General features: G+C 43.9%; 1 protein-coding gene across 1 annotated transcript; it reads left to right on the plus strand.

The window, feature by feature from the left end:
• The first annotated feature begins 8,249 nt into the window (after positions 1-8,249).
• Positions 8,250-43,385, plus strand: POLD3 (DNA polymerase delta 3, accessory subunit). The gene is made up of 12 exons (XM_080911376.1): positions 8,250-8,343; positions 9,908-9,963; positions 17,033-17,135; positions 20,699-20,738; positions 22,429-22,561; positions 26,778-27,039; positions 27,649-27,721; positions 30,624-30,786; positions 33,702-33,808; positions 37,080-37,183; positions 38,134-38,212; positions 42,299-43,385. Exons 1-12 carry the CDS (start codon positions 8,284-8,286, stop codon positions 42,499-42,501), a joined length of 1,383 nt encoding a protein of 460 aa, XP_080767502.1. The 5' UTR covers positions 8,250-8,283; the 3' UTR covers positions 42,502-43,385.
• The last annotated feature ends 28,704 nt before the right edge of the window (positions 43,386-72,089 follow it).

Genomic DNA, 72,089 nt, shown 5'->3' on the forward strand with positions numbered 1-72,089 from the left:
GGGATGAACCAAAGGAGGAAAGCCACCTACCACCTGCCCTTAAGACAGGTGACCTGTGAGAAGTGTGTCCCCTGTGGATTGCCAAGTGGGAGGCTAAGCTGTCCAGAGGAAGAAATGCCTCATCCAAGCCTCATTCAGTGCCCAGAAGAAGGATGGTCCCTTTTTCTGGCTTAGCAGAGTTAGCAGAGCTCTAAGGGGCAGAGATGGCTGCCAGAGGCAGATGGTAACCTCTGGAAATGGATCCGAGAACAGTGGGGAGTGGTAGGCAGTCAGAAACTCAACTCTGTGGGCTGGGAACATTCCTGACTGGCCTCCTATCTCTCACCAACTATATCATATCTAGTGGCTTGCTTGTGGCCTAGCCACAGAAACTGTAGCTGGACTGCGGTGAATCAGACACATACAGGAGCTCACAGCAGATGCAGAAACAGAGATGTGGATGGTGTGGGTACTTCACAAACTTAGTAAGATAAGGGCCGAGGGGAGAACCTCCTGAGAAGCAATTAGTACTATGATACTATGTTCTGTGGGGACAAAATCAAAGCCCAAGGCAGTCTGACATTGCTGAAGAGAGGTGTAGAAAACCCAGAACCTTTTCTTCTCTGTTAAGAAATTGAGACTTGGGGGCTGGAGAGATGCCTCAGTGGTTAAGAGCACTGATTGCTCTTCCAGAGGTCCTGAGTTCAATTTTCAGCAACTACATGGTGGCTCACAACAATCTATAATGGGATCTGATGCCCTCTTCTGGTGTGTCTGAAGACAGTGACAGTGTACTCATAACATAAAAGAATAAATAAATCTTAAAAAAAGAAAGAAATTGAGACCTTATCCTCAGAGCCATGGGTTTGTCTTAAGACAGGAACTTAAAAGAACACGTGATAAAGAGGATGAATCACAGCAGGTGCAAGGAGATCCAAGGCTGTGAAGGAAGTGTGCCTTGGGGTGCAGAGGGAAGACGGGCAAACCGGCAGGGTCAGTATGGGGGACGCTCACCTCTCATTCCGTTTCTTTTACTCCAGACTTAGAAGAAACGATAGAAAGGTAAGACATTTCAGTTAGGCAGCCTAAAGTATGATATACTTTTTTCTTTTAAAAAAATTGATTTTAAACTACACATTTCTGTATGTGTCTGTGTGCAGGAATGTGCACATGAGTGCAGATATCCACGAAGGCCAGAAGAGGGCGCTGGATCCCCTGGAGCTGAGTTCTGAGCCATCTGATGTGGGTGCTGGGAACCAAACCTGGGACCTCTGCAGGAGCAGTGCCTGCTGTTAACCTCTGAGCTGTCTCTAGACCTCATGGTGTGCTTCTTAAAGTTCTATCTTGAAAAGGCTCTGTGTGTGTGTGTGTGTGTGTGTGTGTGTGTGTGTGTGAGTGTGTGTGTGTAAGGGACTTTTGAGACAGTCCTCTGGGGTCTCTAGCAGAGGTATGCCTTGTAGCATTCAAGCCAGTTTAGGACCTGAATGTGGTACTAACTGTTGCTCCTTTTGGCCATCCATCTTCCTGCATATCTGATCGCTGGGCCCTTGAAGTAAGCTGGATTTCCCCAGGTAGCTTATCAATAATGGTTACTCTGATAACAGACCATAAAAGAATTTCAGTGGTGGGAGGAAAAGGAAGCAACGCCTTCTACAAACTATGTTCTATCGTCAACAAAAGGGATTACAGAGCCGAACAATCTGCAATTCAACTTCACCCTGCCTTCTCGTCAGTTACCTGTCCACAAATATTTGCTAAGGGCCTACCCCAGGCTGTCTATGGCTAAGTGGGGACTGGGCTTGGGATGAAAAGGTCTTTTGAGGCTATCCCATCCCCCCGAAACCAAGGCTCTACTGAATGCCACCCTCTTGCAGATTCAGCCTTTAGTTCCTGCAGTTAGAGGCTCTGACTGAGACCCCTCCATCATGTGACCAAGGACAGCCATGAATACAGTCCAGCACAAAATCATGAATATACTTAAAATAATACGAGGGGTTTTCGTTGTTGTTGTTTTGTTTTTTGTGTGTGTTTCTTGTAAATGTGTCATGATGTCAAATACTTGGCTACCCCAACCTCACATGGAGGTGTCCCCAAAATGCTCATCATGATTGTCTTAAATGGGGTTTCTATTACTGTGAGAAAACAACATGACTGGAAAGGCAAGTCGGGGAGGAAAGGGTTTATTTGGCCTACACTTGCAGATCATTGGAGGAAATCAGGACAGGAACTCAAGCAGGGCAGGAACCTGGAGGCAGGAGCTGATGCAGAGACCACAGAGGGGTGCTGCCTACCAGCTTGCTTCCCTTGGCTTGCTCAGCCTGCTTTCTTACAGCATCCAGGACCATCACCCTGGGGATGGCACCAGCCACACAGGCCTGGGGCCTTCCCAACAATCACTAAGCCTTACAGCTGCATCTTATGAAGGCATTTTGTCAGTGGAGGCTCCTTCCTCTCTGATGACTCTAGCTTGTGTAAGTTGACACAAAACCAGTCAGTAGAAGGGCTGTTGCTAACACAGACACCTGCTGCATTTCCTCTAGGGGAGGCACACATGTGCTAAGAATCTCATACCGCCCCTCTGCATTTCAATCTGGCTAACCCACCCCACCAGCGCTGTCTCCACCTCGTGTTCAGGTCTTCTTTCTTCACCTTTTACCTCACAAAGCCCTAACTATTGAGTCCCCATTCCCTGGCTGATGTCCTCAGAGTTCTTCTAATTACCAAAGCCAGTGTGTTCCTCTCAGACCCTCCACAGTGACACCCAGAGGGGCACTGGTACTCTTGTGGACTCAAATCCACGTCTTTGGTTTCTGCGGGACTCCTCCCAGGGGTCCTCCCTGTCAGTCCCCTTTCTAGGCATCTTCTTCACCGTTCCTTAACTGCTGGTCTTCCCCAAGGTTCTGTCTGTTCCCGGGGTGATCTAATCCTCCTCACTCCCTGTCACCCTAACTGTCAGGTTACTAATCCAAGCCTGTATCTGAGGACAGGCATGGTTTGCAGCCTGCTGAACATGTCCAAATGGGATTCCTGCTCATTTTCCCTTACAACTCGGAATTCTCCAAGTTCCTCACCCTGCTCCAGTAACAGGAACAAGGAAAATGCTTAAAGCAGATGCAAGACAGGGATGGAGGCTGCTGGCTTTTTTCCTTCATAAATGATGGAGTTATTAAAAACACATGGGAGGGGCTGGAGAGATGGCTCAGAGGACTGAGTTTAGTTCCCAGAACCCAGTGCCTGTAGCTCCAGTTTCAGGGGATCTAGTGCCCTCTTCTGGCCTCTGTGGGTACCTGTACACATGTACACATGCATGCACATGAGCGTACGTGCGGGCACATACACACAATTAAAAGTAAAATAAGGACTGGGTGTAGGACTGGGTACATATCTTTAATCCTTGCACTTGAAGGCAAAGTCAGATAGAGCTCTGTGAGTTCAAGGGCAGCCTGGTCTACATAGGAGTTCCAGAGCAGCCATGGCTGTATATTGAGACACTGTTTCAAAACAAGCAAACAAGAACAAAAAAAAATACAACGTCTTTTTAAAAACAGATACATAGCCTTCTGAAGCCAGGTGTGGGTGAGATCAGAGACACAGGAGGGGTGTGGTGCAGTTGAGAAAGAACCAGCAGCTGTGTGTTCTCTTGGCTCACGCACTTTTTTTTTTATAACAAATTTCTACATTGACACACTGATATGGTGTTTTTCACAAGTACTTGGCAGCTTATTCCACTGTCCTTTGGGCTTCCATCTAGAAGTTGATGTGACCTGGTTTTGCTGGCTTCACATACCACAACAGTCTTTATACAAAATGTTACACACGTTGTCATAGAAGAACTTTAAAAAAAAGGCTGTAGGCTGGTTGTGTGTGTGTGTGTGTGTGTGTGTGTGTGTGCTTTGCCTGCTTGTGTGTCTGTATACCACCTGTGTGCAGTGCCAACAGTGGCCACAAGAGGGAACCTCAATACCTGGAACTGGCATTATAGACAGTTGTGAACCACCATTAGGGTGCTGAAAACCTAACCCAGGTCCTCTGGAAGAGGCAGTGCTCTTAACTGATGGTTCTTATCTCCAATCCCTAGAAGAACCTTCTGATAAAAGGAAATGTGGGCTTAATTTAGTTGCTAAAGACAATATTCTGAGTTTGTTTTTTTACACACTTTGCCTGGTGTCTAGCCTCAGATACCCAAGTTCAAAGTTATCTCCTTATTTCCTACTTTTAAGCATGTATAGTCACCATGTTATGCTCTAACATTATATCCAGTTGTAAGCCCAGACTGTAAATTCTAAGATGAAGACCATGTTGTGCCTCTGTAAGGTCATATAAGACCTAGTATACAGGCAATAGGTGTCACATGCATTATTATCTATCTGTGCCAGTAAGGCCTGTGTCTTAGTCTTGGAGCCCAGCATGGGGTTCCCCTTCCTATCAAATGCCTGCTTCCTTGCTGGTAACTGGGTCTAGGAAACCTGAGATCATGTAGGTAGAGTGTTGCTCACCCTGCCCAACACTGAGGCCTGACTGTATTCCCACAGGTCCCTGATGGAATCACAGTGTTCACTGCTGCTCTGGAGGAGATGATGAGGAAGAGAAGGGAAGGTGAAAGGAAGCCTTCGGTAGCTGATGACAACCTTGGGCTGAGTCTTGGTCCTCTAGCTCCCACTGCTGGTGCCATGGGACACTTACATGCTTAAGTTTCGTTTGACCATCTTCGGCTATCAGGCTGATTGCCAGTCCTGGTTTCTAGACAACACTCTGCAGGACACTCTGATGTTAAGCTTTAATCTCAGGGCAAAGGGAGTGAAAGTTCTGTTTGCTCTGAAGTCCTGTCATGGAAAGTATAGGTAAAAGTGTTAGCTTCGTTCCTTTCTGAAGATTTGCATTTCATGTCTCAAATATGGAAAACCCTTCAGATGTCTGGAATAAGACGACAGATTGATTATACGTTGCTTAGTGCTTCACCTTGTCTGTTTTCTCTATCTATAAAAATTATATAGATCTGTAAAAGGCCAAACAGTTGGAAGATGAGAAAAAAAAAAAACAACAACAAAAACTCCCAAAATAAGGATGAGAACAAAAGGCAGCCCAATGTGTTGAAGTAAATATTAAAAAATAAGTAAAAATCGGTTTATCTCTTTACTGCCCCTGAGGTCTCACTCCTCAGGCCCCGTTTTAGTTCGAAGCTACGTGCACCTCTGTTGCCTGGTCTGAGCTGCCACCATGGCCCAACTTGTCCGCGCAACTCCCTTCCCTGGCTGTTTTTTACCACCTGTTTTCTGCCTCTGTCCCAGGGTGTTTCTCTACCCCAAAATCCCACATAAATACAACTGTACAGCCCGATAGCTTTTCATAGAGGTTTATATATCCAACTCTCAATCCACAAACCCTCCACACAACAAGATTACATCAAATAGACAAAGATACAAATTTCCCTTCTATATGAGATATTGGACCTGTAAAATTCTTGATGTTCATTAGCTATTTAATGCCAATCAATCCCACCAGAGTCCAGCTGGTCCTTGGGAACCTCCATGTTGCCACGACCTTCCCCCTCTGTCCTCTGACCTCTGAGACCTCTGCCTTCTCTCCACCTTCCTCACCCCACCCAGTCTCTGACTTTCCTTTATTTTACTAATTAAAATGGGGAGGTTCAGATGAAGTCACCTCTTGAGTACTGGACTGGGCAGCCCTTCTTGGGGAAGTGGAATTAACATTAAAATACAAACAGCTTCAGCACAATCTACACCAATGTTACCACTAAAGTAAGCACAGCATTGAGAATGGGCTTTAGCAAACCTGATGGAAACACAGTTGCTATGCGTGTGGCTTGGAGCAAATTACTAAGCTCTGAAGAGTTTCTATAAAATTGAGATACTTAAGTTATAAGACATCTATACACTAGTATACAGGCAATATTTACACCCTAGATTGCTGAAGAAATTACATGAGAATATTTAAATAAAAAGTCTGTCATGTCACCTGCCCATTCAGTGATGACAAGTCACAGTGGGCCCAGCTGAGCTCCACTTCCGTCTCAACAGTATTTTCCCTTAGATCTCAACGTCTTCACTGTAACTAAACTTCAATCAAAATACGTTTGTTAAGAGTCTATTGCCTGTGGGTGTTCTGGCATTATGAAGACAGTAAGTGTGACTTTTTAGCTATTAATTATCGTGTGCATGTATGGGGGCCTACATGCACCATGGTGTACAGAGATCAAAGGATGACTCCACGGAATCAGTTCTCTCCTGACATCTTTATGCAGCTTCCTGGGACTGAACTCAGGCCACCCGGCTTGAGCTGTAAGCACTGCACCTGCTGAGCCATCTCACTGGCCCCAAGATCGTATTTAAAATAGTTTTTGTTTACACAAACCCTGTCTCAAAGTGCATATAGATTGTTTCCTAGTCACTCTTCCTATGAACAACATAGATGATGGGACCTCATTGTGTGTGTGTGTGTGTGTGTGTGTGTGTGTGTAAAGGGATAATAAAATCTCACAAGGCTACTTGAGGATTAGGGAAACCCACCACATGCTAGGTACTCAATAAATAGCTGTTATCTGAGGAATATACATAACTAAAAGACTTTCTTCACCTCTAACTTGTAGGAGGGGAAGTTCCAAGGAAGGGCTACTCTTGTCTGGTTTATTTTTGACCCTAAAACCTCCTCAGTGAATTTGTAGACACAGCTCTAATCTCTTTGACATGGTCCTTGGTTTATTTATGGGCATTTCTTATGATTCTTCATGAAATCCACGCGGTCCATTTGCTGGGTTCCTATGAGACTAAATGAAATATCATTTTAAAAGCACTTGCTCAATATGTTTGTTGTGCCATGACGTAGTTGCCAAGTACCGTTACTGTGATCGTGGTGACGTTGCGTGTATGATCTCACCTGTACTCCAGCTGAATAGAATGATCTGACTTCTCATCTGCTCTTCTGCCCCCAGTCTTTTCACATCATCCAGGAAACTCCACGTTGACCCAAAGATCATGTCCCCAATCTAGACACTCTCCATGTTTCTTCTGTATATGCCCTCAGCTAATGAGCAGCCTTTTCTTCCTGACTCTAAAAGGAAACCTGAACCATGCAGCCTTCTCAGTGTTTACTGTTCCTATTAGTTCCAGGGTGGCCTTCAGTTAAGAGATTTCCCCCTTGCTTTTGCTGGGATTAAAAGTATGCACCACCACGCCTGACACCACTATTTTAAGCCAGTTTACCTCCACAGCCTGTTTCTTATCCAGTTGCTACAGGATTGAATTACAATGGCTAGAGGCCATTATTAAGGAGAGGTGGGGGAGGAGGGAGGGAGGGAGGGAGGGAGGGAGGGAGGGAGGGAGAGACAGCGCAATATTGAGCATGCTGTTAGCAGAAACTTTAGAAATTCTTCACTCTATAAATGTTCTCTCAGTGTTCCTGGGAATAAAGTTTATGTGGCTTTATTACACAGCTTAGTAGAGTTCGCAGGATCTGATTCCTGCCCTGTCTCTTCTCCCCAGTGACCTCTTCCCCCAACATTTCAGTAGCTAGAACAATCTGAGACAGTCTCCTATCCCTTCCCAACGCTCTTGTTTTTGAGGGATTTTTAACAGGCAGTCCTTATCTGTCTCTTCCGTTACTGTTGCCCCTTGATGTACCCCAGTGCCTGAGGACCACTTACAACAGAGGACCTACTTAAGGTTTTGGTTGAATAAAGGTATCAAATGGCAAGATTGGGGCGCCCCATTTTATTCCATTGTCGATGCAAAAGCCATAGTTCTCATCTTAAAGGGAATTAGAAATAGTTTATTCTAGAGCTATTTTGAGTGACCTGGGCCATACTACTGAAGCTCTCATCAGTCAATCAATCATTGCGGACATAGCCTCTTTTCCAGAGTTTAGTTCACAGCACCATCCCTAGGGATGGGGATTAAAGCCCGGGCTAGGAAAGTGAACTACCACTGAATTCCAGTGCTAGACAGCAAGAGATATTTTTCTCACTTTCCGAGCGAAAAGATTCTTGCTTATAGCTGTGAAATATATGGTCATGAGTCAATCTACTTGTGGTAGCGGAGCGACCGAAAAGTTCTCAGATGCACGTTGATAACCACGGTCTCACACCACACTTCCGGTCGGTCTTCTTTAACTTCCCTTTACATCAACCTTGACCGGCCTCTCACTAGTTTGGCCCTCATCCGCCGCCGTAGCGCGGCGCCTTGGTTGCCCTGGGCGACGACCTGTGACCTGAGAGTGAACGAAGCTGTTTCCCGCCGGCGGGAGCTGCGGCTGGGGCGGGTTGAGCTAAGGGCTCGAAGCTGATCCACCATGGCGGAACAGCTGTATCTAGAAAATATAGACGAGTTCGTCACGGACCAGAACAAGATCGTGAGGAGCTAGGACCTGGGGGTTCGGGGATGGGGAGGCGGGGGAGTGCGAGGCGGGTGTGAGGGGGCCTGGGCCTGCCAGGTCGGCGGGGGGTCTCGTCCCCGGTGCCTGTGGCTTCACGGGGACCGGCCGAGGTGAGCGTTAGTCGCCGCGAAGCACTCGTGGGGTGGACACGCCCTGCGGGCAGAGCCTCGGGCGAGCGCTGAAGCCCGTGGGCCTTTGGCAGGATTGTGGGGTTCGAGGGCGCGGAGCTAGGGAAGCGGGTGGGGTTCTTGAGGTCTCCTCCTTGTTCTGTCCGGTGATGGACCCCTCAAGTCCCGGGGAGTGCGATTCCGGAGACCCGAGAACTCATCTGAGCTACTGACGGGTGTTTTACCCTCCAGAGATGGTTTCTTCTTCCTGGAAATTTAAATATTGAAAGCAGCATGACCCGCCTCTCTGGGCTGGTGTAAAGATCTAGAGACTGTAATGTGAAGGAACTTTGTAGTTGAGCTCATGGACCCAGTTTGGTACAGAATGGTTACAGTAACCCACACCTCCCAGGCCTTCCAGGGTTTTGTGCTGTCCCTAGAAGTAAAAAGACGTGTTTATGGGCCATTGGTACTGGATAGATAATTCTTTAATCCTGGGTCTGTCTCTTCCCCCTCAATCACTCAGTCTCTCTCTGACCAAAACGGTTCTTATTGGGAATACATCATCTAGCGGTGGAAGAAACAACAGATATACCAGGTCAAGGAAGGATGGAAACTTGATGCCTCTAGTTCCCAAAATGACCCCCATACTACATTTATCCATTTACTCATTTCGGGGATCACCACACCAACTGTTCCTCCTAACATTTGTATAGTTGCAAGTTTACTGAGAAGTTCCTGGGTTATATGCTTTCGAATAATCTAGGTTTTAGATACATTTTAGGATAGTTTTAGGTAGTTTCTCAAAGACAAGAGTGTCATAGAGCTTAAGTAAAGCAAAGAGTGAAAGGGAAACAATCTTTACATATATTTGGCTTGACTTTGTAAATTCTTTTTTTTTTAAAAAAAGATTTATTTATTTTATGTATATGAGTACACTTGCTCAGACACACCAGAGGAGGGCATCAGATCTCATTACAGATGGTTGTGAGCCACCGTGTGGTTGCTGAGATTTGAACTCAAAACTTCTGGGAGAGCCGTCAGTGCTCTTAACCACTGAGCCATCTCTCCAGCCCAGCCATGTCCTATGGCGCCTGTGTGGATGTCATGTGGATGTCATTCCACATATGACTCAACAGATCAAGCCCAGATTCTGAAGGGTGTGTGGTAGCAAGTGCCTAACACTGCCGCTGAGCCATCTCTCTGGCCCACCTTTGCAGATTCTTTTGCATTGATCAGTCTGTGAAACATTTTAGAGTCTGTTAGATGAGTTCCCTGACCTTACTCGTCACATGGCTTTTCTGATGTATCTACTGTAGTTTACAGGACAGTCATCCAAGAAGAAGAATCTTTAAGAGCAGGCTCTTAGCACTTAACGGTACTCTGGAATCACCTAATAAATCCTTAAAAACTTTTTTTTTTTTTTGTTTCAGGTGACTTACAAGTGGCTAAGCTATACACTAGGGGTTCATGTTAACCAGGCCAAACAGTAAGTCCTTTTACTGCTAATTTTAATAATGGTGGGATGTTTTTCACTTGTTTTTATTTATTATTTTAACATAATCTTTTTATTGATTATTTGGGAATTTCACATTGTGTACCCCAATCAGACACACTTCCCAGGACTTGCAGGTCCAACCCCTACACTTGTGACTCCAGCTCCCAACCCCCCCCCCCCCAAGAAACAACAAAACAAGAAAAACCAAGTCTGATCTGAGTTGCCTGTATAGTCATGGAACATGGTCAAACTCCCTGTGGCCAGCCCCTTAAAGAAAACTTGTACATTTTTAATTCTCATATCACTGTTAGGCTAGAACCGGCTTTCCACCTGGGTTAATAGGAAAGGATATTATTTTCCCTACCTTTTACTACTGTCTTTTGAACTGTGTGTGTGTTCATGTGTGTGAATGGGTGCACACAGGCTACAGGGCTCATGGGAAGATCAGAGGACAATCTTGGTCTCATCCCTGCCTTTCTAATGGGTTTGAGGTGGGGTCTCTTATTCTCTGCTGTGTATGGCAGCCCGATTGGCCTGCAAGCTTCTGAGGATTCTTTAATCTCTGCCTCCCTCTCACCACAGGAGAGCTGGAAATACGGAAATATGCTACTTACCCAGCTTTGCTTGGGCTCTGGGGCTCTGACCTCAGGCCCTCATGCTTACATGGTAGGCCTTTGGCCCACTTCCTTACCCCAGCCAGCCCTGTTTTCCTCCCTTTTAGTCTAGTGCACTTATATGCAAATGTGTTGTGATAATTTGCAGCTCTGATACCCTGTATTGATTCGAATGAGAATGATAGTCCCCCCACTCCCCCCTAAGCTCAGATATTTGACCCCTTGGTCCCCAGTTGGTTGTACCTTTCAGGGAAGTTTAGGAGGCCCGGCCTTGCTGCTGGAGGCGCTGTGGGCAGGCTTAACTGTTTATGGTCTTCCCTCACTTCATGTTTACTTTCTCAGATTTATTGATAATGCTTGCATTTGAAGATGGGAGCTTTCAGCTTCCTGATCAACCACCCTTGCCTGGCACCCCTCTTTCCATGGTGGCCTCTTATCCCTCTGTACACCCAAATAAACTCTTTACTCCGTAAGTTGCTTTTGCCATGGTCTATTACCACAGCAACACAAAAGTAACTATTTTATTAAATGGGCTAACCAGTCTTATTTATAGCTTAGATTTATATCTTTGTTATCTTAGATTTTTATTTTTTCACATGTTTGTTAGGCCTAACTTTGGCCCATTTTTTCCTAATAGTTCAGTTGCTGTGATAAAGCATCAACTAAAACCAATGTGAGGAAACGGTTTATTAGGTGATCTTACAAGGCGGGAGCCTAGAGGCTGGAACTGAAGCAGAGACCGTGAAGGAGCACAGAGTACTGACTTGTTCAGTTGTCTTCTTTGTACAACTCAGAACCATTTGCCCAGGGATGATACTGCCCACTGTGGGCTGGCCCTCCTATACCAATTAACAATTAAGAAAATGCCCTACCCCCAACAACTGGAGCAGAGGCTGTCCCTAAATCTGTTGACTGCCTGTAGATCCCCTTCCCCTGAGTAGCACCTTGTCTGGCCTTAAGGGGATAGGATGTGCCAAGGTGGGGTGATACTTGGGGGCAGAGGGGCATGCCTCTCTCTTCTCAGAGGAGGGGAGGGGAATCAGGGAGGGACTGTGTGTAGGGTGACCAGAAGTGGGTGTGGACCTGTGATCCAGATGTAAAGTGAATAAATAAATTAATGGAAAAGAATGTCTTACAGATATACCCACAGACCCATCCAATGGAGGCAATTCTTCAGTACAGGTTCCCTATTCCTGAGTATGTCGCAGTTGACTGAAGCTAATGATGCCATAGGTCAACACCCATACGTGTTTGACATTAGCTGCCTGATAGTATATGGTATGAGGACTAGAGCCAGTGAGACGGCTCAAGTAGGCAAAGGTGTTGGCTCTTGAGCCTAATGACCTGCGTTCAATTCTGGGGACTTGAAAGGGACCGATGCTCAGAGGTGGTCTTCTGGTCTCCAGTCCTGAGCGGTTGCATGTATGTAGACACACATGCACTAATTAATACAGTAAAGATAGGACAGTGAGTGAGAGCAAAGGGAGTATGTAGGGAGACTAGAGCACCGCCTTTCTTGCATTCAGCCATACCTTTTTATTTCTTTTGTTTGAGGCCAAAAGAGAAATGACAACTTTTAAGTTAATGTTAGAATATTGATCTGCAAAGGTACAGAATGTTGTCCAAAGAGGAGAAATTACTTGATCATTTGAGGACACATGGATGGGTTAAATGCCTCCTTTGGTTTGTTCTGCTTCTGGGAAGTCTGACTTTTATTTGTAGTAGGAACTTTGAGCCATTGCAACATGGCACATGTCTTTGAAGCCTCTGAGTTACTGAGCCGACTGGTTTGACTTTATCTGAATCAACTTCATAGGTAGGAGACTGATTTTAGCTGTGATGTTCAAGCTCTTAAAGACTGAAACTGTTAGCTCTGGGCTAGACCTGTTTTTAACAAGATTGCCTAAGATCAGCTTTGGTCTAAGCCTAAGAGTTGCAATGACTTTGGGAATGGACTCAGATAAGAGCTTTATTGTTTGTAAACAGGACCTCACTATGTAGGTCTGATTGGCCTGGGACTCACTTTGTAGACTAGGTTGGCCTTGAACTCAGAGATCTGCCTTCCCAGTGCTGGGATTAAAGGTGTGGACCACGGCTGGCTGTGCATTATTCATTTCAGTGATTGGTGTTTGACTATGAAATGAAGCTACTGCTACCACAGTCACCCAATAGACATTAAGTAAAGACACATTTGAAGGACTAGCACTGTAGATGGTTGTTGTAGCCTTAACATGCTGTCTGGCCTGTGTGCCCAGTTAGATAGCTGGCTATTCCTGTACCTGCACCATGGTCAGCTCTCCTCCTTTGCCTAGGCGAGGGGCGGGACAACTCTCGCTGTTTATTCTTTTATAAAATATATTTGAGCCACTAAACAATTTATCAATTGAAAGTATATTTAATATTTTAGTGTGCAGCTGTCGCCATAGTCAGGGGCTTTTTGTTTGTTTTGTTTTAATCTTTCAAAGCAGGAAAGATATTTAATGCCAATTCAGAAACCATCCCATTTGGTAAATCAGAAGCAACCCAACAGATACATAAGCAAAAATTTTGAGCCATTTAAAAAAATAACTAGAGGTGGTTCAGTAGGTAAGGTTACTGGCTGCTCTTCAGAGAGAAGACTCAGGTTCAATTTCCAGCATCTTCATGGCAGCTCTCAACCACCTGTAACTTCAGTTGGAGGTGAATCCAGCACCTCCTTCTGGCCTCCAAGAGCACTGCTTGCATGTGTTGACCAGACGAACGTACAGTCAAGCATTATACACAGTAAAAACAAAATAAGACAGCCCTTACATACTTAGCCTCACTAGTGATGAGTAGATGCAAATTAAAATGCCTGTGAGGTACCCTTTTCTCTTAATACAGCCACAGTATTACACTTCAGAATGAATCATGCCTATTAAAGTCACTTTTAAACCTCCATCTTTCACCTCGCCTTTCCTAGACAACTATTAATCTTTCTGTCTATAGAATATTATATATATGTACACACACATATAGTCATACTTATCTGGTTTCTTTCAATTAATGTCTCAAAGTTTGTTCAACCTGAAGTATGAATTGGTACATAATTTATTTTTATGGCCAAACACTATTCCATTATATATATTAGTTTCTTAGTTCCAGGATTGCGCTAACAGAGTACTGCAAAACAGGTAGCTTAAAACCCTAGAGGTTTATTGACTTTTGTTCTGCAGGTTGTCTATGCACATTCTTGGTGGTGTTCTTTGAAGCACAGATGATTTGATTGTTGGTGAAGTTTGTCACTGTTCTGATTACTGTGGGTGTGTAATAAATTGACCCAGACTTTAATGGAAGAAGCAACCATTTTATCCCTCATGGATTCTGCAGTGTGAACAGGGCACAGTGGAATGACCCATGGTAGTTGAGTGGTATCTGGAATCTTAGCTGAAGTGTCAGCCACTGCAGTCCAGTCTTTAATTTCTTTCCGTACATCTGGCAGATGGTAATCAGCTGAACTTTAGCTGTGGCTATGGACCAGGGTGTTACAGGGCTTGGGCTTCCTTACTGCATGGTGTCTAGAAGCAGTCAGATTTCTTATACAGCTGCTCAGGGCCCTAACAGCTGTTTTAGCACATACCAGAAGCCACTCATCTTTCTCCCTCAGAAGTCCTCCCTGATGCAGTTTCTAGGGAGGGAGATGCTGTCTGGGTTATGTTTAGAAAATATAACATGTAAATTAAAAGGTACGGTTAAGTGCCATTAATCCCCAGCACTCAAGAGGCAGAGGCAGGTGGATCTCTGGGTTTGAGGCCAGCCTGGTCTACAGAGTGAGTTCCAGGATAGTCAGGGCTACACAGAGAAACCTGTTCTTGAAGAAACAAAACAAGTTCTTGTTTTTAGTTCTTGTTTAAAAGTATTATTTTAGTCTTTAACAGACAAGATCCTTCCTTATTGATTTAAACATGATAATTTCAGATTGAGAAAATGTTACAAAGGACTAAAATTGGTTTAGTTCTGGGTGAAGTTATGATTAGAACTGATAAGGAGAGGAAAGTTAATGGTCTCAAGGGGGAGGGTATAAGTAATATGTTAGTGTACTGGCTGGTTTTGTGTCAACTTGACACAAGCTGGAGTTATCACAGAGAAAGGAGCCTCCCTTGAGGAAATGCCTCCATGAGATCCAGCTGTAAGGCATTTTCTCAACTAATGATCAAGGGGGGAGGGCCCAGCCCATTGTGTGTGATACCATCCCTGGGCTGGTAGACCTGGGTTCTGTAAGAAAGTAGGCTGAGCAAGCCAGGGGAAGCAAGCCAGCAAGTAACATCCCTCCATGGCCTCTGCATCAGCTCCTGCTTCATGACCTGCTTGAGTTCCAGTCCTGCCTTCCTTTGATAATGAGCAGACATGTGGAAGTGTAAGCTGAGTAAACCCTTCTTTCCTCCCCACCTTGCTTCTTGGTCATGATGTTTTGTGCAGGAACAGAAACCCTGACTAAGACAGTTAGGAAATATATTCTGTAGGAAGTTAAGTTTTTTTCACTCATTTTAAAGTGTTTCATTTATATTATTGTCAGAAATAGAGTACCTGTCTTTATTAAATGAGAAACATGTGAAAGTGTATGTAAGTTCCTTTTTTAAAGGTTTGTCGTAAACTCAGTAAAAAGGGAAGTAGATTAAAAAGGAAAGAAAACAAAAGTGGGAACTAATAAGAGGAAAAATTGGGGTTTATTTGGGGAAATCTATGCAGAAGACCTATATATAGCTTGACCTGGAATGTCCTATGTAAGCCAGGCTGGCCTTAAACTCACAGAGATCTGCTTGTCTCTGCCTCCCTCCCTAGGATTAAAGGGAAGGAGACAGCTCTCTGTGATTCAAGTTTCTACTAATTTTAAACTTATGCTCAAGGAAAGAAATAGCTGGTCCAAATGTGTAGTAGCTATGACTCCTTTGTTTACTGCTTAGACTACAAGTGGGCACTCAGGAAAGTTTTAGTTCATTTTTTAAATTTTTTTTATTTGTTTTTTTTAATTGGCTCACATTTTAAAACTTCACTATGACAGCCTCACAGATAAAGATGGTGAAAAGAGAATACAGGTGACCCTTGGACTTGGAGTAGTCTAGGAAAGCAGGTTGGAGGGAAGACTAATAAGACTTGGCAGTTCTGCATAAGGAGGGTAATGACTCTCAGGTTTCTGGCTAAGGTGGTTTGAACAAATGATGATGTCATCAGGGAAAAACGAAGTCATGGAGTTGAGTAAAATAGGCCATGAAGAATACCACAGGGTGACCAACCATATCCCATGTCCCAGGAAACCTATCTGAGTCAGGCAAACTGGGTGGCTGGTCATACTAACATACAGTAACATAGAATAACAAGACCAACAGCTAAGGAAGGGAAGGCACAGAAACTGCAGGAAAAAAATGGAGCAGTTGTAGCAGAAGGCTCTGGGTTAGCTATCATGGAAGGTAAGAGAGGGCTTCTGGAAAAGAGAGTGGTCAACAGAGGCTGAGGTTTTCTTTGGCTTATTACATAGCTCTGACTAACCTGGTACTTACTGTGTAGACCAGGCTGGTCTTGAACTCATAGAGAGTCACCTGCCTCTTCCCCTGGGATTAAAGACATGTACTACCATACCTAGCTCTCAGAATTTCTGAGTTCCTGGCTGTTCTCAACTGAAGTATGATATGTTGTAGAAGCTTGCTAAATATTTCTTGCAATAAAGACAAATGATGTACATCTTTTTATTGTTAAACTCCATTGAGGGGCATTAACTTCTGGTATTTTGGGTGGTTGGGATAAAAGTTAATAAGGACATTACTGAAAGCAACATTTCTGCATTTAGTGTGTGACTGTCAGGTTAATGAACGTTTTAGATGTTGGATATGTAAGCATCTGCTATATTCTACATCATGAAACTCTTAAGTAATTCAGTAATAACAGGTAGATATATATTTGTCATGATTTATATGATAGCTTGAAATAGTAAATGTAATGATCTTATAGAATGACTAAAACCCCAAATCATCTCCATCTCCAAAAAAGCACGTATAGAGTAGAGGCTTACAGACAGTGTGCGAATTTGGGTTATAAGAATTATTCTGTCGTAATGGCACTTCTCTATGCCTGAAGATAGGAAACTAAGAAAACTTTATTCTGGATGCCACAGCTAGATAACTGACTCACTTTTGTATTGCCATTTAATCTTTGCCACTGTTTGGCTATGGGTTCTGTCTCTCGTGGCATATTTCTAGATTTATCTCAGGTACACCCTGGGTCCCTCAGCCAACTCAAACAAGTTGGCTCCAGTCCCATGCTTCATCTAAAGTTCATCCATTGTTTTTTCAAAAATCCATCGATGTTCTGAAAGTAAAGACTTCTGCTGTTGAAAAACTGTCAGATTTCATATATATGACTTGTAAGTCGTGAGTCAGGAGTTGATGGGGGAAGATGCATACTAATGAGTCCTTCTGCCTTGTTTGGAACAGGATGCTCTATGAATATGTTGAGAGAAAACGGAAGGAGAATTCGGGAGCGCAGCTGCATGTTACATACTTGGTGTCTGGCAGTCTTGTACAGAATGGACATTCTGTAAGTTCTCTTGTAACAAAGTTTCATGTTCATTAGACATAAACATTATTAGAAATAACAGGAGAGAGAAGCAAGAGTGAGTCGTATGGAAGTTTTAAAGTCCCTCTTAAAGAGAGGGAGCGTTCTGACATGTTAAACTGAATCTGACACTCAGGAGAGGTTAGGGAATGTCTTGGCTGTGATGAAGAGACTGTCACTGTTAGTTACCTGGGAAATGAGACAGTCGGGAATGGCTTTTTTTCCTTGAACCTCTTTTTTTTTTTTTTTTTTTTTTTCTTTTGAAGACAGTGGTACTCAATTTTCATCCTCTCCAAATGTCATGTCACAGATTCTGGTGTTAAAGAAGGAAAAAAGTAGGTGACTGTGTAACATGAGCACTCGTTTTGATAGGAGATGACAGGCCTGATAGCGTAGCTGCTGGTACAGACAGAGGTATGGGCTGGGGAGTACGATTAGGCTCCTGCATCTTTTTCTGTTCTGGTTGCATCTGCATCTAGCCCACCAACAACTTTTTTCATCTTAACTACAAAGCAGTCTCAGTCTCAGGTCTGTTGAATTTTTTGTTGACTTATATTTTTTCCCTCAGGGACGGGCACAGGTATCACTGTTCTTCCTATGCCTTTAGAAACACCAGAAGCTCTGTTGTCTTGCACTGAATCCAGGATCACTCATAGTTCTTGCACACTGGCTTCCTGTTCAGCAAAGAGTCCCAAGCATATGAAATTTAAAGCTCTTAGGTGAGCTTTATGAGGAGCAGCAGAACTTTAGATTCAGATCCCTGTTCTCCAGCTAGTGTTTTCTTGTTGGCGTACTGTTGAAACTCAGGTGTCTAGTCAACAGTGGCTCTCTGCCTTGCTAACGCTGTGGCCCTTTAATACAGTTCCTCACGTTGAGGTGACCCCAGCCATAAAGTTACTTTATTGCTACTTCATAGCTGTAATATCTGATGTGCAGGCTTTTTGATATGCAACCCTCCAAGGGGTTTTCTTTAACCCACAAATTAAGAACCACTGGTTAGTACATCCTTGTTATGTTAATTAGGGCTTGTCATTATAAATTCTCATTAGCTTTTTTTTTTTTTTAAAGATTTATTTATTATGTATATAGCATTCCACCTGCAGGCCAGAAGAGGGCACCACATCTCGTTACAGATGGTTGTGAGCCACCATGTGCTTGCTGGGAGTTGAACTCTGGACTTCTAGAAGAGCGGTGCTCTTAACCTCTGAGCCATATCTGTAGCCCTCATTGGCTTTTTTAATGTAGTGATTTTTGGTTGAAAATTATTTTTTAAAATCACTACCTACTGTATTATTCATTTACCAGCATTACAGAATAGTCAAGTGTTAAGATGGAATCTATAAAGAATTTTTCTTAAAGACAGGTTTCTTGGTGTAGCTTTGACAGACTAGGCTGACCTCGTACTCATAGATACCCTGCCTCTCTCTAGTGCTGGACGAAAGGTGTCAGCCATCACACCCAGCCTCTATGAAGAACTTTTGTTGAAGCCTAGTGTAGTCGTACGTGCTTCTAATTCTAGCATTTGGGAGGTTGATGCAGGTGAATCTGGGTAAGACCTCTCTCAAAAATGTAAAATAAAATTCTAACAGGCAATGGTTTGTGATGCTGCACTTATTGGGTCCTTCACCTTGCCAGGTGCCCACTGCAGTTGTCAGCTCTGTGCTGATCTGGCATGTCCACTGTTGAAGCCTGTGCATTTCAGTGCCCCCAAGCTTAGCCACACTGAACTGCCTGGCTGTCTAGACTGTTATTCCCTTTGGTGTCAGTTAATGACTGCCTCTAAGGCTTTATTATGCATCTGCGGTATTTTAATGGTTAGTTTCTAGTGCCTTTTCTCATAAGCTCTGCAATATTTAGTGTGCAGTTTTGTAGAATGTGACATTTTTGGGAACGTCTGGTTTGTATCTATGATCATGTAAGTGTGTGCAGTTACAGGTGTGTGTGTGTGTGTGTGTGTGTGTTTACTTGCACACATGCATGTCACATATCCATATGTTCAAGGGTATATATGAGCACTTGTGAAGGCCAGAGGACAGTCTTGGGTATTACTCCAAGAGTTGTCTACACCTGAAGCTTGCTGATTTGGTTTAGTCTGGCTGGTCAGTGGCCTCCAGGCTGCCTGTCTCCTCATCACTAAAATTATAAGTGGTCTTACCATGCCCATCTTTTTACATGGACACTGGGACTTGAACTTAGACCCTCGTGCTTGCATGACAACCATTTTAGCAACTGAGCTATTGCCTTGCTTTTCTTTTTAACTGGAAAAGAAACCACAAAAAGAAAAAGAATCTATGAATTTTATTAGTTCAAATTTATAACTACATTTTTTTAAAGTTTTTTTTTTTTTTGATGTATTGGGGAGGATAACTAAGTGGTGGAGCTGTTGCCTAGCATGTACAAGGTTCTGGGTTTGTCATCAGTACAAAAACACCAAAACAATAAAAATTTATGTTGTTGCCAAACATGGTGGTTCACACCTGTAATTGGCAGCACTTGAGAGCTTGAGGCAGGAATTACTGAGTTTGAGACCAGCCTGAGCACAATAGAGTTTCTGACTCCTAAAAACCAACAAATCAACCAAAAAAAGATTGTTTGATTTTTATATTGCTCATCTATATTAAGGATTTTGGTGGTTCCTAACATTGACATAAATACTTATTGTGAAGCCAAATATAAGATTTAGAGGAGAAGAATGAATATTTTTAATAGCAATTACTGAAATTTTTTCAAAACATTTCTTGCAAGTTTTTTTTTTCTGTAGGGTATATTCTGCTTAAATCACCCATTGTGATAATTTAACAATTTAAGATCTATTTAAACTCAGTTCTCTGTCCTTTAAGAAAGGGCAGGCCTCCCAGGATATCAACCAAACATGACATAAAAAGTTGTAGTAAGTTTAGGTGCCTCCCTTCATATAAAGGCTGGACAAAGCAATCCTGTAGGAGGACAAGGGTCCCAGAAGCAGGCAAAAGCTTCAGAAATAGCCTCTGCTATCCACAGGACTTAGGTCAGTTCTGTGTAGACTCCCTGATTGTCAGGTCAGTGTCTGAACCTCTATGACAGGTTGAGTGCAGGTTAGTTGATTCTGTGGGTTTTCTTGTGTCTGTGACTCCTCTGGCTCCTACAATCCTTCCCTTCTTCTGCAGGACTCTCTGAGCTCTGTATAATACTTAGCTGTAGGTCTCTGCATCTGTTTCCACCAGATGTCAATCTATAAGTATAGCACAATAGACAGATCTAACTTTTATTTAGTTCCATAGGTTATATAGTAATTAGCATTCAATCATTTACTAAAAGTTGCTCTTAAGACTTTGAGATAATTTTGTTTCATAAAAATACTGAGGCTGGCCTCTCATTTTCCTTACTCTTAATTTCAAGATGATATAAAATGTGCAAATTAAAAATAAGTCAGACTGCCCTATACTGTAGTGTATTTTCAGGGTACCCAGTGTTTTTTTAATGTCATAGCTAAACACAACTGAGTCGAGGAAGCTGAAATTCTGAGTTCTGTGACTTCACTACTGATGACGTGTTGTTCCTTGCAGTGCCACAAGGTTGCAGTAGTGAGAGAAGATAAACTGGAAGGTAAGGGTCTGAGTAGCTGAGTAAGCTTTCACTTTGCTTAAGGCATTGATTGTGTACAGTCTGTAGACTCTGTATTTGCCTATTTAACCAAATAGTCTTCTATTCCTTTCACTAATGGTTTTTGATCATTAATCTTGCATTTGCCTAACTTCTCATTTTTAAGGCTGACATTTATAAAGCACATCTATACCAGGATTGCAAGACTCATAACAGACATAAAAATTGTCAGGGATTCCAGATGGCATGGCTCCTTAAGCTGTGGGTTGTGATACTTTGTGGGGTTAAATCACTGAATCTAGACCCTGCAAAAAAGATTATGAAACTGAGCTCCTAACAAGCAAGACATAGTTCAGTATCAGATGAGGTGAGCAGTGAGCGTGAGATGACGTGGGTTTTGTGGCTGTGCTCCCCATGTTACAGCACGCACCCTCACTGCAGTCTTGCTCTTTGCATTGCGTGCCATCCTGCCTTGTAACACCAGTGAGTATGGCCTGAACCGCCTGGGCCCAGTGTGAGCGCAGACACATGCTGTGCTGATCGTCGTCTTTTTATTGCATATGTAAACTTTTGTGCTCTTATAGAAACATAATACTTTAATTATGAAAAACGAAGAATATTTTTCCACCATCGTTCCTTAGTGTGTAAGTATCAAATTAGTCTGTTTTGGATTGTATTTATGTTGGAATATTAAATTCTGAAAATTGCTATATGAGTTGCTCCTTGTTTTATTAAAAAGAGTTTAGTAAATTTCAGCTTTGGTTGGATCAGGGTTCTAACAGTCTGAAATGGCCTCCATATACCTCTTCCACTGTGTACTGTGTATTCCTGCAGAGTGTAGCACTGTCACACGGATGGCTATAAAAGCAAAGTATTGATCAGTTAAAAGCATTGATATGTTCTGCATTCTGCAGTGTCAGATATTCAGCCAAGGTTTTAATTATTTGTATAAAAATAAACACATACACTTGTTTCATTAGTATGTTCAATTTGTTTTCATCTTTAATAATAAAATTATGTGTAAGCCACAGGGTTATTTTAAAATAAAATTCTTTATGATTATCAGTAATTATTTAAGTTGTGTACCTTTATTTATATTCAAATTTATATTTGCATAAAAATTTCTCTGGCTAAAAAGGAAATTAAATTATGAAACTCCGTCATATGTGTTGGTGAATATGGTCCAAGCTCTATGGTAGGCTGTGGGGACAGGGAACAAGTTAGGCACAGTTCCTTCCCTTGTAGAACCCCTAGTTTACTCCTGTGATAATGGTCGTTTGGTTTTGCTCTGTAGACTCAGTTCATTAATAATAATATTATGTAGTTGCTTTCTTTAAACTGAAATTGAAACACACAAGTAAATCTCCTGGTAGAGATAAGAATTCTCAGGTAGCGATTACTTAACTGACTGAAAACAAGCTTCTTAATCATCATTAACCATCAGTCACTGTTTGCTGAGTGTCCCTGGGTGAGTAATACCCTCACAGGTGCGTACTGTGAAACAGCTCAGCTCCAACACATCCCATTGCGGACAGAGGCTTGATGTTCTACTTTATATGTAGCTGTTTGGCCTGTTAGAGTTATTAGACCACCATAGATTGCAAATGGTTTTAGTGCAGAAGAATTTCTTGTTGAAGTCCCCACAAGCTGTGAAGTTGTGTATTAACAGACTGCTTTTCCTGTTGACTTGTAGCAGTGAAGTCCAAGTTAGCGGTGACTGCCAGCATCCATGTGTACAGCATCCAGAAAGCTATGCTAAAGGACAGTGGGCCTCTGTTCAATACCGACTATGACATCCTTAAAAGCAATTTGCAGAACTGCAGCAAGTAAGCTCCTTAATGTTCTTGTGGGCTTCTTTACGAATTGATTTTGTAAGGTGTTTACACAGTGGCTGCCTCTTACGAGTGAGTGCCAAGTCTAGTAAAACCCCATTTATCTTGCAGTAAGACACATGCCTAGTTTTATTAGTACATCATAAGGTGAAAAATAGCAGCCACAACCCATATTGAAACCGCACTGGACTCCCCATAAATCTATTTCTCATATATTTATCCTGTCATCACCCCCAGAGATGTTTGTTGTGTTCTCTCACTACCCCTTTGCCCGAGTCTCCGCTTGTCTGACGCTTACCTGTCCTTTAGGAGCTAGATCAAATGTTGCCCTTCGAAAGACTGTTCCGAAATTTGATGTTCCATTCCTTCCAGCCAAAAGTAACTTGTCCTCAAAGCTCCATAGCCAAGATCAGATCTTGTAAATCTTTTGTGTTCTTCGGGGCACTGGACAGTGACAGACTATAATGTGTGTGGATTTTAGAGACTGATAATCATAGGTTTTAGTTGTGTTTTGCTACTTAATAGCCCAGTGGCTTTGGACAAATTACTTAATACTTTCTAGCTTTGGTTTCTTCATCTTTAAATCAGTTGGGATAATTCCTACTTTGTGAGATTGTCCTAAGGGTTTGAGTCAGTTCTTTACAAATATTTTTGGGTATCTACCACTTTGATTTAATAATAATTTAAATTGGGGGCTGGAGAGGTAACTCAGTAGTTTGGTGTACTTATTAATTCTGCAAAGGACCCAGGTCCAATTCCCTGTACCCTACATGGTAGCTTACAACCATCTATAACCCCAGTCCCAGGGTAAGACAGGAAAAAGTGAGACTGTTAATGTGGATAACTTTTTCCAGAAAATGTGACTGACATGGAGGGAAAGGAGGACTGTAGCTAAGGAGAAATTGAAACTTTGAGATTTTATATATGTATTATACATATATTTATTATATAATAAATATAATTTCAGAGTTTCAATTCATATATATATTTATACACACATATATACATATACATACATACACACACACACAAACACACACATACAATTTTAGAGTTGAAGTGATGTGACTAGGTGGTAGGGCTTGCTTATTATTCATAAGGCCCCAAGTTCTGCCTCAGCACTGCAAAATAATTACCAGACTGGTACTGAGGCAGGGGGATCACCGAATTCCAGGCCAACTTGTTCCTTAGTACCAGAATAGCCACTCCACACAGTAAGAGAATGGCTTAAGATGTGTTGTTAGTGGAGTCAGAGAGGAGTGGTTGAAGAAATGGAGGGGACGGAATAACTGATAGAGATAGATCCTTGGACATCTGATGCAGAATTGCCAACTGGATTCCTGTCAGTTAACCAAAATGGTGCCTAGTACACAGTAACTAATGCTGACTCTATTAATAGGCATTATGGTGGGTTGGTTAGGTGATTTGTTTTGTTTGCTTGTTTTGTTTTGTGTCTATTTTAAAATTTGAATAAGATAGGCATTTGAATATTTATTAAATAGATATATAACCAGAAAATTTATAAGTCTCTTGTTTTAGGGAGCAATTTCAGGAAAAAAAAAACTTTGCTAATTTTATGTAAAACATTTAATTTTATTTTAAAAATAATCTGTATTAAAATCTTGTGGCATATGAAGATAACTCATCATATCCAATATCAGATAAAACAGCTTCTGTTAATGTCCAGCAAGTAAACAAGGAAGAGTAAAACCTGCTCGAGAGTTAGCAATGTCACCCTCCTAACACTGCGACCCTTTAATACAGTTCCTCCTGTATTAAACCCACCCCCCAATCATGAAAACATTCCTGTTAAGAATCATAATGTAAATATCTGATAGGCAACTCCTGTGAAAGGGTCATTTGATCCCCAAGTGGGTTATGACAACAGGAGAACAGCTCAGTTAAAGCAAAATCTGCCTGTGCACAAAAATACCAGGGCAAGTAAGAATGTGGTTTATAACGCACTGCAGTGAGATCTGCTAATACTGAACATCTCTGTAGAATCTGACAGTTAGCCAGGCAGGTTGCGGCATCCTTTGACCCCAGTACTTAGAAGGTAGAGGCAAGATGAGACCCCGAATCATGGTTTATCTTCCTGTTGCTGACAAAAGCAGACTTTGAGAAGAAAGGTTTTATTATGGCTTACAGTGCAGTGGCACAGTCTGTTATGGTGGGGTAGTCAAGGCTGCAGAGTCTTGAAGCAGCTTGTCATTATCATAGTTCCAATCAAAAACCAGAGAGCAATGAAAGCATGCTCAGCTCACAGTCTCCTTTTTATATAGTCCAGGATCTCATTCCAGGAAATGGCGCCACCCATAGAGGGCAGGTCTTCCTACCTCACCCAAATCAAAGTATTCCCTTACAGCTGTGCCTAGAGGTCAGACTTTCAGGAGGTGCTAAAACTCATCAAATTGACAACTGAGAGGTTAACCATCTAATCTTTTTAGGGTGTGTGGGGAGCAGTTAGAGACAGGGTTTTTCCGTGTAGACCAGGCTGTCCTCAGACTCAGAGATCCTCTTGCCTCTGCCTCCCAAGTGCTGGGATTAAAGGTGTGTGTCAGTACTGTCGAGCTAACCATCATGTCTTATCTGGGGGTGGGGGTGGGACATGAAATAGGAGGAGAGGAGAGGAAAACGGGAATGTTTATCTTCAATAAAAGCATTTGTGCTTGTTCCTAAGAATTGTGAGCCTCCTGAGAGCCAACATTGTGTTTTAGAAACTGCTGTCAAAGCAAGGAAGGCGGGACTTCAGGGTTGAGCAGTCTTTTCTGTTAGGACTGCACCAGCCTAACTTGGTTTCTTCCTGGTTGCCAGTTGCTGGTTCTGATCGTAAGGTGTGGAATTCAGACCAAATAAAGAGTTGTCTTAGGGCCAACTTTAGATGCTGACAGTGAAATAAAACATTGCCTTTTCTATTGTACCTGGAAGCGCTGCAAGGCCAGAGAGGAAGACCAGCGGGTAAAAGTCAATGATTTCCGTCTGTTCTCTTCCACCAGAGGTGTTCTGAGTGGGCCATAGTGACCCAGTGGAAGATCCGTGTTGCTCTGAAGCTACTTAGTAGAAAGTTATTTCTGAAAGTAAATACTGTCAGTGATCGTTTGCATAGGCAGTTATTCTAGTTAGTTTTGAATAGCTCCTATCTCCGCATGGTTTCTGCGTCTTCCAAATTTTCTTTTTCAAGTTGAGGTGATACACTGAAGAAGAAATGGAAGCCAGAAGCTCTCCCCAACCCCCAAACTAGTCGTTCTGTCCAACTTGTGTCCTGAGTTCCTGTAATACAAAGAATGAAGTGGGGCCTCCAGGGAACCTTCACCTACCCCCATAAGCAAAACACTGGGAAGTAAATGTTTTCTTAATTAGGAGAAGCTGGGGAACTCTGCCTTATGTGTGCCCCTTGAGAAGGCTGAGTAGGTTCCCATCCACGTCATGCACTGTTGCAGTAGAGTCGGGAAGCAGGCACATTGGCACTTACTGGAGACGATGAGGTGGACGCTATGCAGACTGTTCACCAGACGTCACTAGCCTTTGCTGTGTTGCTACCCGAGAAACAAATGGATGCAGAGGAGCATGAGTTATGGGAACGAGTGGCTCTCTCCCTACTTCACCTTTGGAGCATGACACACTCTGGCCAGGGTTGCCAGAGTTAGTTATGTATGGCTGTTAGCTCTGATTCTGTTGATAGTTACTGCTGCTCACACTCAGTCAGAGGACCTTCTGGTTCCCAAGGACGGTGAGATTATCACTGTTTGCTGGAGAAAGTGTAGATGCTGGGTGGTGGAGGTGCACACCTTTGCTCCTCGCACTCTGGAGGCAGAGGCTGGCAGATCGCTGTGAGTTCAAGGCTAGCCTGGTCTATATATTGAATTCTAGTATGTAGAGAGACCCTGTCTAAGAGACCCTGTCTAAAACCAAAACAAAAAGAACAAAACCCAAACAAACAAAAAAGCAAGTGTGTTCAGTATGGTGTGATAGACTGTGATTGATTGAGAACAAGCTTTACAACTAGGTAAGTGCAAATCATAGGCCAAAGTTACTTCTCCACACTGCCTATTTCTTTACCCAAATGAGAGTTTTATATGAAAATTTTTTATGATCAGTCTAGTTTTAAATTCCTTAGTTTTATATTAATGTGAAAAGATATATTGAAGGCACAGAATTTGGAAATGAGGTTTGATAATGACATTAATCTTTTACTCACTTCTGTCCTTAGGTTTAGTGCCATACAGTGCGCAGCTGCGGTTCCCAGAGCCCCTGCAGAATCCTCATCTTCCAGAAAGCTTGAGCAATCAAATCTTCAGGCAGCAAGTGAGACACAAGCCAGTGAGCTGACTACCAATGGCCATGGTCCACCTGCCTCCAAACAGGCTTCCCAGCAGCCCAAAGGAATTATGGGAATGTTAATCTCTAAAGCTGCTACTAAAACCCAAGACACCAATAAGGAAACCAAAACAGAGGCCAAAGAAGTAACAAGTGTAAGTAAGCTGTTTTTATGTAACAGCCTGGTCTTTGTGGAAAACCACTCCTCATCCTGTTTGTTTGTATGGGTAAGACTTGAGCCCAGGCTTGTGAAGTAATTTACCTGTAGGTTATATTGCTATTAAATGGTAGGTCCAGGATTCAGATTCACTTCTGATAATGAAAAATACTTTACCATCTTTACCATTGTTTACCATATCACTTCTGATTAAATTCTTTTAAGACAAGTGATTTTTAAATGTTCTCAAGAAAATCTCAGATATATCATAAATTGTATAAACAGAAAGTAGGACTTAGAATTCCTAGGCTCCTGTAGCTGCATCTGTACATGTTGCCCTGATAGATAGAGTCAGTGCTGTTGATATAGAGTTGATACTGTCAAAGAAGAAGGCTTTGGTTTTTCGACAGTTCCTCACCTGGCCCATGACGACTTTATCTTAAACTCCTGATCCTCCAACTTCCACCCCCATGTTCTGGAATGACAGTCTTATATGTCATGCCTAACCTTTAATATGCTGTATTGCTAGAGAGTGATTGAGGCCATGCACTCCTAGAGCAGTCTAAATGTTAAAATTTTAAATTGTGTGTGTTCTTTGTGCTTTTAGGCATCTTCCACTGGGGGCAAAACACCAGGAAAGGGGAACGTGATGAGCAACTTTTTTGGAAAAGCTGCTATGAGTAAGCATGTTCTTTATGTCTTTAAACTCATAGGTGAGCGTTACTTAGTAACACAGATGCTGAGGTGGAGACCTCTAGTCTAGTTTTTGCCTCTCCAGGCATTCCTTCTTTCTAACATTCACAGAGCGCCCATGAACATATTGATGGAAGTAACCGACCACTAAGGACACTTTCTGAGCTTGAGAGCTCTTGGAGGGCAGTTTATATTATTTCTGCATTTCCTTCCTGCCTTAGAAAGAAAATAAAATAATTACTTCATGGAGCTTTTGCAAATGGGTAATTAAAATGAGAGAGTGGCTGCCTGTCTAGAGTTACACTTAATACCATGGATACTGGCATCAGTTTGCTTGGTGTGGTCCTAACTACTATCGTCTCTCCAGGGACCACAAAAATAAATACTTTTGCCTTTCTTAAGTTGGTTTTTAAGATTACTCACAGGACTAAATTACATGTCAATGAGAATATAGGCAGTAAAGGTCAGGCCATTTAAATGCATCTTTTTTTTTTTTTTTTGAGGAAGGAAAGATCTCTTATTTTAAAAAGAATTCTTTCTTAATGGAAGAGTCAATAGTTACATATTTTTATACTTCTCATATCAAGTATTCACCCCTGGGGGTCCGTGGCAGAACACCAAGAAGAATGTAGGAACCACAGGGTGCTTACCACACAGAGGTCTGTGGCCTTTTGTTGCATGCCTATCCAAGCAAAATTAATGTGAATTCTGCTTCTCTGTGATGGTCAGTCAGTACTCGGAGCATTGGAGTGATGCTGTTTTATGTGCTGTGGAGGCTCTCAGAATGGTTTTCATTGTGAAAGTAGAAAATGTGGTACTTGGAAGGTGTCCAGAAACATGCTTTGATGGTGGTGCTGGAACAGTGCATTGGAGGTTCCTGTTTCTGTGAACACGGGTCACACTGTCATTGACCTGTATGCCTGGTACTGGGACATGTATTCGGTCCAATACTGTTTCTTAGTAATTTTGATGCTTTTGTGGTTGTTTTATGTTTTTTTAACCTTAAGTTTCAGTGAAGAACTTTAATTATTTAAAACTGTTTTTGACTATTTGCATGTGTGTATTATTTGTGGGGATATGTTCACATGAGTGCAGTTTACCATGGAAGCCAGAAGAAGATGTGGGATCCTCTGGAGCTGGAATTACAGTTCATTGTGAGCTGCCTGCTGTGGATGCTGGGAAGGGTAGTCAAAACATGCTTGTAACTGCTGAGCTACTCTAGAGCCAAGTACAATGTAAGATAGGTGAATATTTGCTAATAGTAAAAAAAAAGTCAAATTATAAAACTTTTTTCAAATAAAATTTTTATGGATATTTTATGTATTTACATTTCAAATGTTATATCTTATAGAATGTTAATTGAATACCTACTATATGTGTTTGTCACTATTGCACACTGGTGATACAATGGAAAACAAAACAGTCTTTCCTCATAGATAGATGCAGACAATGATAGTTTACTTAGCCTTTAAAAGAATAAAATTCTATTGTTTGCAAAATGTTCACTTTCCTAGTCATTGAGATGTTTTAGTGGAAAAGTTTGAAAATCATAGATAAATGAGAGCCACAGAATTAAAAATTGAAGCAGTGATACCATCACTGGTGAAGCCCACCGTTTAGGTTTTCCTCACAAACCCTCAAAAATAGGAATAGGTTGCATTTTATATTCTGACCCATTATCTACACTATCAAAGAATATGCATGCTTTAAAAATCGATTGAGCAGTTTTAGAACAGGTAACCCAAACTGTTTCTTTGAAGAACCAATTGCTGTTTATAGCTTTCTAATTGTATATTGTGACTTTGCCTATAAAAAGCTACCACTGAGTATGCACGAGGCTAAATTATTTTTTGGTTGTCTGGGTCCTTCCTGTCCTACATGGCTGCTTATGTGTGTTGAGGTATCTCAACTTAATATAGAGAGCCAGAACAGGAGTTGAACAGGCTGAGGCCCATATCCAGAGCTTATTTTTCTTCTTAGTGATACCTTGAGTAACTCACTTAATGTTTGTAACTGGTAGTAGTCTTGTAAATATTATTCCAGTTCTCAAAGAGAAAAGATGTTTGGACTTACCCAGAGGGAAGCAGGATTTGAATTAATTCGGTTTTATCATCGAGGGTGGTAGTGAGATAGGAGCATCTAGGCATCCAAAGGTAGAATACAGGGCTTGGAGAAAGAATACAGGGCTCGATAGTTAAAAAGCACTGGCTGCTTTTCTAAAGACCCAGGTTCAATTCCCAGCACTCACATGGTGGCTCACAACCATCTGTAACTGTAGTCCCAGGGGATCTAATGCTCTCTTCTGGTCTCCACAGGCACTAGATGTGCATGTGGTACACAGATATACATGCAGATAAAATACCCATACAAACAAAATAAATAATTTTTTTAAAGGTAGAATAGAAAAGATGTTGCTACTAATGTAGCTGTCACCAGTTTTTAAACTCTATTCTTGAACATCATGACTACTAGCAGCTCTGTTTTTCTATTTGAAATTAAGATGAACTTAGGGGCTGCCATAAGTTTGATCCCTGGGATTTGCATGGTGGTGGGAGAGAACATATGACTCTTAAGCTTTATACATGTACCATGGCATATACACACACAGCATACATAAAATAAAGTAATAAATATAATAAAAACAATAAAGCCCCAAAGCTGAATTTGGTATTTTTAGACCTTTGTTTGCTGTCGTTTAGAGCAGTGATGTAATGAGAGGTTAGTGGAGCAGAAACGAAGAATGCAGGTGCTGTCAGCTGTGCTCTTAGGACAGGGCTGTTCGTTATCCCTTGCTCCTAACATGTTACCTGGTACATAGTGGGCTGTCAGAGAGTGATGGATTAATATTGTATGGTGGGTTATATATCATCTGCTGTACTTCCTTTGTAGGTAAACTTAAAGTCAATTTGGATTCAGAACAAGCAGTAAAGGAAGAAAAAACGGTGGAGCAACCTCCAGTGTCTGTCACTGAACCAAAGCTGGCAGCTCCCCCAGCTCTGAAGAAATCCAGAAAGTCAGAGCCTGTGAAGATGCAGCAGAAGGAAAAAAAGTGGTAGGAAAATTTTACCCCTTGGGGGAGGGGAGGGGAAGAGAGTGTCTTGTGGAGGTGAGATGGTCTGTTTGGGCTTTCTGCAGCAGGCAGTTTGTAGCTCAGCATTAAATCCTACTTAATGCTTTAGGGATGTAACCATCCAGATAGAATGAAGACAGAGCCCCATAGCTCATCTAGTGAGTTAGGATCACGGGGCAGCTGGTTCGGGTGATTTAGGATCCAAGGCCACATTTTGTCCCAATTGATGCAAATTGATTGCCTTTGCCTCCAGACTTCAGTTTAAATGTGTAGACACTGTGTAAGTGTGTGTGCATGTGTGTTTCACATCAAATTACCCAGTGAGAAGTTACTGTTTCCAGTCCAGTTTAAGAGAAGAAGTTCTTTGTTTTCTTTTTATATCAATGAGTTTATTTTTCAAGTGGTAAAATGTAATTAGAAAAGAAAATAAAAAGCACACAAGCTGTTAAAAATGGATCCAGGAGTTTGAGACACTACCTCATAGCTGGTAGGAATTAGTCTGTTGAAAGAAATTCTAAAGGACACTGTCAGCACTGATAGGCCCACAAAGAACCAACTTTTGTGGTAAAGTTGGAGCAACAAAATAGTGACATTTCAGAGAGGTAAGGCTCTGTCCAGTGGGCCATTCCCTCCTGGGAACACATGACACCTGTGGATGAAGTGTGACTGTTAGAGGCTGGTACCAGGCATGGGCTCAGTCGCCCACTGTTAAACAGCAAGTCAAGTGTCAGTTTTCAGTAGGTATCCTTTACCAGACTGAGGATGTTTTTTCTATTTCAGGTTTGCTGAGAGGCTTTTTATTCATTGGTTTTACATTTTAACGTGGTCTTTCTGCTTTTACTGAGATGGCTCATATACTTTTTCTGCTAATATGGTGGATTATACTGATTGACATGAAAATGTTAAACCAGCCTTGCATTCTTGGGATTAGTTCCTTGGTCATATTTATTTATTTTACATACTGCTAGATCCGTTGATATAGCCCTAGGGGGGTTCTATATTTTTAGGATCTCTATATCCTCAAATATCTATATTTTCTATCATCTGTTTTTTTTTTTTTTTTTTTTTTTTTCCTGGTAATTAGCAAGCTTTAGTATCAAACTTCTGTTAACTTCCTAAGTTAAGAGTTTTCCCATTTTCCAAAGAACTTTGTGAATTTTATTTTATATTTTTACATTTCTTGTCTGGTGTGTGTGTCGGGGGAGTGTATGTACATGCTATGGCGCATAGGGCATACATGTGGGAGTTCATCAGATTTCATTTCTGTTCATCAGATTTGACAATAAGCACCTTGACCTGCTGAGCCATCTCTGGCCCTGTGTAGGTATATTTCCAGTACTTTTAAATTAAATATATGATAAAAATCTATCAGTGAATCTGGGCCTGGGTTTTCTTTATAAGAAGGATTTTATTTTTGAGTCTGAGAGCTTCTTTAAATAGTGTTATTCAAATTTTCTAGTTCCTTTGGATTGATTTTGAGTAAGTTGTGCTTTTAATGGAATTTATTTCCTTTAAGTGCTTGAGCTTAATAAAATCGTTCATAATCCAGTCTTGTTTTTGGAGTATTTATTCACTGTACAGTTAAGACTACAGATTCCTTTATTCTCTAGTTCTTACTTGGAAGTATATGGGTCTTCCCTCTTTTGTAAAAGGCATGTTAATCTTTTCTCTTTAACGGAACAACTTTAGGCTTTTAAATTTTTCTTTCTTTTCTACTTCATTGCTTTCTGCTAATATGTTTATTTCTTTTGGCTTACGTTGGGTGTATTTTATTTTCTCCACTAAAGTAGAAAAAAAATGTTGAAGATGAAATAAGACAGGTACTCAATGGCAAAAGTACCCTGGTTTACATGTCTGTAGACTGTAACACACAATAGGCCCTAATTATCTGTTGATTAAATGAGTGCTGTAATGAAGAAAGCAGACAGAGGAGCTGAATAATGTCAGGACAGAGTCTAGGTTTTTATTACATCATTAGAATGACTTTATGGTCTTGTCTGTGCCTTTGTTCACATTGTTCTTTCACTTTAGAGTATTTGTCTTCCCTTCCTACCTGTTGAATATCTACTTAGCCTTTAACAGTCGTGTCCCACAAAAGTTATTTGTTCATTAAATTTTACCATGTTGTATAATAGCTCGTGCAGTTGGCCGGAGCATGTTCATCTATTGAAGCAAGGTTTCACTGTGAGGCCCAGGTTGGTCTTAGTCTCAGAAGCCTCTCTGTTGAAATTATAGACATGTGCCTGCCAGAGCTTCTTGAGAACAGTATTTTCCTTTCTGGTCTTTGCATTAGAGTTGTTTGGCTGTTTATTAATTCTATGTTAAAAACTAAAAGGCCAGTTAGCAGGGGTGGGGGTGGGGCATCTAGAGGACTCTAGATAAAATGGCCTGTGGGAACTGGGTAAACCTTTTATTCTGGCCACCTATAAAGTGGTGTAGTTGTAGTTATACCGGTACATATCTCCAACGAACCAGTCTTCTCACTGGGTGTGGTGGTTAGCCATTCAGGAGGCAGAGGCAGGAGGATTTCTGTAAGTTTGAGACTAGCCTGATCTACATATCAAGTTCCAGGACAGCCGGTACTACATAGACCCCTGTGTCAGCCCTTTAATCTCAGCACTCAAGGCAGAGGCAGGTGGAGCTCTGAGTTGGAGGCTAGCCTGGTCTATAGAGCAAATTCCAGGACAGCCAGGGCTACACAGAGAAAGTCTGTCTCAGAAAAACAAACAAAAACCAACCCTGTGTCAAACAAACAAAAGAGGAGTTAAGTCTTTCACTGTTAGTTATTTCTACTCTCTGGAATTAAGACTGAGGACTCTGAAAGAAGCTGCATAGGAACATATACATTAAGCATATGTCCTGTGTAACGGGCTTAATTTATTCCTGGATGGCAACAGGGGCAAGCGAGGAGACTTATCTGATGAGGAAGCAAAGGAAACCGAAAACCTGAAGAAAAAGAGGAGAAGAATCAAGCTTCCTCAGTCTGATAGCAGTGAAGATGAAGGTAAACACTGCTAATCATTTTTGTTAGCGGTGTCATTTCTTGGTTCCTGCTCAAGAACCTAAAAGTGTCACTTACTGTGGACTACAATGAAAGCAGTGGTTATAGCAACGAAAGAGTATTTCTCATTGAAATCGACTTTAGTCTTTTGATCAGCATAGGGGTCATTTGGTAACTTGTGAATATGCACATACTAAGAGCTTTCTTTTCTCTTTAAGGCTGGTGTCCCTTTGGCAGTTCATGTGCATACTGTAGAATTACATGTACATCTGCACACACACGAACATGTGCATACACTTGTTCCTCTCTCAGAGAGGATAGTCTAGTGGTTGGTTCTGAAAGTGGCAGCTCTGAGCTGAGTTCCCACGGTTGATTGTAGCCCACAAAATATTTAATGTTTGCAGTGCGTAGGAGGGAAGGAGTGCAAAGGCATTAATGTCGGTGAGCAGCGTGTGACAGCAGATGACAGAGCAGAGGCTCTCAGGTACTTCCCTCTGCTGGAGATCATGCTGGAATCTGAGTAAATCATTTTATCCTAACATTCCTGTGTCTGAAAAGCCATCTCTAGCTTTTTATTGTGTTCCACTGATGATAATAGCGTGGTCTGCCACCTCAGGCTAGGCATTAGCAGATGTGCCACAGGTGTGCAGTGATGCAGGCGCTCGAGTCACACACAGACCTGGGTTGAAATCTTCCTGCCCTGCTTCCTGTGTTTTCTGGTATTGGGCAGAGATTTAACTCCTTCAGAGTTACAATGTCACTACAAATTACAGCTCTTTGTGAACATGAAGACAGCATGTCAGAAATGCCAGGACAGCACTTGACACACATTAGCTTTTCACACCTCAGCAAGGCCTCCTCTTCATCCTGGAAGCATCATAAGCACCTTTAGTAGTTCTTCGTATTTAAAAGAAACATGCCAGGCCCAGGAAGAAATACCATTAGTCTTTCTGTTGCTAAGCAATAGTTTTTATGGCTGTTAGGTACTTGCTAATGTTTTCAGTCCTTCGTGTTGTTTGTGGAGAATGTTAAGCGCATGACACATGCACATTGGTTCTAGGTAATGATATGTATTGAATCCTAGGAAGTGGCGATTGCTTTCCAGGAGTTGGAGTTTCTAGTCTCTAACTCTTGACAAGCAAGTGGTTGGTTACATTGCTGGTAAGCTGAAGCTAGTTTTCCCAGCAGAGCTACTTTCTGGAGCTGGTACTTTGCCACATGAATGTTTTTCATCATCAGCTACAAATCTATTTCAGATACACTAGTGCACAAAGCATCTTCATATTTACGTCAGTAAAAGTGTGCTAAGTCAGAAGGCTTGGCTTAATGGTAAAGACTGAATATGGACAAGTTTTTTTTTTAAATGTCTTTGAACCTCAGTTATATGAGACAAATAATGATTTGTGGAGTTATTATGAGAATGAGTGGCTAATGTTTATAAAGTAGAAAATGTTGGTTGTTTATCCTTCCTTAAAATATTTAAGTTTAAACACAGTCTACATATACACAATTTTAAAAGTCAGATAAAACAGTTTATAATGATAATCCCTACCATCTGAATCACTGAAATGACTTTTGTTGTCAGCATTCTCCCATCTGCCTTCCATCTCTCAGGTTGTGTTGAAATCTCTTTATTTCTCTGTTCTCTTCTCTCCCATGGGATTATGACATTTTATTATTCTATGATTCTTTGGAGGTGGGCAAGTGGAAAGGCGGCAGTGTCTGGTCTTCCCTTGACCTGAATTGTCCTCACCCCGAATTTTATTCAGGAAGTGCTTATTCTCCTTGGTCAAAGCAAACAGTTACTGCTGGTCTGCATTAGTGCCAGGACAACCGTGGCATCCCTGTCTCTTTGAGGTGAGATAGGTAAAGAGTTACATGCACTGCTAGGGGGGCCCAAGAGGGAGCCATTGGAATTGGCTCCTTTGTAAGCCATGTTGTTGAGGAACTGAATGAAAATAAAAGTACTAGAAACTCCTTTAGCCTTCCTTGCTGCCTAGACTTCCCTCTGACCACTGAGGGAATTAATTAGCCATTGCTTAGAACATTGAGTTCTTGGTTCTAGTGTATGACACTTCTCTTGTTGAGGCTCCCATCATGCACTGGCTTCATAGCTAAACTGCGACTGCACAGCTTTCCTTTCGTTTCTGTCTCTTGCTCTGCTGATCTTACAGAGTTAGGGGCCCATTTCATATGTGAAGTGTTTCACTTACTGTTTTATTCTGGCTCCTGTACTGCTTCACCTCTTTAGGTCATTTGGCCATGAACACTCCACTATCATAATTTCTAACACTGACTTAATCAATTAGGAGAAACTCAGTTTCAAGATTTGTAGCCTGGAGCTAGCTTCAGGGAACAGGTGAAACTAAACAGCTGCCATGCCCATGACCAGCAATTTGTTTGTGGTGATTCAGCAGCAGGATGGGGTCAGGGACATAGCTCAGTGTAGAGTGCTCACTACACTGTAGTTGGAAGGCCCTGGGTCAGAACCTCAGCTCCAGACAAGCAGTATGTCTGCTGCGGCTCTTCCCCTCCTCTCTGAAGGCCTTCTCCTGGACCTCTGTTTCTTTATTGAGACACTGGAATTCCTCCCCATGGTGCTCCATTGTGGATTCCATTCCCACCACATTCTCTCTCCTAACTTTTCCTGCCCATGCTCTGTGTGGCAAAGCAAGGCTTATCAGTGAAGTCGGTAGAAATAGTCCCATAGAAGCTACTAATCAGGTTTGATTGTTAGGACCTTCATGGAGATCAGCTTTCAAAGACAGTCTGGGGTGAGTCACTGTCTGACCACAGCAGCAGAGATGCTGCTGTGTTGCGTTGAGTAGGAAAGGCTGTGGAGTCACACTGATGGGTTTAAATCTTGTTATAAGTCATGAGCTTTTGTCAAGTAAAGGAATTTCCTGAAACCTCTGTTTATTCAACTGTGTTATGGGAGTAAAATCTGTTTCTTAGCTCTGTGAGGATAAAGTGAAACTCCTGACATGTGACAAGGGATCGGTATCTTTCAACCAGCTTCATGCTCTGATCTTGTAATAAAACCCTTGGCCAAGATAATCTGTAAGGTATTATCAACTTTAGAAATTCTTTATTCTCCAGTTGTAATTATGTAAAATTAATGTGCTTCTTAAAGTTAAGTCTAACTTCAGAGTCCTGGGTTGATTACTGCTTATAAAATGCCCTGTGAAAACCACACATTTCAAGGCAGATGCAGTGGAGAAGGCAGCAGCCAGTTAGAGCTTGTCATCTTCATTAAGCCTTTTTGTTTTCCCAGTCTTTGCAAACTCTCCTGAGATGTATGAAGCAGACTCACCATCTCCACCTCCTGCATCTCCACCTCCTGATCCTATTCCAAAACCTGAGCCGCCTCCTGTCAAGGTAAACCCACCAGAGTGCTCCATCCTGTGTGTCTTTTCTCTTAGGAACCTACAGGCACCATGTTGAATCATGTGTCACTTTCTCTGCTTCACCAGTGCTGGTAGCTGGCTCTATTTCATGGTGCTCCTCCTCAGGTTGGCCAAAGAAACATGCCTCTCTTCTCACCTGAGAGGAGCCATTGCTTAGGGTACAGCCTTAGGAAGGCTGTAGTGGGCAGCTGTTCTGGTTTTTGTGACCATTACCATATGGCTGCGGTGCCTCATAGCTGCAGTTGGAATTGTGCAAAAGGAGGCTCTGCCTGCACCAGGGCAAATTATGGAAGATAAAGGAAGGCAAAGCTTAAATTTGCTCTTCAGGGAAAGGACTGGATGAGAAAAACTACAACTAACAGCGACTGAATGCTCTTCAGCTGTGGCCTGTGAGTGTGGATGGTGAAATGCTGATAAGCCTTCTGTAAATCTTGTGCTGTCACATCATAGCCAAAGAATGGGATCAAAGAGACAGTGGAGACAAAAGGAAAATGACAGTAGTAATGTCTGCTCCTGGCTAAACTGGCTGGGCATGGCGTTGCAATGCCAAGGCTGAGCAAAGCAAGTGTCTTCTTCATGGGTGCATACTCAGAGCCATAAGGACTGCCCCAGCTTTCCTTACACAGCCTGCTGCATGCAGTGCGCGCTGTCCTTGTCTCTCTTCCACTAAAGTCCTTAACCTGTTTGTCTTTTTTACCAAGAACACAGATCTTTCCTGAGCATGCTGCTTTTCTTTCTGTAATTGGGAAGGTGCCAATGCATTCAGTAAGCATTAAGGCAGTGCAGCAGGGCTGCATAGAGTTTCTCTCTACCTTTTGTCATAATGGCATGGTAGGAGGTTTTTAGAGACTTAAAACCTTTTGTTTTTCTTCTCTATAGCTTCACTGGTCAACTTAATATTGTTACACTCTGGTCTTTTAGCGTTCAAGTGGAGAAAACAAAAGAAAACGAAAGCGTGTACTGAAATCTAAAACCTTTGTGGATGAAGAAGGCTGCATAGGTAAGACAGATGTTTGGATCAGAGGCACTAGAATCCCCTGCAGAGCAGTCTGTTCCAGATGTGAATGCTCCTGGGACTTAGCCCATGCAAGCTGCTGCTTCTGGTCAGTGGCCCACACTTACAATACAGAGCACAACGACCTCTGCAGTGGGGTCAGATCACTGGGCTTTTGTGTGCGCCCTGCGCCAGGAAATACAGCTCTGGGTGTGCGGCATGGGGGCCGTGTCATCTCTGCTGGAGATTTTCTTGGTCTGTGGAATGGAAGAGAAATATCTATTGTGAAGATTCAGAGGAAGTAGCAACACTTTCAAACATTGAGAAACATCCTTTTATATACTGATTGTGTTGAACGTTTCAGTAGTGAAAAGGAAGCTTCCTGCACATAATTAGACTCTGGAGGGAGTCAAGTGTTTGGTGCCCAGTCTCATTCATCTTAGGAGAGTATGATTTGATCTCCCTGCTTCCTGTGTGTTCCTCCTTGTGCAGCTCAGCCCCTTTCCACAATTCGGTGGTCTTCAGTGGGGCTTTTGGGATTCAACACTTGAAACCTGTTGACGTGCTCAGATTCCAACACCAAGCTCTTCTGTCTGGAAGCAGTCATGGGTTTAGGCTTATAAACCTCTAGTCTGTTGGAGCAGGGATAGTTCTTTCTCCTTTCTTATGGCACCCACCATGAAGTGGATCTCCTAGAGAAGATTCTAATGCCCTATCTTTTTTGTTGTTTTGGTTTGGTTTTTGAGAAAGGGTTTTTCTTGTGTAGCTCCAGCTGTCCTGGGACTCACTCTGTAGACCAGGGTGGCCTTGAACTCACAGACCCACCTGCTTCTGCCTCCCAAGTGTTGGTGTTAAAGGTGTGTTGCTCTCTCTTTTGATTTTCCTTTTCTTATTTAAATTTCTGTTGTTTAAGGTTGGTTTGCTCCACAGAGTCAGCTCTTCCTTAACAGGGTGCTCGTTAAGCTCATTGAGACACTGTGTTGGTCACATGCCCTATCATCTCCCATTCTTCTGACAGGCTTGTCACTGTGACTGCCTTCTGTAATGGGGAGCTAACACTCTGCATATGCTGGTCCTCTCTTTGTGCCACTTTTCCTGAAAATCTGTGCATATGTGTTTATGGGGCATTTTTTTGTTTTGTTTTGTTTTGCTTTTAGTATTTTATATAATTAGAATGCTTTAGCTATTTAAGGTGTGATATTTAATTGAATTTAAAAGGCAAAAGCATCTGTGAGTTTTTTTTATTTCTCATTTTTACTCTAAAAGAAGAAAGTAAAGGATATCTTTATGAGAGTTCACTAGGAATCTGTGGCTAATTATTTATTGCTTTGTTTTGAGCCCTCATATTTTGAGCAGGCATGGAACATGGGCTTCTTTGTAAGCCTTTCTCCACACAAAACTTGTTGTCAGGCTCAGAGGTAGTGAGGGGAACTGCTCACATAGCACCTTTTTGTAAGGTTTTTAGTCCAAGTGCAGCCTGATGACTCTTGGCAAAGGCTGTGCCTCCTTCATTCTGCTTTGACTGCAGATGGATCGGCACAGGGGCTTGCCCTTCTCTTGTTAGATTATAGCAGGAATTATGGTGAACTAGGTAGGGGTGAATCTCTGATCAAGGAAGGGGTTTCTAAGAGCAAAGAAACTGAATGGAATGTCATTCATACAGCGGGCTTCTTGGAATGGCAGCCAAGGAAAGTGACAGAGAGGGGCTGTGCTTTGAAGTTCAAATCTCCCTTTTCCTGTAGTTTGAAGCAGCTAAGCTGTAACTATAGGAGCCCCTTTTAATTGAGATATACCAGTGTGCCACACGAAGTCAGCCACGAGACAGTCAGTGGTTTTACCAAGAAATTGTGAAATTACAAAGTAATCAATGCTGACATACGGTAGTATAGGCATGCTGCCATTTGAGTAGAGAATATAGCTTGTGAAGCAACAGGGTTAAACCGCTCTTCAGATCTTCCTGACATAAATAAATAATAGCTCATGATTTTGTCCCATGAATTGAGTCATATAATGCATATCTCATGGTGCATGTTGTGGATAGAGGGTGTTCTGGGATCATGCTTGCTGGACTGTAGATATTCATTGGGAATGTCTCAAGTATCTTTGCAAAAAGGTTGACAGATTTCTCTAATATTATTAGCTATATGAAGTACCTGAAAGTCTTGCTAAAATTGGAATTCTTCCGCATTTCCTTGTCTTTTTCTTTTCCTTTCTTCCTTTGTAGGCATGGTCTCACCATATAACTTGGGCTGGTCCCATCAGGGCTCTCTTACCAGTCTCCAAGTATACAGATGTCAGGTGCTTGCATCACACTGACTGAGATGCTTCATTTCTAATTGGATCACCAGAGAGTCCAAGTTCTCCAGTCTGAGTTACATTTCTAAAGCTTGTGACATCAAAGTAGGTTCTCAGTTCTTGAAAGTGAAGACAAATCCCAAGACCCCCACAGGGAGATACTTGGTGGTTTGCATCCCTGTTTGGTTAGGTGGATGTAGGTGAAGGCTGTGCTGTAGAGGCAGGAGCCACTTTCCCTCCAGCAGGGTATACTGTGAAGGAAGAACCCTGGAAAGTCTGCTAACGGCTGTCAGGTGCATCCATATGTGCTGAGAGTGGGTGTTCTCCCGTTCCAGTGAAGAGGAGGCGCTGATTCATCAGGTGTCACCCAGACCATCAATGTTTGTGTCTGGGAATGTGTTTAAAATTCTCAGGTTCCACCACAGACCTGCTTAGTATGGAACCTGGAGCTAGAATCCAGCAGTGTTCTCACGAGGTCCCAGCTGACCCGTTGCATGTTCACATGGGACAGCCCAGGCTTTAGAACACAGAGAGTTGAATCTGTGGGCCTAGGCCTTTGGAACAGTTTAATCAGTTTATTTTCATTAGAAGGAATTATCAAGCGTGTGAAACATCTCTGTTCTTTGATGGGGAATTTCACTTTGGGCTTTAATGCTTCAAGCACTTTCATGCCTATGAGGTCCCTTTTTTAGTGAAGAGATGCTTCCCTTCACTGCTTCTGCAGCACATGCTGCACCCAGAAAGGCTGGGAGGGACTGGGTTAGTTCTCATCTCGGCGAGGTAGCTCTGTGTGGCCTGCGGCTGGCGTGATGCAGTGGCATGGGAAGACTGTGACCTGTGAGAGCAGGATTGGAGTCCCGCTCCTGCCTGCACACACCAGAGTGGGACTAGCCTCTAGCAGAATTCTTTGCCAGATTTCCTTTTGGAAGAGTGTGGGGAGTTTTGCTTTTTTTTTTAATGTGTATACTGCATGCACATGTGTGCATCACATGTGTGCCTGGTGTCCAAGGATCGATCACAAGGGGATATTTGACCCCCTGGAATTGGCATTTCAGGCAGTTATGAACTTCTGTTATGAAATGTGTTCTGGGAACTGAGCTCAGGTCCTCTGCTGGAGAAGCAAGTGCTCTTGGCAGCTGAACCATCTCTGCAAGCCCATTTTAATGGAGAGGAAAAACCTTCAGCTGCTAGGGAGTAGGGAAACCGGTAACATTGCTTCTTCTTATTTTATCATTGTCTGTCTATTAAAACTTTCAAATGTATCATCTAGAATGGTTTGTTTGAGGCAGTTTTCACCATGATGTAGGCTGTAGTAAATCCTGGGTTCATTAGTAGTCTTCTGGTTTCAAAAACTGAGCAGTTGAGTAACAAATTTTGACTTCAGGTTGGGGCAGTGGTTGACACCAGGGTAGAGTGAGCTACAAGTGTGCATGATGGGAGCATGCTAAGGCAGAATTAGAAATGGGTAAGTGTACGGGTCATGGAAATAGGACTCAGGAAGCCAGTCATAGCATGGAGTTTAGAGGTAGGTGTTTGTGGTACAGTTCATGTGCAGGGCTCAGGAAGTTAGCCAGTGTAGACTAGGACTCAAGAAACAGATGTAGGCAATTAGATGATAAAGGCCCATCTAACGACATGGGACTCAGTAGAGGAGTGGGGGCCCATCAAGAGGCCATGTGACTGTAAGATATTTTCTGGCTGAGTCTAGATGTGCTTTTCCAGTAAGAAAACAACGCAGAACAACTTAATCATTTGTAAATGACTCAAGCCACCCATGCCCTTTTTCTCCTACTCCAGTGACTGAGAAAGTCTACGAGAGTGAGTCCTGTTCAGACAGTGAGGAGGACCTTAAGATGAAGATGGCTTCAGCACACAGACCCCCTGCTGCTACTGTGAAAAGGGAGCCCAGAGAAGAACGGAAGGGCTCCAGGAAAGGGGCTGCTCCTCTGGGCAAAGCCAACAGACAAGTGTCCATTACTGGTTTCTTCCAGAAAAAGTAAATGCTGTCTCTGGAAAGACTTAGAATGGTCAAGGGAGAAGACCAAGAAGTTCAGACTGTCACTTACTGTGTAAGTTTGCCTAGCTCCTTGCCTCGCCTGGGTCGAATGCTGCTCTGCCATCGGGGGACACTTGTGCCACTTGTTTTATTTAACCGAAAGGAAGTCACCTGGAAGCAGGAGGCAAAAGAATATTTTTAAAGCTGTTACATTGTAATAAGTTTATAAAGCACAATCTTTACCTGCCTAGGAGAATTCATTCAAGAATTACCTGCTGGGCCCCACTTGCCCTGTGCTGTGTTCCTCTCCTGGTCCTCTCTCTTCTGTGAACTTGTGACAATGTTTATATTTTATGAATTCTACTGGATGTTTTCACCACTTGTCCACTTTCCTCTCCCTACTGCTATACTTCTGTCCCCTGACCCCTCAAACCTGTTTTCTGTGAATCTTTCAAGTCTTGGTCAGATGAGAAGCTAAAACTACAGTCTTCTATAATTCCCTATCTCCATCGACGTGGTGAGTGACATTTGGCTCCAGGCTAAGCCAGTGCCCTTTCATCATGGAAGCTCCCTCACACTTCTCTCACACTCACTGGTTAGGGCAGAGCACAGACAGGGATGTGCTTATGTACCCAGCGTCACCAGAAATGACCTAGAGTCACATGGTGGGCAACAGAGCTGTCATGTTGCCAACACAGGGTATACATTATACTTATGTGTGGTTTCTTTCTTTCAGATTCCCCGTACTTAATACCTAGAGAGTGGAACCTGTGTTGATGAAAGATTAAAATAAAGGCTTGGTATGCACCAGATAATTTCTCCCTCTCAAGGAAATACAGAGTCCAGAAATGTCAGTTTCCCTTTCTGGGAAGGAAGGGAGAACTTAGGTACACATTCCGGCACAGATGCTGCTCCTCTGTTTTGTCACATTGTTCATTTGCCCAGCAGTACGGGCTTCCCAGGAAGAGATGGGGGGGGGGTGACTGGTTATAGATATAAACAGCAATCAAACATTTGCTTTTGTTCTTTTGTCCTGATAATAACTTTCTGTCACCTTCCATTATGGATGGGCAAGAGGTGAGCCCCATCCATGTTGTGTGGCAGTGGCTTTGCAATCTGAACTGCAGGGAAGGGAACACAGACTTGACTGTTGGTGTGATTCACCCACGGGGGATGAGGGGTGTCTGACCCGACCCTTCCACTGTGGGCTGGCTTGTCTCATAAGAGGTATAATCAGTTGCCTGCTGTTGAAGAATGGGCTTGGGGCTGACCTTGGGATTTACGCAGCGGCTTTAGCAACCAAGCACGGGCCTGATGGAGCCTAGCAGCTTGGGATGAGTCCTGCTCTTATGTCGAGATCTTGGCAGATGCTTTGACTACCAAGCTGAGTAAAGGTCGGTGTACTCCAAAACCTTTATTTCTTTTTTAAGTGGAAAAAAGTAGAATTTCTGGACTTAGGCTTACAAGAAACCTTTGGAGAAGAATCCCCTATTTTAAGAGGTTATTTTTGTCATTGCCTCTAGTCATTTTTCTAAGTGGGAATGGAAAAGCACAAGGCAACCATCCAGTCTTCAAAAATCTGATTATGGTAGGTTTTCTAATAAAACGGAATTTGAGTTGGAGCTCCAGTGCAGGTTGGAGTCGCATCTTTCAAGAGAGAATGCAAATCTGATTTCTATACCCAACATGCCACCTGGGTTCGGAGCTGCCTGCAAAGCTAAGCAGGCATTGAGTGGTGACTTTTCTCTCCGGTCTGTGTAGTGCTCAGCCAGGCTACCCATGAGTTAAATAAATTCAAGAAGCTGTTTTGAAGCAGAGCTTCAAACTGAATGTCCGATGGGTCTGTTACTTGACAGCCTGTTGGCAGAACATTTACCTAAATGCTGACCAGGAACAGGCTAGTTTTCAGTGTATGTTGTTAAAAGCTCATACCCATAGTCTGGAATGGACAAGTTATTTGCTATCTTCATCTTTTCAGTTCATTAGGAGAAAAATCTCGTCCTGATCTTGCATTCTGTATTGGTTTGGCTTCATCCCTCGCTGGCTGGGTGATGTTGGGCAAATATCTGTCTCGGGTTCCTTAACAAAGCCGAACTAAAATGAGCCGTTTGGTAAGCAGAGCCGTACTGGGATCTGTAGCCTGAATGTGGTCCACAGTAACAGGCACTGGGAGCTGCTTCCCTCCCGATGGTGGATGCAGGCAGCTACCAGCTCCTTGAAATGCTACCAAGCACACGACCCAAATGATGTCCTCTTGGAGGCCTTCTGGCTTTACACCTGGTCAAAAGGGGAAGATGGTTTTCCTGTCTTATGACAGGTTTTAAAGAGTAGAATTGGGCTGGAGGGATGGCTCAGTTCTTTGAAAGTCCCGAGTTCAGTTCCCAGGAACTACATCCTCTTCTGTTTCTGGTGTGTCTGAACACAGTATACTCATATACAACAAAAAAATAAACATTTTTTAAAAAGGAGAATTTTCTTTTGTTGAAAAATGCTTATAGATAACAATTTTTACTATATATTAAAACATTTATTGTGTCTAACATACATCATCTGACCAGAACACAGGATACAATAGAAACTAGAGTGTGTTTCTTGTCTTCAGGATCCTGTGGACACAAGTCTATCAAATGGAATTACATACAGGGCAGTGAGTGCAGTGGTAGGTAAGTCAGGTCCTTCAGCACTTTCAAGGTGGATCTCAAAGTAAGCTTCTGTGGGGAGAGAGAACCAAGCACTCCGTTGAAGGACGTGTATGATTCTTACCAAGAAAGAAGAATGAGAAGAATGTCCCAGGCAGAGAGCATGGCTTTGGGTGTGAAGGAATAGATTGTAGAATTAAAGTTTGTTATGTGTATGAGTGTTTTGCCTGCATGTATGTATGTGTGTGCATTGTTTGTGTTCCTGGTGCCCTGAGGGTCAGAAGGCATCCCTGAGCCATTATGTAGGTGCCGGAAATGGAATCCTAGACCTCTCTGCAAGAGCAGCAGTGCTCTTAACTACTGAGCCATGTTCCCAGCTCCCGGGTTGTAGAATTTTAAAATGGCTACCTGCTAAGTAGTTTGGAATTCACCCATAGATGATGGAGGCCAAATGAAAAACATTGAGAGTTTGTTATTGTTTTAATTCCATTAGAAGTCAGTTCTCTGGTGAGTGACATCCGGCATGTCCCGTGCTCCTGTATGGTGTGACAGCACATCTGTCAGCAAGTGCACACTGTATCTGAAGCCTAGTAGTGGGGAAGTGCTAATGAGACTAAAGAGCACGCAGCTGCCACAGACTCTACTCCAGCTCCAATTTCTGTAGCAGAATCCGTCAAGTGATTTCAAGAGCTGATAGTTCTTTGACATCCTAGGTGATAGGGACCTCTGCTTAGCTTAAAACATGGAGTGGGATGGGGGCAGGACAGGTTCTCCTAGCTTGCTCCTTTAAGAAGATGGTCCTTGTTACAGAAAGCAGAAGAGAAGAGCCTTATAAGGAAACGAATCGTTTCTTGAGGACAGGGTAGAACTAGCGTCTAATAACAGATCTGCCAGAAACGCACTCAGTGTCAAGACTCGTTTTAGTAAACTTGTCTCTCCTTTCATTGGTTCTGGGATTTCAGAATGCTGCATAATGCAGCTTTTACCACCATGAAACCTTCAGGGGCTGCCTCGTTTTGTTGGGAGAAGGGAGCGTTGCTCTCTGAGTTATTACCCAGCGGCTCTGTAAATTAGCCCATGCTGTCACCGTGCCCTCTCTGAAGGGCACATTGTACCCAAATAACTGCATTTAGGATTGGCTCTTGCCACTCCCTGCTGCATGACACTTCTCCCCTCTTGCGTTTCTGTCCAGTTTTTTGTGTGTGTTCTTAAGTGTGGGCCACCCACAGATGACCACCCAGGCTCCTTAGCGAGAAGCTCGGCGAGGCTTCTGGTCTAATTTTCCATTGGATCAGAACCCACCGTAACTCCAGAATTGCCCTTCCATTTCAAGCCTAAGTTGCCACACTCCTCTCCTTTATTTTTCTCCCTCACTCTTGCCAGGCTCCTCATTCCTTGAGGCCTCCCCTTGGCTCTCACTACCTTCTTTTTTAAGGCTCAGAGTTCTCTGTGGCTAGCCCTTCTTCAGCTTCTCCTTCGGTCTCTTGGGCTTTCTCAAGGCTCTTCTTCCCTGTGGCCTGCTGTTTCCTGGACTGCGCTTGAAGGACAGAAAAACCACCTTGTCTAATGTCTGTTTTGGAGCTTTCAAATGCAAAGCCCCAAGCTGTTAAATGATCATCACCCTGATCCCAGACAAGAGACTGGCATTTGTAAGCCTGTGAGTTACTGTTTTGGAGGCAAGACACATACACACTAGTTTATAACAACCGTGTTCAACAGTGACAATGATGGGTGTTAGGAAACCACTGGGGAAGGGTTACCAATTGCATGGGTCCTCTCAGCATTGGAACTTCATTCACCATTTATATATTGTCCATGTAAGGAAAGTATGCGTGGGGGGGGGGGTCTTTAACATAGTTCCTGTCACTCTGAGACTGGAAAGTTTTGGACAAGTTTTGAGCAGATAGCTAGGATTATTTTGAGTCCATTTGTACGGTGGTTCTCTGTAGGTTCAACTCTGTAGATTATGTGGAGTCCCAACAGTTTTGGCACACTGGCTGGCAGGGTTCTCTAATGGACACAGAAGCTAGCATCGACTTAGGCCAGGTTCTGCCCTGACTTCAGCCACCTACCTTGCTGCAATGTTTGGGCAGTACCTTAGAGTTTGACACACGAAACTAGGAGAAAAGAGCTCATTTTGAGCACCTACTATGTGCCAAAGACTGTTGCATGCATTGTATATATTAACTAACTCTTGCTCCTAACAACCCTGTGATGAGTACTTTTTGAGACACTATCTCCTGTATCCCAGACTGGCCTCAAACTCACTGGCCAAAGATGACCTTAAATTCCTAGTCCACTCAACCTCCTGAGTGATGGGACTATGGGCCTAGATCATCACACCCAGTTTGTGTGGTACTGGGATGGAATCCAGGGCTTTATACACACTAGGCCTACACTGTACTGAACTATGTCTGTAGTCCACTGGCTCATTTCTTCCCGCTTTGCATGAGGAAACAGGCAGTTTGCTCAAGATCACAGAATTGGGAAGTATATATACAGGGTATATATAAAGGCAGGATATATACATCATGAGAGTTGGACTCCATTGCCCAGTCTCACCCCTCTGTGCGGAATCACATATTGTCTGTCATTCCATCCTGTCCAGTGATGACTGGAGCTCATTTGTGTGTGTGTTTGTATGGGTCTTTTGCTTGCATGAATATCCGCACCATGTGTGTGCCTAGCTAGTGTCTGTAGAGGTCAGAAGAAGGCATCAGATCCCCTGGAACTGGAGGTACAGGTGGTTGTGGAAGGATTAGGAATTGAACCCTGTCCTCTGGAAGAGCAGCCTTAATTTCTGAGCCAACCTGTCAGCTCCAGTGGAGATGCTTTTTTACAGGTGAAATCCACACGGGCGTGTTCAGATCCCATACATTCTAATTTGAAGCCCGTCTCAGTGTTTACCAGCCGCTTGTCTTAGTTCTCTCTGCGGCCTCCTGCCGAGCGCTCTTGAGTCTACACACAGCCTACTATGTTTTGTATGCCATACTTACTAACTTACAAAGTTAGACAAGCAGACTAATAAATTTTAGAGTTTTTTAAAAGAATTTAGAAGATGTTTAGATAAAAATAATGTTTTCCAATCATTTTGGGTCACCAAGAAACCCTGTAAATTAAGCTCTTGGAGGAGTCCATCTATTTGGTTTCAGCTGAAATCAAGAATACTGTTTGCCTTGAGAAGTTTATTCAATTCTTGGCCTTGCTGTTGACACAGCCTTTGTAAGAATAATAGGACATCGGGCATTTTTACCCCAAATAAGCCATGCTACAGGGCCATAGGTAGAAAGTGGCCCAGGGACAGTTGTTCCCATTTTTGCAAATAGGTGAGGCCATAGAGATAGTCTACACTTAGAGGATCAGAACTCGGGGCTGGTGCTCAGTGGATAGAGCATTTGTCATGCAAGTGTGAGGACCTGTTCAGATTCCCAGCGCCCAAGTAAAAGGCACACAAGCATATTGGCTTGCCTGTAATCCCAGCACTCAGGCGGTGAGACAGTATTCCCTGGGGCTAATTAGCTAGCGGAACTAACCTAGAGACCCACCTCAGTAGAAAATGGAAGATGGTGCTGACCTCTGACCTCAGGCTTCCACATGCACAAGCACCTGCATGTCCACACACGTGCCAAACAACAAAACCCTTGACTTGGGCACTTTCTTTGGCTTAAAAGGTATATGAAGATGGGACAAACAGTGACACCAACAGTGCTGTTCTGGTCTGTCTAGATGGAATGCTCAAAATGTCCCTCTTAGGTGGGGTCCACACTCACCCATGTGTTACCTAACAAGAGGCAGAGTCCGGATACCAGTCAGTTGGTGACCTCTGGGTTCAATGAAGAGTGACCAAGGAAAACACCTGGATTCTTAGGGTCTCCACCTGTGTGTTCTCACATGTTTACTTGCACCTACATACATACAAACATGCCTATACATGCCCATACAATACGCACTGTGTTTAAAGAGATTGCAAGAAAGTAGAAGTAGACATATTTTTTTAATAATAAAAGTTCTAAACGAACAGAAGAACCTGAATCTTTGGGTGCCTGTGCTTCGCAGACTCCACATAAGGATCAGAACAAATCACATCTTTAAAATTGTTGATTGTGGGCGAGAGATGGTAGTTTAGGACCCTGAGCCTTTTGTCCATGATGGTCCAGATCTTTCTCCCTACCTGGAAAACTGCCAGTCAGCTGGAGGAGGCCTTTTTGACTGGTAGTCTGGCTATCCTGGAAGAAGGGCCAGAGGCAGACCGACCCGGGACTTTTTCTGACTTGAAGTCTGAACTTTTTCTGACTTGCCTGCCTGAGGGACTAAGGGGAGGTAGACGCAGGAGGAAGTGCTAAAGTTGATAACTTGAGAAGAATAGTTTTCCAGGTGGGAAAGGGAAAAGGACATTACAGGGGGAGGAGAAGCAGTGGCGTGAAAGAGCAGTGCTTCCTTTATCGGCAGCTTAGTGGATTATGGCGCCAAGTAACCAGGGTCTTTGCTGGATAGTTTAGACTTTGCACTGCGCAAAGAATTTTAACATGTCAGACTTGTACATTAGAAAAATCATCCTTAATGGCCCGAAGAGAGCTGCGAGCTACAATGTGAAGCCAGAGCCAAGCCGCAGTTATATCTTGAGAGGACAAGCGGAGGAAAAGAATTTGAAGTTGGATTTTGTTCCATTCTTAACAGATGACTGCCTTGATCCTTCTGGAAAGCCAGGACAGGAGGACGTTGGGAGTGACTTCAGTGTGGGGTGATTAGTCTTTGTTGGGTCACCTCCTGTTTGGAAATCCGCTGGCTCCTGGTTATGGCATGGAGATGGGATTGGTTCCACAGCTCCTCGGGACTCATGGCGTCCCTTCTCTGACGCACACGCACATGCTCTGAGTCAGACCTGGGTTGACAGCAGCTCTCTGGAATCCTCCGGGCCAAAGTGACCCACACTCTCAGACTGGTCCACTAAGCCCAGCCCGAGTCATGTTTACCATGTGCCTACCGGATGACCAGGTGTTTCTGCACACTTGATACCAGTTTTACGAATTCCCATGTTCTAACTTGGCATGTAGCTGAGTTTATAGTATGAATTAAGTGAATTCCCAGCCTCTGCACTTTAGAAGCCCCAGAGCATCTAGAAATGGACACTGTTGTTTTATAAAAACTACTACTTGGCCTTCAGAGTTGTGTTGATTGGATGGAGCTCAGCGCCCATTTATGATCAGTGTGACTTGTTTTGAAATCCCAGACTACTCACTGAAGTAGTCAAGGGTGACCTTGAATTTAGAACTCCCAAGTGCTATGCCTGTGCCTGCCACTGTAGATTTATGTGGTGCTGGGGACTGAACCCAGGCCTTCATGAATGCTACATAAGCCGGAGCCACATTCCCAACCCAGTGTGACCTCAGAGACAATTTTTTTCCTCTTTTACTATTTAATTTTTTTACTTATTCACTTTACATCCCACTCACTGCCTCCCACTCGGGGTCACCCCCTCCCACAATTCTTCCCTACCCCCTCTCCCTTTCTAATATGAGAGGGTGGGGTACTCCTCTACCCCCACCTCAAGTCTCTGCAGGCTAGGTGCATCCTCTCCCACTGAGGCCAGACAAGGCAGCCCAGCTAGGACATATTCCACAGACAAGTAACAACTTTAGGGAGAGCCCCCGTTCCAGTTGTTCGGGACCCCTGTGAAGACCAACCCGAACAGCTGCTACTATGTGCAGGGAGGCCTAGGGCCAGCCTGAATGTGCTCCTTGGTTGGTATTCGGTCTTTGAGAGTCTCTAAGGGTCCAGGTTAGTTTCTGAGTTTTCAGTGCTCACCTACTTTGCTAAGTGAATCGTTCCTTAAAGGTTACCGTGAGGACTGGAGACAATAAATGTTCCCAGTGGTTGGTCAACAAGTGTTATTATTATTTCTAGAGCAATGCTTTGGCCATTAATCTTACCGCTTTAAGAAAAATGAGTTGTTATACTTCATTAATTCTTTTTCCAATTCAGTTTTTATTCAAGTGTCCACTTTATGTTACAAAATAACACATCAGCCTCAACACTGACGTCATAACAAAATGAGGAAAGAGCGCTGGTGGGCGCAGTGGGTATCCTTGGGATACTGCCCAGTTGTTGATCCAATGGTTCCCACTGATCCATCAGCCCCACCCCCCTGCCTTCTGGGTCGGCCATGTGCCATTCCGTGTGTAAATAGAAAACACTTGCTTCAGCCACAGCCCTACCTGGACAGTACGGAGGGAAGCCAGCGGTCTCAGAACACATTCTGTTTACCTAAGTGTGACATCAGAGGATGCCATGATTGACAAACAGATCCCCTGCGATGCCTGAGCTACTTAGGCAGTGGTCACGCCTGCAGCTCAAGTCCATCTGTTTTCTCTGGTGGCTCCTGAGTACTGTCCCCTTGTGGTTTACATCATTCTCCAGAGCAGCCAACTCCAGCCCTCCCGAGTCCACTGGTTCAATAGCCGTCTTATTCCAACACACTCCTCCTCTCTGTGGGCACCAGATGTGAAGTTTCAAAGCAGCAGAAGCCAGTCTGGCCAGTGCCTGGACACCTGTTTCAGCGGGCAGGCCAGTCAGCTGCTGCTCTGATGGTGTTGGCCTCTCTCAGGACAGCATGGGGGGTAAACTCCACCAAGTGCACACACAGGCGGCTGAGGGAGCCTCGTAAATTAGGGCTTTGTTTGTTTACTTCAGGCCGACATACTGGTGTAGTGAAAAGAGCCTGGCCCTCAAAAGCCGAAAGCAAGGGTTTGAAGGCTGACTGGTTAGGTTTTTTTTTTTTTTTTTTTTTTTTTTTTTACTCCTTTTTTGTTGGGTTGGAGGTGGGGATCTATAACACACAGTCTTCTTAGTACTTATCACTAGTATCTGATGGGGTATTGGCTTATGGGCAGTCTCCACCACAATACAACTTTTTTTCAGGAAGTCAGGGACTGTCCTGTCCATCATTCTGTCACTAAAGCTGGGACAGTGCTTGGAGCATAACAGATGCTCAGAAAAGAATGAATGAATGAATGAATGAATGAGTTCCAAATCTGCTTCTTTGATTCATTGGCTCGTGAGACTACAAAAGTCATTTATCTTCTTTGGGTTCAGTTAGTCAACTCTAAAATGAAGGCTTTGGGTCTCTCTCTTAAGGCTTTAGAGTTTACTCAAAGGGAGCTGTTGATGTGGCTCATTTGGTAGAGTACTTGCCTAATACCCACAAAGCCTCAGGTTCAGTCCCCGGCCCCAAATAAAACGGCATTTCATCACATGAAATTCCGGAACCTGTGAGGTGGATCAGAAGTTCAAAGTCATCCTCAGCTACATAGCAAGTTCAAGACCAGCCTGGGCTTCATGAGACCTTATCTCAAAGAAAAGGAATATCAAGAAATTGCCCTATGTCTGTGCTGAGCATTCACCAGTTAACAACAAAGCCAGAAACAGGACTTGCCCATATGAAGTTCTGAAGAGAAGCAACCAAATATGTACATTCATAGAAGAATATTAACTGGGGAAGTGGCTCAGTTATGCTGCTCGCTGCACAAGTGTGGGGGCATGTCTGCTTCTTTTTTCCATCCTTCAGGTGGCTAAATACTGGACCTAAAAGCCTCTACTAGGAAAACTGAATGCCTCATAAACAAATCTGCTCAGCAGATTCTTCCTTAGCACAGTGCTCATGTTTGAAGAAGCCACAGCACATTCTGGATCATTCTTAGAACAGATTCCTAGACCTACTTGCCAAAGGCTCCTGTGAATGATAGATGTTTAAAGCACTTTACTTAGCACGTCTATGAGGGTTTTACCTGCTTATGTGTCTGTGTACCATGTGTGTGCCTGATGCCCACAGAGGCCACCAGAGGGCCTCAGACCCCCTGAGACTGGAGTTACAGATACTGTGAGCCACTGTGTGGGTATTGGCAAATGAACCTGGGTCCTCTGGAAGAGCAACTAGTGCTCTGCCCTTAACTTCTGAGCCATCTCTCCGGCCCCTGAAGGAAGGGTAGGCACTTAAAGAAACTCTACCCAAAGATTGTATCAATTTTATGCTCATTCTAGGGACATGAGTGTAGCATGGAGTTTAGATACACAGGCCAGTTAATTTTAAAATGCTGTGGCTACTTCAAAGGCTGGGCACTCCTAAACCTTCTCCTGCTACCCCAGAGGAAGCCCCCGTTCCTTATAACATTGGAGCATCTATCTGTAGTCTTTTGGCCCAGAGCTATCTGGCAGACCCAGAAATGAAGTAGGAATATGAAAGACTAGCTAACTCTGTCTTGGCAGAGATTAGTAATTTTTGGCTATACTACATCTGTTTATCTGTTTGTTCTTTTCTGGATAGTTGGGGGTTTTTTGGTTTTTTGTTGTTGTTGTTGTTGTTGTTTTTTGTTTTTGTCTGTAGATGGACAGGGCACTTTTTGCCCTATGGCTACCTTGCCATGATAAGTAACCTTGCCTGGAGGTGAAGATGCTAAATTTTTCTTTGAAGGAGAATGGGGAAGCTGTCAGGAGCAGATATGTCTCATTGTTAAATGATCCTTAATAATGAAATGACATTAAATGTCTTATTTTGTGGATTTCTGATGTTTTTGAAGACTACCTTAGCTACTCTTAGTCATTTCTATTTGAGTAAACCCAAAGCACTTTATTATAATTAAATTAGAATCTAACATAACCATGAGTTTACTATCTGGTCCTTAACTTGTGTTACTTAATCATCTTAAGCAGTTTGCAATAGCAGCTATAATAGGACTGGGTCAAAGCCTTGTGTTCTTAATTGAGTTGTATAAGCACAATGCCTATCTTAAAGTAACAATATTAATTTCAAATTTTGTATCAATATATAAATGAATACCAATGAAAACCTTAATCCTCTATATAAAGTCTGTACCAATATAAGAAATTATAACTAATTTTATATCAATTATAAATATTTCTATCAATGTAAGATTATGAATATATAATGTTTTGTTCAAGAATAAATGTAGTAATCCATCCCATTTATTTCCTCCCTGTTCAAAATTATGACCATTACCAAATTATGCCTTAAAATGACAACCTAGCTACAGTTTGTAAAATAATCCTAACAAGACATCCAAACCCAAGGAATCGGGCTGATGACCCCCTCCATGGATTCTTCCTGCTGAAGAGGGGCAATGATAAGTTCTTTGAAGAGGTGGGAGGGGTAGGAAAATTAGAAAAAATGGTTAGACTTAAGAAAGCAAGCTTTAGCATCTGTTATCCAGGCTCTGTATGGTTAGAAGGCTTGGGGCTTGACTGAAGTTCTGACTGGATCTGACTAGATCTGAAAGGTTAGATGGGACGAGATCATCTGCAATCAGTAACAATTCCTGAAGCTATTCTGGAAGCAAGTCTCTGGACAGCATCAGGAAACAGGGGTTGGACCAGCAGGTCAGTTCAGCATCTCTGAAGATGAATCTTGTCAAAGCTGTACATTCTGTAATATATGAATCTGGCATCCAACGTTTTAATACCATTAAGATATTTGTATGGATTGTGCAGGGTGCACAGATCAGTTAGGCATAAAATTTTGTTCCTTGTTTGAGCAGGTAAAAGACAACTGTCTTTCTATGAGTTAATTTTATCAATAACTAATTGTGATAATTTTCTATTTATGCCATATGAAGAAGGGCACAAAGAATCTTAAGGACTCTATATAATCAATAAGATTTATTGTCTAATTTTAGCTGAAGGTTTGAACAGAGACGTTTTTATGTCTAAGTCAGTCATTGGGCTGTTTGAGCAGATCAAGTTACCTGTCTTGTGACTTGTGCTTTCTAATCTCCCACAATGCCTTGCCTAACAGGCTGTGTGTTCTGTGTATGCTTCAGAAGCAAGCCACATCAGCAATTTATTGCTACCCAGTTATTTCATGTGCCAGGCTCTAGTGAGGGTCCCCTACAGGTCAGTGATGTAGGCTCAGGGCTGAGAGAGGGGAAACATGGGGTACGTGAAACCATTAGCAAGGGCTTGGTGAGTATGGCACAGCAAAACCACGAATACCCACAAGGGCAGGAACTGCATATGCGAGTTCCCTGGTAATTCCAAGGCCTCAGCACATGCGGCTTCTTCTAAGCACTGGATCAATGGCGGAACCAATGAAAGGGTGGATACAGTGATGCCTGAAAGAGTAGGCCAGGTTGGAGCTACGAAGAATGCTCCATATGAGATTATGGCCGAAGAAAGGCTTGACTAGATTAAGAATCCCACTGAGTCGAGCTGAAGCTTAATCACTCAGATTCAGTGAGACAAGTTCAGTGCTACAGAGGCAGAGGGAGGTAGGTTGTGGTCAGACTTACAAACCATGTTCAGAAGTTTGAGCTTTGTGTTGTGGGAAATAAGAAATCCGGGAGACAGATTGAGTGAGTGATAGAATCAGATGAAAAAGCTTCTATTAGCAGTTGACCATAAGCTATAGACCAAGATTCTGTGTGTGTGTGTGTGTGTGTGTGTGTGTGTGTGTGTGTATGTATGTGTGTGTGTGTGTGTGTGCGGTTTAGGAGTGCACATGCCTGTGTGTGCCCAGTCTTACGTGTATGGAAGCCAGAGGTTAATACTGGGTGGCATCTTCTATTGCTCTCCACCTAATTTTTTGAGGCACGGTCTCTCACTGAATCTTAGCTGCCAGCCAGTCCCCCAGATCCTCCCATCTCTGCCTCCCAGAACTGAGATCCAAGTGCACACTGCTCCTTCAGGCTCTGTCTATGGATGCTGAAGACACGGCTCCTCCAGCAGGCCCTTCCCCCTGCAAGGCGTACACTATCCCCTGGCTTTCAGACAAGATTACGCGTTTGACCTAAGGTCAAATAATGCAGTTGGCATTGAACACTAGGCCCTTTAAGATGCCGGAGCCTGGAGAACCTGGACCTAAACAACTACCACTATGCATAGAGAACTGAGACATGTTTGAACTAGAAGTAACCAGAAAGTTGAGCTCTCTCAGAGTTCCCCTGCGCATTCAGGGCAGCTGTCAGGAAGGCCAGGCCTTGAGGGTGGAGTGAATATAAAGGCCATCCTAGACCCTCCTTAACAAAACTTCCAAACCAGCCTCAAGTGGCTAAAGTTCATCTGTAAGTAAGCCAGAGCAAACCTCGACAGTCTCTTAAGGAAAATAGCAAACCCAGACACCCAAAGTGCAGCATCTGTAATACCCAGTATATGATGACATATTAGCAAACATGCAGAGATGCTGAAAACATCGCCTGTGGTCAGGAGACTAACCATTTGGCAGAAAGAGACCCAAAGGGGCATTGATGCCAGACAGAGAAGATGATGAGTTTGAAACAAACTCCTTCAAAACTATTTACGTTTATTTAGTTTTGAGGGAATTGGCTCTGAGGTGGAGGTCAGGGGAAAACTTGTGGGAGTTGTTCGTTTTCTTCTGTACCACGTGGGTCCCAGGGTTGAATTCAAATTGGCAGGGTTGGTAACAAGTGCCTTTACTCGTTGCGCCATTTCTGGCCCTAATAAAACATACTCAATTTAAGGAAAATGATAAAACAAAATAAGAGGGGAAAGTTTCAGTGATGAAATGAAAATTGTAAAAAACAAAAATTAAAAGCATGTTATAGTTAAAACCCAGAAACTGTGGGTGTCACTCAGTGGCAAAGTACTTGCCTAGTGTGTATGAGAGTCTGGGTTCCACCACCTTTGTGACCATTCTGTCTCTCTCTCATTCTCTGTCTCTGTCTCTTCCTGTCTCTCTCTGTTTCTCTGTGTCTCTGTCTCTCCCTGTTTCTCTCTGTCTCTCTGTCTCTCTCTCTTACACACACACACACACACACACACACACACACACACACACACACACACCAGCAAGGGCCAGAGAAATGCTCAGTGGATAAAGGAGGCACTCACCAAGTAATTCTGAAGACCTGAGCTTGATATCTGGAGCCCATGGAAAAGCAGCAGTAGAACAAATTCCACAAGTTGTCCCCCGGTCTCTCCATGTGCACTTGTGCCACATAGATGTGTGCACACACATTGCATACAGCCATAACGGTAACGATCTTTTAATCCCAGAAAGTTATTTTATAGACAAAGGTTGACTTCAGAGTTGACATGGAGAGTCAAGAGATCCTGAAAATCCAGCGCAAAGCTGACGGTCAAGAGTAAAACTGCAGAGCTGACATTGTCCAGACTTAATGCTTATTCCATGCCTACGCACAGCATGTTTATTACAATCCCAGCTCTCAAGCAGCTAGGGCAAGAGGGTCACATGTTCGAGACCCACCAGGGCAATGTAGCAAGACCATGTCTCAAAAGGGAGAAAAGGGTGATTTTTAATATAAAGTCATAACAACCAAGGTTATGTAAGCCAGGCATGGTCGCACACTAGCCTCAGTACTAGGGAGGTAGAGGCAAGAGGACCAGGAGTTCTAGACCAACCTGGGCTACATAAGATCCTGCCTCAAAAACAGCAAAATACAGTGTGATTTGGTAAAACAGTGAACAGATAGATCAATGGGAGAGTCCAGAAACTAGATCCATATCAATTAACCGCTGACTGACAGAGACATAGGCCGTCGGATAGAGGAAGGACCAGGTTTTTAGCTAATGCTGCTGCAACAACTGGACATCCACGTATAAAACGAGAAAGTAAGATACAGGTCCTGTTCTAACCCTCACAGACATTAACTCAGACCTAAACATAAGGCTCTAAGAAGCTAAAAAAGAAAACCATGACCTTGAATTGGCTGATGACCTTTCAGCTCGAGGCAAGAGTTGTGTAAGGATCTGGACCTCAGTGATGCGGGCATGGGAGACAGGCTCTGCAGGCGATGTTGCTAGGAATGAGGGGCAGTGTTTACGGAGACATCTGATAAAAGAGCTTTATTCAAAATAGAGAGTGTGTTTAATTTAATAGGAGAGCAAACTGGGTTTTTTTAAATTCGTGCCTACATGTTCATGTGTGCAAATGCGCACACGCGTGGAGTCAGAGGCACCATCCACTTTTTAATCAACTTATTTTTGCTTGTTTAAAAGCAGGGTTTCTCAGTGGGTGGGAACTAGGCTTAGCTGGCCAGGGAACCCCAGGCATCCAGGCGATACCTCCCAGCCCTGGGGTTGCCCGTGTCCTCCTACGGATTCTGGGGACCAAACTCAAATCCCTGTGCCTACGAGGCTAACACTTGACAGGCTGAGCTGTCTCCACAGCCCCCAATTTTTATAAATGGGCAAGTCCTGAGCAGACCCTTTGGTGAGAAGATATGCAGGTGGCAAGTGAGGTTATGCCCAGCATTCTTGGTGATCAGGAAACTGCACACCAACAATGGAGCCCACCACACACCATCAGAATGGCCCAAATCCAGAAGATGAACACCAGGCCCGGTAAAAAAAGTGGAGTTTTTCTTTAAAAGCTCTTCTTGAAACCTTGTACTAGGAGCTGAAGAAATGGCTCACTGGCTCAAAGCACCTGCTGCTCTGGGAGAGGACACGAGGTCAGTTCTAGTGTGGAGTGGCTCACACATAGCACCCACGTAGGGCGGTGCACACGTAGTGCTTACTCCAGTTCCAGTGAATCCAACGTCCTTTTCTAGCCTCTGTGGCCACCTGCATGTGTTTATACATGAACACACACGAATAAAAATTAAGGTTTTTTTAAGTTTATAAGACGAAATTAACAGCAGATTAAACACTGTAGAAGAGAAGATTAGTGAATTGGAAGGCAAGGAAGTAGAAGTGATTGGAACCAAACCACAGAGTTGGTAGTGATGCGGTTCAGTAGTAGAGTACTTTCTAGCATGTGCAAAGTAGGTCCTGGATTTGAACTCCAACACTGAAATAAGACCAAAGCTACAAACAAACAAAACCCCCAGACAACAACAAAAAGGCTCTTGAGTCACAGGGGAAAAATAATGAAGCTTCAGTATATTTAGAGAAATCATAACTGGAAAAAATGGAAAGTTTATGGAAATTCTCAGCAGTTAGATCCAAGAAGTTTCCAGTGAAGGGGGAAAGAAACCCTCACTGAGGTAGCAGAGTAAAGTCTCCGCAGAAAGGGTTGAGCTGTAGCTCAGTGACAGAGCACTTGCCCAGTGTGCTTAAAGCCTTGGGTTTGATACCCGGGACCAGACAATAATTAGTTTTTATATGATAAATAAATTAACGATAGAGAGCAACCATGGAAAGAAGATTAATAAACATGCAAATGCTGACGCTGCAAACTAGAACAAAACAACACAGCATGAGGACGAAAGCGGAAAACCTGCAACTCTCTATCCACCTAAAATGGACCTTTTACCAGAGGTAAGGCAGGGGCTGCGGAGAAGGCCCAGCAGTTAAAAGTACATACTGCTCTTGTAGAGGACCCACGTCTGGTTCTCAGAGCTCAGGTCAGAAGGCTCATGACCTCCTATAATTCCAGCTCCATGGGATGTGACACCCTCTTCTGGCTTTTACAAGCACCTGCATGTACATGTTCACACACACATTCACATTCACACACACACACACACACAGAAAAAACAAAAGCTGAGAGGATCTGTTACCCCTGAGGTGTGTATGTCGTAGGAGATGCTAAAGGAAGTTCTCCAGGCTGGAGGGACATCACGAAAGGTGGAGACCCAGTTGACATGCAGGAATGAAGATCCCAGGAATGTCCCATGTGTGGAAATGTGGAAGCATTGAAGATGTCTTCCTGTTATCCGCTTCTTCAAAAGATAATTAAAGTCAAGGCATAAAGATGTTGGTGACAGAGCCTATAGAAAAAAAAATGTATTGGGAAAATGCCACCCAATGGGTCTGAGAGGTGTGTGGACTGTAAGACAGCTGTGGCCATATTAGCTGGCAGGCTGGTGTGTGGCTAGCAGATCTCTAAGTGTAGTGTGCTATTATAATGCTTGATGTGACAGCTAGAGCAAACCGGTAGGGACTTGGGTGACAGTCAGTTACGTTCTTGCCATGCAGATAAGGATCTGTATGTAAATCCAGATTCAGAAGGCAGAGACAAGGATCTTCAGAGTAGCTCCCTAGCTAGATGAGCTCTATCGGTAAGCTCTGGGGTTGATTGAGAGACCCTGCCTCACTAGGTAGGGCTGAAGTTACAGATGGCTGTTTGTTTGGGAACCACGTTTAAGCCTTTTTTTTTTTTTTTTTTTTTTTTTTTACTTTCTCCCTTTTAAGATCAGGGTCTCACTATATCTTTCAAATACATTTTTTTTCTGTATAGCAACATGGTGGGCTTTCTTTCATGTACTTGGACAGGCATGAGCTTAAAGTCATTCTCTGTGTGTGCAAGTATGTGCATGTACAGGTACACAAATGTATATGTGCACGTTGAGGCCAGAGAGCCAGTCTCGGGTGTTGTTCCCCAGGCACTTTGTTTGAACACAGGATCCTTCATTGGCTTGGAGTTTGCCAAGTAGGCTAGTCTACCAAACACATCTCAAGGGACCTGCCCGTTTCTGCAACCCAGGTGCTTGGAATTACAAATGCTTGCCAGCAAGCCTAGCTTTTTTTGTTTTTTCCTTTTAAATGTGGGTTCTGGGACTTGAGTTAAGGTCCTTATCTGCATGGCAAGAACTTGACTGTCACCCAAGTCCCTACTGGGTGCTTGATGTGGATGTGAAGGCAGTACCTGAAGTCCAAGGATCCTCCTGCCTCAGCCTTCCAAGTGCTGGCACTGCCAGACCTAGTTTGAGAAAGATTTCTATCTAACCTAACAGCTTGTGTGGTTCAGCATTAGGAAATCTCAAGCTAAAATCTATTCTGAAAACTGGACAAGAGACACAGATAGGGACGAGATAAACACTCTCGGGTGGTTAATAGTTCCATGAAACTGATGGGATTGTTCAGCAAATGTGACAGGAAATGCTGAAGGGGTATCACACACTTCTGGTGGGGAGGTTGGTGTGACCAGATTGATGAGCAATTGATGTTTGACAAGAGGAGTCAGACAATGAAAGGGAGAAATAACAGTCCTTTCAGCACAACTGATTTCAGACAATTAGATATCCACATGCAAAAGGAAGGAGACTGAGCCTCTTCCTACAGCATGTGAGAACTGAGCAGGGTAGGGGTAGAGGGTGTTTATGGATCTAGCATTTCAGTTTTCCAAGATGGAAAGTTCTAGATAGGGAGTATAACCATTAAGTTCTCAACACTACTAATCTGTTCCTTTAAAATAGCTAAGATAGGGATGGGAAGATGGCTCAGTGGTTAGGAGCACCGACTGATCTTACAGAGGACCTGGGTTCGGTTCTCAGCAACCACATGATGACCTATAACCATCTGTAATTCCAGTTTCAGGGGATCTGGTGCCCTCCTCTGGCCTTCTTGACTTCCTACCCTCCCCATACACATAAGTAAACAATAAAGCAAAATTAAAAAAAAAATTTAATAAAATGTATTTTAAAATTAAACTAATTATGGGTCCTAACACCCAAACACAAGAGCTAAAACTTATAAAAACTTAGAAGAAAATGGGTCAATCTTCATAACCTTGAGATAGACAAAGCCTTCTTAGACACATTGAAAGAAAATGAGCTAAAGAAAAGGTAAATTAACAGGCTTGGCTCCAGCACTCGGGAGGCAGAGGCAGGTGGATCTCTGTGAGTTCAAAGCTAGCCTGGTCTACATAGTAAGTTCTAGGACACCCAGGACAGTTACACAGAGAAACTCTGTCTCACCCTCCACCCCGAAAAGGTAAATTAAAGTTTTGAGAGACATCTTCACAAAAGCAGAGAAGATAACATGGGAAGTAACTGTAAATCACTCTTAGACAAGGGAGTTCTATCTAGAATATATGAATAATTTCATAATACAAAGGCAAACAGTACAAGGCAAGGAGTTGGACGGAATTAGGTAAGTGAGGAGGGAAGGAATGCATTGTAGGGGCGAGTGAGAGGAGTCAGGCAGCCTTGCAGGTGGAGTAATGGGTAAGCCACGATAAAACATGGACCTCATCAAGGGAAGCCGAGGCAGGAACTGGAGGAGAGACCCTGTAGGAATTCTGCTTGCAGGCTTGCTTGCCTTGGCTCAGTCAGTTTTCCTGGCTCACCTCTTTTCCAGGGGTGGGTGGCACCATGCACAGAAGGCTGGGCCTTCTCCTACCAACCGCCTCGGCTTCAAGCTACCTATGAACCTGAAGATAACCTTGAACTCCCCACCCTCCTGCCTTGGCCTCCCCAGTGTGCTAGGATTTCTTTCCAGTTACCTGACTCCATGCCAGACTCACTCTGCCCTTCTTGTTTTGGCAAGACCCTGACCCTGAGCACTCAGGTGACAATAGGAGTGTGGCGTGTAGGGGGCTGACTCGGAGGACCCAGGTTCCTTGTTCTAGTTCCACTCTGCGGTTAAGCCTTTGTCTCAGTCAGGGTTTCTGTTCCTGCACAAACATCATGACCAAGAAGCAAGTTAAAAAAGAAAGGGTTTATTCAGCTTACACTTCCATATCGCTGTTCATCACCAAAGGAAGTCAGGACTGGAACTCAAGCAGGTCAGGAAGCAGGAGCTGATGCAGAGGCCATGGAGGGATGTCACTTACTGGCTTGCTTCTCCTGCTTTGCTCAGCCTGCTTTCTTACAGAACCCAGGTCTAGCAGCCCAGGGATGGCACCACCCACAATGGGCTGGGCCCTTCCCCCTTGATCACCTTACAGCTGGATCTCATGGAGGCATTTCCTCAACGGAGGCTCCTTTCTCTGTGATAACTCCAGCTTGGGTCAAGTTGACACAAAACCAGCCAGTACATCTTTGGAGAGCTAAACTTAACATCTGTGCCTTGGTTTCCCCATCTGCAATCAGAGACAACACCATCAGCTCTGTACCTCCCGAAACTGTGGGACCACAAAGGAGAACTCATGCAAAAGTGCTTCGAACAGGAGAGCCTCTCCTGTGTGAGGGATCACTGTTGGGGTGGGAGACAAAGGAGGCCAAGAAACAGATGGTTCTGTAGGCATGGGCATTGCTGTTTCTTTAAAATAAGATAAATAATAGATACATAAAAAGGAGAGGAAGCAAAGAAGGGAGGGAGGGGGAGAGAAGGAAAGAAAGGAAGAAAGACAACCCAGCATCAGCAGTAAGTACCACCAGGTGCACAGTGTAGTGTTCCCAACTTTGAGACGAAAATAATAGAGAGAGGCCAACTGGCTCACTCAGGAGGTCTGTCCTCAGCAACTGAATCCGAAGTCATGGCCGAGGGAATGGCTGCCGGCACCGGCCCAGGGCAGCTGGCCTTGTCCTAGTCCGGCAGGACTTGAGAAGAGAAATGCCAACAGAAGTCATCCCCGTGGCCAGAGATCTGGTCCCCAAGCCATACCTAGTCCCCAGACGGCCCAGGAAGGGTGCTGCCCACCTGCCAGAACAGGCTCAGGCGTGTCGGCACAGTTAGGCAGAGAGTGGATGGCGTTACCCCAGAATAGGCAGGCCAGTTTCTAAATGGCTCCCCAGGTGGCTAGTCTCACTAGTGCTGAGGGTCTCATTGGGCCTGCCAGACTGTGGGCCATGGTCCAGTTGCAGAAACTTTAGTTTTTTCCAGGCCCACAGATATATCTCTCTAAATCCCTAGCTGGCTGTGAGCCCCTAAAATCAGTGTGTAACCTGGGCACAATTCTTGAAATACAACTGTAAGATGGCCACACTCCCAAATCTTCTCAGCCGTGGGCCAGAGGGGACCTTAGTGAACATCTGGTCCAGTCCCTTCATTTCCAGATTGAGGAGCAAGAGGCTCCAAAAGTTGCTAATGGTCAGAGGACAGAAGCAAGGAGCTTCTTAGCGGGATTGGGAGCAGCAGAAAGCCAGCCCCTGCCCTCCTTATCCTCCTCTCTTCTTTTCTGGTGATTTCTAGCCTCCCCCTTATGACAGCCTTCCTCTCACCTCTCTAGAATTTCTGACTAACCTAGTCAGCCCCCAACTCTACCTGCTTTGGATGGGCAGTTTCAGGGATGGGGACAGGAGTGGAACCAGCCCAGCTCACTGTGAACATCACAAGAGAGCATGAAGTGTCTTTCTGGGGCCAAGGAAATAGCTCAGTTTATAGCTGCGTCTGTCAGGCCAGCCTGACGATTTCAGAATGCTGGAACCCACTCGCAGCGGCACACGTCCTGTGGCATGATGGGAGATGGAGCCGGGAGAACCTTCTAGAAGCTCACAAGCCAGCTAGCTGGAAGATTCCACACAGAGAGGTGTTGCCTCACAAACAAAGTGGAAAGAGAGAACCGACTCCTGCAGAGGTTGTCTTCTGACTTTCCCGAGTGTGCTGTGGTGTGTATATTCCCCTACAAATATTAATCAATTAATCATTCATGAATGTAGGGCCAGCAAGATGGCCCAGCAGGAAGAGGTGTTTGCTGGCCAGCCTGACAAGCCTCCCACGGTTTCCTCTCCGACCTTTTCCATACTCTCATGTGTGCATCCCCCAAACCCAAGTAAATGTAAAAAAAAACTAAAACGGCTGGAGATCAGCTTATCTCTGGAGCCGGTCGGTCGTGAGCTGCCCTTGTCCCTCGATGTGCCCGGCACAAGCTAGTGAGGTCTTTTAGGGCCCCAGGACACAGACACCATTCATTAGCTTGGCCTCATCTTCAGTAAAGGAGGCATGGGAGGGGCATTGGATGCATCACCAGTGGGCTCAGCACTGCGATACAGGGAAGTATAGGGCATGAAGGAACCTAGTCAGTGGCCCTTGGGTCCCACAACCCAGAGACTTTCCTAAGTTTAAATGACTGTTTTTTTTTTAAATAAAAATTAAAAAATTTTAAATATATAATATATTTTTAAAGACTCTCTCTCTCTCTCTCTCTCTCTCTCTCTCTCTCTCTCTCTCTCTCACACACACACACACACACACACACACCAAATAAGGAGATACGTATGTCCTGGACAGACGGGTGAGAAACACATCCCAGGTTAAAGTGACAGTGGCCTGCAGGACCAGTGCTGGCTCTGGTGTGGCTGAAACCACAAGCCGTGCAGAGCTGAGAACGTGGCAGAGGCTCCACGTGAAGGGTCCTCAGCTGTGTTACTGTGAGGACTCCAGCCTGACCTGACAGTGGGGAGGGTCATTGACATTTTGAGTAGATGGGACCAAGTGAACATTCTAGAAACACCCTCCCAGCTTATAAAGACCAGGAGCCAGGTGTCTATCACGAAGGTATCAAGAACAATCTGCCTTTTCCATCTTGTCCCAGACTCTGTAGAGATGGCAGGCCAGCATGAGCATACTGTTTGCAGAGTCCCAGCGTCTCCTGGCGTGGCCCGAGGCTTCCCACAAAGCAGTAAGGAAGTGAGACACAAACCTTACCCAGGGGACCCCCTACATGGCACATGCCTGGCACCACCCTGAGCTTATTAAAGCATGCATTCATCCCACAAATACTTCTTAAATGCAAACCACATGCCAGGGCTGGAGAAGCCCAGGGAACCCATGATGTTTGCACTTCGAGTTGACATCTGTACCCAGAAGTACTCTCCCAGTGATGCCAAAGTCCCAAGTTGTGGGCTGAATTGCCAAAACTCACAAAGTTCTAGCCCCCAGCATCTCAGAATTTGATTATATCTTTGGGTAGCCTTGGCTGTCCTGAAACTAGCTCTATAGCCCAGGCTGGCCTGGAACTCACAGAAATCTGTCTGCCTCCTAAGTGCTGCGATTAAAAGTGTGTAAGAGGAAGATACAGTCTTTAAAAAGGAACTGAGGGACTGGAGAGATGGCTTAGTGGGGGAGGGGGATGAGCACTTGGGCAAGCATGTGGACCTTCAGTCAGACTCCTGAATTAACATGGAAAACTGGGCACGACCATGTCAGCACTGTGGGGGACGGAGACAGGAGGATTGAAGGAGCTTGCTGATGCTAGCCTAGCTCCAGGTGCACGGAGAGGCTCTTTCTCAAAGGAATAAGGCAGAGGGTGCTAGAAAGGACATTAGATGTTCTCCTCTGGCACTAACATGCACCAGTGCACACACATATGCACACACACCACACTCACACACACTCGTTTTTCTCAGACAGGGTCTCACTATGCACCCCTGGATAGCCTGGGATTTACTATGTAAACCAGGCTGGTCTCAAGCTCACAGACACCAGCACACCTCTGCCCCCTGAGTGTTCGGATTGAAGGGTTGTCCTAGCACACTCAACTCACACATTAAAAGCAAGGAGGTGGGGAGGTTATTAAGAATAATGAGGCCATTATGATGGTCCTGCAGTGGTTAGAATGAGGGCGTCCTCCTGGGCCAGCTGTTTGAACACGTGGTCTCCTGATGGTAGTACTGTTGGGGGGAGGTTATGGGACCATAGGAGGAAGTGCTTTGCTGAAGGTGGGCTTGAGGGTTTATAAGCTCATCCCACTTTCTGCTTCCTGTATGTGGATGAAGATGTTCAGCCAGCTTCCTGATCCTGCTACCATACCATACCTTCTCCACCATGATGGGAACCATAACAAACCCTTTCTTCCTTAAGTTTCTTTTGGTCATAGTGTCTTATCATAGCAACAGAGAGGTAACTGTACAGGCCCCATTAGGACATGGAGAAGGTCAGGGAGAAGGTGACCATCTGTAAGTCAAGGAAACAGTTCTGAGGAGAAACCACTCCTGCCCACCCTTGGCCTGACCCATTCGGAGGCAGATGCTTGCAGCCAACCATTGGATTGAGCACGGGGACCCCAATGGAGGAGTTAGGGGAAGGGCTGAAGGAGCTGAAGGGGTTTGCAATCCCATAGGAAGTACAACAATATCAACCAACCTGACACACACCCTCCCCAAGCTCCCAGGGACTAAACCACCAACCAAAGAGCACACATGGAGGGACCCATGGCTCTAGCTGCATATGTAGCAGAGGATGGCCTTATCTGGCATCAGTGAGAGGGAAGACCCTTGGTCCTGTGAAAGCTTGGTGCCCCACCGTAGGAGAATGCTAGGGTGGTGAGGCAGGAGTGGGTGGGTAGGTAGGGGAGCATCCTCATAGAAGCAGGCTAGAGAGGGAGTGGGGTAGGGGATTTGTGGAGGAGAAACCAGGAAGGGGAATAACATTTGAAATGTAAATAAATAAAATAACCAATAAAAATTTAAAAAGGAGAATATGTTGAAAATTTCAACAACAACAAAAAAGACTCCAGTCTGCCGTGGTTTGGTCTAGAAGGCCTATAAAGGCGTCCTACCTGTGAACTATTATCTATGTGAGAGTCAGCCCAGGAGGCCACAGGCAGATACAAAGCAGGGCCTGGGTGGGCTGGGGTTTCGAGGCCCAAGGTTTAGAAGCAGATTTCCCCTGATGGGAGCCAGTTCACCCCATCTGAGTCTCAGAGTATACATCTTCAAGTACCAACAAGCTGTAGAGTTACTTCAAGGCACTTTGCTGCTAATGTTTGACTTCCAACTCTGGTATCTGTGACTGTGGGTCCCTGTCACTCACAATGCCATAGGGATAGAAATGAACAGAAAGTTTCCTGTCTTCCACAGGAGGCTCCTATAGGGACATCACCGAGACCTACGCTGGTGAGACAGACCTAGCATGGTCAAACACCTGGCCTGAGACACCACAGTGTGACAGGTGCCATCCAAGCTGCAGCGTAACTCCCTGGTGGTCCCAGCTGCTTTTTTCTCTTCTGCCACCCACCCGCTTGCCCCCTCCTTCTCCCCGCTGCCCTGGTTCTAAGTCCAAGAACATGACCCTATAACGATGAAAGCCAGCTCCCAAGGTCACTCTGGCCTCTACTCAGTAGCTGTAATTTGGCATGACTCCATACCCTCCTCCCACTACCAGGAGACTGAGGCAGCTGCCAGGCCTTTTACACATGTCTGAGGGAACACAATGAGACACCACAGAAGGGCTCATTTCTGTTACAGACTGTCTCCTGGCCCAGCGCTGGTCTGGAGGACACAGGCTCATACTGAGCATTGGTGCCTACGTCATGCTTCCCCCACCACCCCACACCTACCAATCAGTGCCATCCAACTGCCTTTGCTCTCTCCCATCTCTGGCAATCACTGGTGTTTTCTTGGCTTGGCTTGCTCTGCCTTATTCTCAGCTCCTAGTTTGCCCTGTCAACCTAACTCCTACACACCCTTCAATACCCAGCTCTGGCATCTCCTTGCCCAGCAAAACTTACTGCACCCCCGGTAAATGGACCCAATATGTCTCTTCTTACACCCATAGTTTCCTTTGTGCTTATCGAATACTTGTGAAGCATTGCTCACATGTCCTTCTGGCTCCCAGGGTTGGGACTAGGGCTGACTCATCTATTTACCTGCCAGTGCAAAGCTCTGCGCTGATTGAGTTAACAAGCGTTCACTGAGAGTTAGAAGTCTCCCAACAGCACGAGCATGTGCACGCACAACGCACACGCACATGTGTTAAAATAAAACACTATATCGCAGGCACTATTGATGCTGAATGTTTTACATCTATTTTATAATTTTCTCCACTGTCTTACAAATAGGACAATGGGTTCATGTGAACCAAGTGCCCAGCCAGAGCAGGATGCATTGATTTCCAAGCAGATGCTTCCCTTCTTCTGCCCACAGAGCATTGCTGGGCTAGGATGATGGGGCACACACTGCGGAGAAATGGGGCCTGGGGGGTGAGGGGGTGGGTGAGTCTGAGGCAGGGTGAGAGTGCAGCCACTCCACCAGCTGTGACTGGTTCCTCATGAAAACTCAAATCATGGTCACACCAGAAAGTTGATTTATCCTAATAAGCTTAGTTATGTTTTCCCATACCTGTTCAATGTAGAACATTCAGAAAATTCCAGAGATGAAAGGAAAATAATAAAACACGAGCAAAAAATTTCACATGGTTGTATGTGTGTGTGTGTCTGAGTGTACGCATGGGTGAGCCCATGTATGCATAAGTGTGTAGGTCAGGGGTTGAGCTCAGGTGACTTCAGGTATCATGTCTCCAACCTGAAATGACAAGTGTGCACCCTCATCCTTGCCTCTTTTATGTGGGTGTCTGGACTGAGCTCAGGTTCTGGTGCTTGCATGGCTGAACCGTATCCCAGCCCCTTTACAGGGGCCTTGTAACTTACTGTATTTCACCATGGGACAACTTATGAGGTACTATGACAAATACCCGTTTGTCCCCCTGCTTACAGGACAAGATGTTATGTGTGAATAGATGAGGTTCTCAACTTTAAGGTGGTGGTGGGGAAGTGATCCGCAGTCAGCAAAAACCAAAGTTTTGGTCTTTCCCCCAGCCTCATAATATGTCATGTCATTCTCTCCCTTAATCCTGACAGCAGCAAGCTACTGTTCCCAATCAACCCTGCTCTTGGAAGAGAAAACCACTTACACCCTACTCTAGAGAGCAGTCTTAAATATTGTGTCTTGTGTTTCCCATCCCATTGTGTATTCAGAACACCCATCTATGTCTGTACAGAAGGCAGCCAACGCTTTAGTATAAATTGGGCTTTGTGTTAGATGATGCTGTCTGTCTGGGCCACTGTTTAGGCTCTGAGTACATTGATGGCGGAAGTGCATTTTGCCCATGTTCCTTTCTGATGCTTTAAACTTGGGATGGGTTTATTGGGGCATCACTCCATGACAAGTCAAGAAGCATCTGTGTCATACTCTGGCGTGCCTGATGCCCAGGAAATGCTCTCTCTGCCTTCCCAGAGGTCCCTTCAGAACTTCCTCTGTGCCCACAGCATTAGGTAAGTTGCGGTCACTTTGACTTTGCAAGTTTGTGCCATACAAGTTCAGACAGGAGGTCAGGGGGTCCCCAACCACCACACAGTAGCTGCTTCCAAATTTTTCCTGAAGAAAAGAACTTGAGAGCTGGGGAGATGGTTCAGTAGTTAATAGCACTTGGTGCTCTTAAAGAGGTCACAGGTTTGGTTCCCAACACACACACGATTGCTCACAGCCATTCATAACTCCAGTTCCGGGGGAATGCTATGGTCTGTTCTGACTTTCGCTGGTACCAGATACACATATGGTTCATACCCATACCTTGAGGCAGAGCACGGATACACTTGTCCTTCACACATGAGGTTTTCAGTGGTGGCACTCCACCTTCCGGGGTTCCTGCCCTAGATGTGCTACTGTGACTTCGCTTGCAGTTGGGGTGTGTACTGGCTGGTTTTGTGTCAACTTGACACAAGCTGGAGTTATCACAGAGAAAGGAGCTTCAGTTGAGGAAATGCCTCCATGAGATTCAGCTGTAAGGCATTTATTTCAACTAGTGGTTGGGGGGTGGGGGGAAGGGCCCAGCCCACTGTGGGTGGTGCCCTCCCTAGGCTGGTAGACCTGGGTTCTGTAAGACAGCAAGCTGAGCAAAGCAGGGGAAGCAAGCCAGTAAGCATCATCCCTCCATGGCCTCTGCATCAGCTCCTGCTTCCTGACCTGCTTGAGTTCCAGTCCTAACTTCCTTTATTAGTGATGAACAGCAATGTGGAAGTGTAAGCTGAATAAACCCTTTCCTCCCCAACTTGCTTCTTGGTCATTATGTTTGTGCAGGAGTAGAAACCCTGACTAAGACAAATTGGTACCAGAAGTGGGGTATTCCTGTAACAACCTAACCGTGTTTTGGGAAGGACTGTGGAAGGACTTTGGAACTTTGAACTAAAAGAGCTATTGGTATATTAAGAGCTCTGTGGGATGTTCTGTAGAAGCTTGGAAGATAATGTTGAGAACAGTGCAGAAGGTGGAGACCTGGCTTGTGAAAATTCAGAGGGAAGATTAAAGACTCTTTATCAGGGATGTGGCTGTTTTGATTGTGAAGATTCTGTAGTTTTTGTTAGCTGGGGCTGAAGAATAAGCTGTGATTAACAAGATACCAGAACTACTAAAGTAAAACCTTTGCATTACTGGGACTATTGGTGCTGGTCAGCTGGAGCTAAGAAATTAGTGGTGATTAAGAAGAGACCAGCATCATTGAGATGAAATCTTCCGGAAAGTGTTTTCTGAAAGCACAAAGAGGCTGTGTTCCAGAGACAGCCAAGGTTGTACCTCGTGCTGTGGCTGGACTTGGTGATGTATAAGAGTGACTCAGGTGGTTTTGAAGGCATAAAGGGGTCATGAAGAGCAGGTGAGGCTTGGCACTGTGAGAGGCCATGAAAGGCCATTGGTGAAGGTTTCAATTAATGCCCCATACAAAGGAGTTGAGGGTCATACAAAGGAGTTGAGGCTTGGCACCATAAAAAAAAAGCCTATGAGAGGCTATTGGTGAAGCCTAGTTGCAGCGGAAGACAGCAGTGTTTTGGAGATGCCAGTACCATGAGATGACCACCAAGAACAGCAGCAGCAGTGGAGAACAGGCAACTGGAGCCTAGAAGACAAGGTGTGTGCTACAAAGGGCAGAGCTGGATCCAAGCCCTTGGCGGAGCCCAGAAGTTTGTGAGTGGATCCAGACATTGGACAGTTAGAGTTTGATTTTGCTTTTGATTGTGACTGTGCCCTGATGATTTTTTCTCTTGAAGAAAGAAAGTATTTTAGTGGAGCCCACATTAAAGAAACTTTGAATTGAAAAAAAAAAAGAATTTTAAAAGTGATTAGATATTTTAATGTGATTGAAAATTTAATATGCAAGATTTTGTAAAGGCTGTGGGACTCTTAAGATTATTTAGATTTGGGGATGAATAAGGAAGTAAAGGTTGAGGATTAATAATGTGTTTTTGTGTCAAGTTGACAAGGAGTCAATTGTACTGACGGTTTTTGTGTCAACTTGACACAAGCTGGAGTTATCACAGAGAAAGGAGCCTCAGTTGAGGAAATGCCTCCATGAAATCCTGCTGTAAGGCATTTTCTTAACTAGTGATCAAGGGGGGAGGCCCAGCCCATTGTGGGTGGTGCCATCCCTAGGCTGCTAGACCTGGGTTCTGTAAGAAAGCAGGCTGAGCAAGCCTGGGGAAGCAAGTCAGTAAGTGACATCCCTCCATGTCCTCTGCATCACCTCCTGCTTCCTGAACTGCTTGAGTTCCAGTCCTGACTTCCTTTGGTGATGAACAGCAATGTGGAAGTGTAAGCTGAATAAACCCTTTCTTTTTCAACTTGCTTCTTGGTCATGATGTTTGTGCAGG

Source organism: Micromys minutus, assembly GCF_963924665.1.
Source record: "Micromys minutus genome assembly, chromosome: 2".
NCBI lineage: Eukaryota > Metazoa > Chordata > Mammalia > Rodentia > Muridae > Micromys > Micromys minutus.

What these genes read in the sequence shown, in the direction of transcription:
- POLD3 (XM_080911376.1), top strand. Translation starts at nt 8,284, where the DNA reads ATGGCGGAACAGCTGTATCTAGAAAATATAGACGAGTTCGTCACGGAC. An exon ending in CATGTTAACCAGGCCAAACA is followed by an intron (nt 9,964 to 17,032) that starts GTAAGTCCTTTT and finishes TGTTTGGAACAG; the next exon opens with GATGCTCTATGAATATGTTG. An exon ending in AGGCCAAAGAAGTAACAAGT is followed by an intron (nt 27,040 to 27,648) that starts GTAAGTAAGCTG and finishes TTGTGCTTTTAG; the next exon opens with GCATCTTCCACTGGGGGCAA.